Source organism: Ylistrum balloti, unplaced genomic scaffold (assembly GCF_031769215.1).
Source record: "Ylistrum balloti isolate Yb309-2 unplaced genomic scaffold, AGI_CSIRO_Ybal_v1 Utg371462, whole genome shotgun sequence".
In the NCBI taxonomy this organism is placed as follows: domain Eukaryota; kingdom Metazoa; phylum Mollusca; class Bivalvia; order Pectinida; family Pectinidae; genus Ylistrum; species Ylistrum balloti.
In genome coordinates, this window is record NW_026782763.1 from 102,967 (window position 1) to 175,055 (window position 72,089).

General features: G+C 34.4%; 1 protein-coding gene across 1 annotated transcript; it reads right to left on the minus strand.

The window, feature by feature from the left end:
* Nucleotides 1-497: 497 nt before the first annotated feature.
* On the minus strand, nt 498-29,082 carry LOC132562601 (uncharacterized). Its single transcript, XM_060227352.1, has 7 exons — nt 29,025-29,082; nt 23,915-24,809; nt 15,216-15,510; nt 12,170-12,288; nt 5,533-5,575; nt 4,678-4,748; nt 498-3,413 (listed from the first exon to the last, which is right to left on the minus strand). The coding sequence occupies exons 2-7, from the start codon at nt 24,101-24,103 to the stop codon at nt 3,105-3,107; spliced, it is 1,026 nt and encodes a 341-aa protein (XP_060083335.1). The 5' UTR covers nt 24,104-24,809; nt 29,025-29,082; the 3' UTR covers nt 498-3,104.
* Between the last annotated feature and the right edge of the window lie 43,007 nt (nt 29,083-72,089).

Here is a 72,089-nt window from a genome sequence, read left to right on the forward strand (position 1 = left end):
TTGTTTGCTTGTTTCGTTTTTGCCTATCCTTTTTACTCATTTGAAAATATGACATCGCTTATTTGGATTGATGAAAATTTACATAGCAGATGTTGCCGATGAAGCAGAAAAAACTTACTCTTACGAAACGCTTGGTCTAATATTCATTTCTTTTTTCAGTAGTCTTCGTGTTCATTTTTCTTTTGTGCAAATTTTGCTTCATTTTTATTTGATTGGAGTTTGGATTTTGATCACGCGTACATGCAGGTATTTACTTGTTTTCTAAGCATAGAAGCATTATTAGCATTATGATGCTATATGACAGTACGTCCAGCTGTTATCGTCAGCAAAATGTCCAAAAGTAACATATTCAGATCTACCTCTGTATACGAGTTTATTGCAATTTTGCACTTGACGTTTCGAGCAAGTTAAACATTTCCTTATCTAAAGACTTTTTCTGAAAAAATCTTTGAAACCCCATAACAAACGAATTAAAGCAGAAAGAAAACAATGTCATATTTCGGAAACAATATTTTATTCTTTGTGGAGACATGTCAAGACAAAACAACCTTTAGTACATAATATTGGGATAAACGATGTGCGAACAAAACTGTAACTGATTTCTTCAACACATTATTACACGATATCATGATAATAACTAGAAACATCCGTTATATCTGATGTAATAAAGTACTGAATTGGAATATCGTGTAACTCTGAGAAACAGTAACTGAAGAAATCAATTGTGGCAACCAACTGATTATTATAGAAAACTTCTTATTGGTTTGTGACTTAAAAGTCTTTGGAAACTTGCTTCTTGTACTAAAGGTTTCCAATGAGAATTTGCTAGAAGTTCCCGTAAGAGCCTCCGCACCTCTTGCTTCGTTCTTTGTAGTAATTAAACGAACATTTCTCATACAATTCATAAACACGGTTTCATGTAAAATAATCGTAGTCTTAGTAGGAAATCAGTAGGGACAGATAAAGAATTTGTGAAAATCTATTTAACTATTTAAGTTTCCTTCAGCCTTATCAATGTTTTGAAAAAGAAGCAAACCATTTACCAAATAACTAAAAAAACACCTGATCCAAAGTACGCCGATTCCTTCAAAATTGAAATTATGACATAATTGTTGTTAAATGAATGTTGTTAAACTTCTTTCATCACAGAATGGAATATTGATTTATTGTCGTGACAATGACATAGAAACAGAGTTCAACACGTCAACACAAGTGGCAAGGTCACATATAGACGTGATATAGAGGTCAATGGTAAACGGTGTCGCCATCCTGAATAATGAAATGCGGTGACTTTTGTTGAGTTGATATGTACATTAACGCCATTAAAACGTATCTGTTAATTACCAAGGTTTGTACTACAGGTAGCAGGAACATTCAGAGGATCTCTGTTTTGACATATATATCAATGCACTGTATATAATGATATCAGTGATAGTGATATTTGTATTAACCTATATTACAAATGAAATAAATTTCAAATATACCAGTGAAATAAAATTGATATTTTTGAAAGGGCTGACAGGAAAACATTCGCAGTCTTTTTGGGTTAGCTCCCTTGAAACATCTATTCACTGCAAACGGTAGTATAACATAATGAAAACATTTTGTAAAATATATCAGACATTTGAGAATTACTTTTAAAGAATGCTTTAGTAAATTGCCTGTAATACTGGTTTCTATCAGTGCCTTTTACAAACAAATAAACTCCATCGGAAAAAGCGACACATTAATTTGTACTGATACAAACAACATTGTCAGACCATTGGCTATCTATTTTTTGCAGGACATGTACGAACGTAGAAAATAGAAATATAGATTATCCGTCCTCAGTATTGTATAAAAGGTATGAAAATTGTATGATTGGTTCGATAACAAAGTTAGGAATATAATGATAGATAAACGATAGCTTAATAAAGGTTATTGACCATCTATAGCTCATAGATTCAAGTCTTAACTTTACTTATTAAATGCAAATTATTCATAATCAATACACAAGAAATAACATCAATGAACCAATAATGACTATATATAACAATATTCAATTTTTTACAAAATAATTTGCCTGATATCTTAGCTTTTTTAAAATTGAAGTAAACGAAAGAAAGATGTTCTTTACTTAATAAAGATAAATAAGTTGAACGGTTTCTGTATTCGATTTACCTTTAACTGAATCAAATTATACCCTACAAGAACTATGTGTCTTAGTAAGCTCTTTGATGCATTTCTTACAAATCAAGATTTTTCAATAATAATATAATTGAACATTTTTGTAATAACAATAGATCTGTGGCTTCTATACAACAGTTTGTGTTATATGAATAGACCTTTGGTGATATTAGCGCAACTATGTTACCAATACTGTTATTTCTTATTTTATAAAAATAGACATTTTCTAACTCATTTATTGGAAATACAAATATATATTTACACGCATAATATTACAACATATTTTAAAAGAAAACTTTTGTCCTGCAGCATGCAAGTAAGATTTTCGATATAATAATATTTTGACGATTCTAAGCTGAAACTTCCATCCGAAACAATAATTAAACATTGATTTATTTGTTACTTTTTCTCTTCTCAAAGACAATATAATGACCGAGGAATCAGACAAAATGTCGTCAGTCAAAGGAATTGAAACCACAGTCATTATTTTCTGAAAACTGAATTTCAATATGCATTATAAAACAATTGAAGGGTTTCTTTTATAAAATTTCGAAAATAGAGATATTACTTCGAAAGATAATGTCGAGGAATTCGAACATATCGTTCTCAAACGAAATCATGATTTAAACACTTAAGGGTATGTCCTTATTTTCATCGAAAATTTTATAACACGTGAAAGTTTAGCACTTCGTATACACATGGTAAAGGAAACTTGTGTATGTCAGATACTTTCAAACATTTTGAAAACCTTCAATAATCCAGGTCTGACGGAGGTTTGCAATTCCGTGAGAGGGAAACTGCGCATGTTTGGTGGGGACTTAAAGCGTAAAAGATGTCGTCTGAGGTGGCATGTTTTGGAACAATGACTGAAAGAAAGTATCCGGTGATGAAATGAATGATGACACACTTTTACAAAAGTTTATCGGTCGATGAATCATTTACACCGTTGTTACAGACGATGAACAGGACAACATGTTTCGAAGCGATTTTCCGAAACTATTAGCCCGGCCAACTTTTTGTCTTTTCCTGATTTTTTCTCTCGAGTTTTCGTCCGTGGCGAGAGCCTCTGTCGAAACTTGATATTTCTGTTTCTTTTGAAACAAAAGAGTTTTAAAATGATGTCGTTTATTTGATTTATTTTTCTTTGAAGCTGACTTGTCTGTTGTCGATTTTTCCGTTACTGAATTGTCAAATTGCGAATTTCCAACACCATTGTCACCTTCCAGTGTGTCACTGACGTCTTCCCGCTGTAATGAAAACAGAAATTCAATAGCAAGTAGTTCATATGAATAAGGCATGTGAAAAGCAAGTCATAGACCAGAGAAAACTTTAATGATGCTATCGTGGATTGTACATTTTAATGGCTAATCTTTCCTCAAAAGCTATCGCTCTCTTATTTAGATGAAACAATTCCGAACATAACCTGTCCAGGCCCGATACTATTTAGCGATTATAGATGTTGTTGTCTTGAGGTTGGACAATTCTGAGATCTTGCAATGGAGACACATAACATCGGGTGTTGATTGTTGTTTGAGACGTACATTTTTATTAACGATACAATAAGATATAGATATAGTGAGCGGTCGGTCATTGTTATCTCTTTCCATTTTTTCACCCTGGCTTGGAAAATTGTACAAAGTACACGAAAGTGGATAGCATCTTTACATACTTTAGCGTGAGATACAATAGAGCCAAGAATGAATTAAACTGCATCATTGAGCTGTTTCGTTCTTCTAAGGCTTGTCCGTAGCGCTAACGGCCTAACTTTTGAAGTCTTAGAGTAGACAAGGAAAAAAAATCCAAAATGATCGCAAAACAAAAAAAAAAAAAAAAACAAAACAAAAACATTAGTCCCTTTATTAAATAAATTTGCGTAATTATTATGTGTCTGATAACTTCAAGTCCATGTGAATATTCTGAACCGTGTCACTAACCATTTCATTTCGGAAAGTATTACTGTTGCTAATTCAAATAAAACATTCTACAGATCTATAAATAAAGCCTTATGTAGATTGGTTATTTAGTAAAATGTCTAAAATGGGTATCGACTTCATTTGAAAGTCGAGTGGACGCAAGTATACAACTTCTTCCATATATCAATCTCTCACTCAGCATGACAGATACGAACAAGAAAGTGGATATTCAAAGATCATCGCCAGACTGTGACAGTGATGAATCTCCTCCCCCAAGTATTTACATATAATATTTGAGTCTTTCAGCTACCGTGATTGTTTGACAGCTTAATCAAGTAAATCTTACTCTACCATCGATTTCTGATTCGTGTGAGAAAATGTGTATGGCTCAATGTCTGTTTCACAGAAATGTACATATCATCTCAAGCAAGTCACGTGATGATCTGTGTCAAGTATGTCAAATACATTCAGGAGAATTGTAACTCAAAACACGATAAGGTCATTTCAAAATCAAGTATCTTAAACATGAAAATCGCTTCTGTCTAATAGAAAAATAAAACACATTCTATCTTTACGCCGACAGAGTGATCGTATTTACCCGGAATATCCTTGATATGAGCTCTCTAACTGCGCTTGTCCGACTGGAACCTCTTCGGGATCCTTGCTTTCCTGTATAGAAAGACACAATAAAAATCAATCAACACTGGTCAACCAGACACTTTATATCTGCAATATCAGGGGACATAACTCTATTGTATCTAAAAGCTCTATACCGTGATCATTATGTTAGATGTTAACTTTAAAATGAAATACATTCCGCAATATCTAAACACAAAATTAATAACAACTTCTTCTTTGCCACGCTAGGATACATTAGATGGCAATAAATTCCATGACCTGTCGGGGTCAGTCGGGGTCAGTCGGGTAATTTACGTAGCTATCAATCATCCCCCGGGATTCCATGTAGAGAAGAAATTAGCGCACGAAACATCGGACTAATCCGCAAATCATTTCAATCTAAATAACAACCCGGCTCGAAAGTGTTAATGAGGACATGGGTTCCCAAAGTTCATGAGATTGATGTCAATGTCGAAACATTCATTGCGACCTTTTCTTTTGCTTTTTCTTAGTTTGGAATTGAATTCTTGAAAGATGTCAACCTCAAAAAGGCTTTTACGTTGTTGTTTTTTCTGAAAAATCATGTATCACATTTGAAACAATACAACATTTTGAATAAATTTACTCATACTGTTTCAACTATTCCGCCGATAAAATCGGTATAAACACGCAGTGTCATAATGAGCTAGCCTTCTAACATTTCGTCTTTTAGCCATGCGTGAAATTGTTTCAGCATTTCCATTCTTTTCTTATTTGTTCCTGTTTAATTTCCGGTTTGAAATTCCTTCCTGATTAATCATAGGTAATCGATTTGAAGGTTTTTCAATCAACTCACCCGAGTCAGCAGATCTTTTCTTTTTCTTGCCTTTCTTGGACGACTGAAAAAGCAATAAAGAATCTATGATTAATTAACATATAGATGCCATTGAGAAGAAAACAAATATTCCTTTCTGTGTCAGATTACAATGTACATAATTTTCAATTAAAATAAAAATCACATAGTTCTTACGTGTATTTATCATGCTTGAGAACAAGCGACACTTTTTTGTGCAACATTCAACGCTTAACAGAAATGTATGTATTATGTTATTTTTTCACTCATTGGCTGAAAAGTCGAAAATGGGCAATATTGCAAACGTTTGCTTAATAACTGGACCAAACATGAGTTGTCTGTTACATCAGTGTCATCATTCATCGTTTTTCCATATTTGGTCATGTATGATTATTACTCACTTACATTCTACAAATTATGCTCGTAGAATTTAGATGTTCTCCGATCCTTGTCCTCGCCGAAACTAATGAATCTCGTTTGAGTATCCATACTATAAAACAATGCTAGCAAGTCTTCAAGGATATGGCAGACTTGATTGATTTTGTGTCCTTTAAACGATGTTCGCAAATTTCGAAATGACAGATAGGATAGTAGGCCTTCAACCATGACTTGAACTGACCAGCTGGGAATGACAACGGAACTGTTATTGCCTTCTGACCATTAAATGGGTAAAGTGACCATGTATTATTGGCCACGTGGAGGCCATCACGGTCATTCATTGCATGGTCAATAAGTTCCTGTCCGTTAGAAAAATGACTCTGAGGGATAGTAATTTAGTTATAGCATTTATAGATTTACAACACGAGATTTTCCAGCTTAAAGATTTTGGAATGTGCTGTTTAACAATTGTTATTTTTTTACCCGGAAACAAGTTGTGTGTCATTTAAGTATCATATGTTTTTAAAATGTAGGCATATTTTATATAAAGTACAATATACATTGTTACTCGTTTGAAATTTAAGACAAAATCAAAAACTGGTATCACGCGATTTGAAACAGTAACATTGCGATTTATATGGACAAAATAATGTTTCTCTTAAAAAAGAACAATTTAGATCGTGTTGATAACTCCCGTCTTAATTTCTGCTTGATTATTTTTATCATATGTGTTATCGTCTTCATTTCAATGACACGCATTGTTGAGGTGACATCAAGGTCATGAAAGACAAGTCTCTCAGCTCTAGGCTTAGAATAGGAAATCTCACAATAGTACAAGCGTGGATGATCCTTTGCAGGGAAAGTTTAAATAAATAATAATATATTGTTCAATATTTTTTGTTTTTGAGCCTTTTTTTAACGAAATGTCACTTCAAGCTTGATACTGATACTGTAAATATCGTCATTGATAATTAGGTTCCACACATTTAAACTGATATATCTTCATATATGGAAATATCAATATGTTTTTATTCATTTGAGCGGATGACCTACTTACATATCTATCATCTAAGCTATATTAAATATAAATAATGTGCGAAATTAATAGATCCGTAGTGACTTGTTGTGGTGAAGTGTTATTAATGTTTCATAATAACTCGCGTGTGTGAAGCTGACAAAAACTACATCAGCATGACGCTTGAGATAAATAGTATTCTCTACTGATAATAACATCGTGCAAACGGAGGTCGGATAGTGTTGTAAGATGTCACCTTATGGCTGAAATAGGATGACAACGCGAAATATAGAGGCAATTGTAGCTTAATATCCTTTCTAATGAAAACATTTTTGATAGGTTGCAAATCTACATCATTTTTGTTTATCAATCTTGGACGAAAAGTAGAAAAATCGTTAAAACCATAACTTATACTTGACATTTTTGAAACTTGAACATCATTCGGTTATCCCAAGAACTTTTATTGTTTTTATTGAGGACCAGTTGTATCTGGTATTTCTGCCAAGACAATGTATATCTTTATGTGATGGAAGCTATATGTGTTTAACAGACATCTTAATGTGTCCATTTAAAAACGAAGCGTTGGATTCCTTTAACAGATAAAAAATAAAATCTTTATCTATAAATTCAAAAATGTAATAAAAAAAAAAGCTTATAGTGTATACACGTGTATTAATATCAAGCTGGCCTTCATTGTTATCTGTCATTTATACAAGCAAATATTGACAATGTCTTTGCGATGTGGACGAAATCGATGGCGGTAATAAATCAATGTTTGGTATTTAAGAGGTCGTAAACAGGACAAATACAATTTAGTAACACAACTGTTAAATATGATGTCCGGCTTGTTCGATAATTACATACTATATTTCAAATGGGTTGCTCTAAGATTGCGTTATATTGATCGAACCTAACCGAAATTAATGTGTTGCCTAACAGCACCAGGCAACAAAATGAACAGCGATGCTAACAATGTGTTGTTTATTCATTTACCTAATGACTACTAGTATTATAGGATAAACATAAAATATGTCTACGCTTAACTGATAAATATCATCTAGAATTGTGGGTGACCTTTTTAAAAATATGTTGATTATGTCAAATTAAAATTGATGGATTGCTAATTTGCATAATTGCATTAGCGATAGGTTAGATTTTATGTTGCACCTTACTAAGCGTGACATTTACACACATAACTTCAAACAGTAAACATAATTCTGTTTCCTACCTTATACTGATTACTTAGACGTGATATTGTGCTAACAAAACGAAAGAATACTACAAATAGAAATGATTTAATTAAAGATATTTGGCAGAAAATGAGGAAGGAGAGTTGATATTTCAAGCTCAGCATTTTTAAGTTTAAGATATTATCTTTAAAAGTTATTTTTTCTTCATTTTTTTACTGTTTTACTTCCTTTCTATCATTTTGAAATCCAGGTCTAACGTTATTACTTAAAATGAGACATTTCATACGAGTACTAATTGTTCTGCATTCTACAGGAACCAATTACATATAGATGGAATAGATGAAACAATTTGTGAATATTTAAAAAAGTACCAAAAATAGCTCTCACATTCCATATAAAGAAACACAATTTTCATCTGAACGTGCCAGAGGGCAAAGCATCTTATTATACATGACGTCATGAACCACGAAGCCATAGCATTCATTGTGTTTCAAAACCAGACAAGAAGTAATCTCGTTGCTTGCAGGTGCTAGAAGTACAATGACTGAAGAAAATCTTTCAGCCTAAGCCTTCTGGAAATACAGCTACTGTGAACTGATTAAGCTAAGGTATTACATACAGTGCTTCAGGTCTTCTTCGGAAGTGAGATTTTCATAAGGGTATTCATCAACTGGGCTAGATAACATAGTTAATGATTAAATGTCTGAGGTAGAAAAGGACAGGATGTCAGACAGTATCAACATACGTGATGATGCTGACCATGGATTATTGGCCGTGTATTCTTGGTCAGCATCAATCACTTTTATATGATGTTCTGTCAGCAGTGTACAGATGCGTGAACAGTGCTGGCTTTTGTTTTGCGGTTAGAATATATTGAAACTGTGGCGACCAAGCACATACTGATTGTGTACGGCATTCTCTAAAGCCTCCATTAAAACAAACGATTTTGGAATTTTTAAGAACATAATGCGTATTAGTATCATGGATGAATATATTTCTATAAATAGTGACGGTAACTTTGACCTTAGCCTTTGTACCCTAAACACAAGATAATGCATTTCTTCGGGGATGGTGGTCATTGGTTATACCATATGCCTCCATAAAATGGCAGTGGCATTACAATAAATAAGAGCAAAATACACATTAGTTTTTAAATTTTCTTATCAATATCTTTTTACACATTGTAATATTTTGGATCTATTTCTCTAAAGCTAGTAAACACCCAGAAGACCATTACCGACGAGAAAAATATAATTTTCGATTTTGCTACTTGCTTTAAGCTGGCTAAATTTTGTTCTGACATTTGCAAATTTTATGGATCACTGACGTTTTCTTTAGACTTTGAGAAGAACCTATAACTATACATCTATTCTAGAAATCATAACTCTGAAGACTATTATACGGTCTATTGACCATCCTTATATGACTATAGCCTCAGCTCAAATTTTCAATTTGGCATCTCAAACGTTCGATTCTTCGTAGCAATTTCGAAAACACTTATCATACCATGTCTTAATCCACAAAATGATACCTGGGTCATAAAAGGAAATAAGAATAAAAATGCCTTATTTATATTGCTTCTTTTCATTTTTTAAAATCAATTTCATAATGCTGCCATATTCAAATGCCATATTTAGAAAAATTTCAAGCATGGCATGCATTGGTGCTATTGTCAGTTATCTGGCTTGTAAACGAAATATATGAAAACACAAAATAGATCAATAGTCAATTCATAGCACCGCCAAGAATTGCCTCTAAAATTGCTAAGTTTACAGCATAACATTAAATTGAACAACATAAAACGTGTTGCCTTTTTCGACAAAATTAAAGACGTTAAAAAATAAAGTCATTCCACTAATTAATTTGGAAATTTGAACATGTTGTAATTAGGGAACATTCCAATTAGGATTGATTCTTTGATTAAATTTCAGTTTTGTATTTTGCATCACGTGAACAAAAGTGTAATATTCCACAGAGAGCTGGTAAGTCACGCAAAGTCGTTGATGGTTCTTAACTTTTGAATGACAAGCACAGAAATAAAGAAAAATATACTGATAATTGATAAAAAATAATAAGAAAAGTTTATTACAAGTAGTGCAGTTAACATTACTAGCTCCAGTGTTTCATTAGGTCAATATGAATGGGTTTTAGTGATTGGTGTGAACAAAGAACAAGAATCGATTAAGGAAAGATGGCAGACCTACTATGATCGAAGAATCATCTGAACAGTAAACTATCTTAGTATAGGATAAAAATATCCTCAAACATAAAACATTATAATGGTATAATGTATAGAATGTGCTCCGGTTAATGACAGGCAAAGATGAATGTACCTTAAATACTCTTATACTTGAATTTGTTTTCTCGCATGAAGTTAATTGTTTTTCAAAGAAGCATTTTCCGTGAAGAATTCCTTTGAGGGCGCAGCCGTCATTTATTTAGTGCTAATGTAAAACGTTACTAGAAAAGCTCATTATGCTAAATGAACACTAATTATACATTTTATACATGTTTTTAAAACCAAAAGTTATTTTCAAACAGGTTTCAGCAGCCCCATGTTTAACCCCATGCCATGCATGATTAAGTGTTACAAGTCATTCTCAATTTTTTAAAATTTGTATTTGGCAGAACAAACACCCCTTCCAAGGTGTGACAAAGTATAGAATTAGTCAGTTTATACTTTTTTTAGTTTTTAGGTAGAAAAACAAATATTTCCTGAGAACTTAGACATAACAGAGATAAAGCTTTGTATAGACCAAGTAAAAATTTTCTTTATTAAAATATTCAAATTACTGCAAATTATCACGTTTGCAAATATAATGAAAAACAACCTTTCAAGAAAATTGCATTTGGTTAAAAATATACTCAAACATAACTTTTGGAAACTCATACTGCTTTCCTTCTAACAGAATTACGCTATAGACTAAACTCAATATACAGAGTAAATGCCAAACGACTGCGGAGCTGTCGGCAGTTTTGAAACAAGTTTCCAAATAGCTGTAATATAAGAAACCAAAAATAGTTCCGACCTTTTCAAATGCTATTAAGCTACTCAAGCTTCTCAAAATAGGAGAAGTGCAAATAGCTATTCTACAGTTCATAAAAATGAATCCTTTTACAAAGGCGGTCGAATTCAAATTCCAAAGCGAAGAAAAGTTTGATAAGGCTTAATGAGAAAAAAATTCAACCTATGTATCCTATTTAATTAACTTTAATGGACTCAATTAACGATGTATTACGTCCCGTAAATCCTATAAATTGTTGTTTCCTTGTATTTGTTTATTTTGTTTTTATTGTGTGCTTGAAGACACGCATGCTGTTGGTTGGAGATGTGGACCATTCGCAAGCAATCTCAAAGTGCAGGCGCACGGAGATGTGATACTCTGAAGTGGCACCTCGCCATTGTTTTATCGCCAATGAGTTGAAGTTACAAGTTTCCTGTAGTCATTCTAGCACACTCCAGTACATGACCTTTTCCAGAACAATTATCTGTATACCTTCATGGGTCTCTTGGGAACATCTTCTCAGATATATGAAAATTAGATTTTGATAGTTCTATCGATTACTTTAACTTTATCTCCGAATCTCCTAGGTTTCAAAATTTAGTCCCTTAGCATCACTAACTAGTCCCAAAAGGATGAAACAGCTGTATGATGAAGTTAATTCAAAATTTGGCTCTACTGAATTTAATTCAGAATTTGTATTAAAATTTGTCATTTACTTGTATGTCGTCTGCACTATGCCGAAGTGTAGTAAATATACACCATCGTTTGTCTCCGAACAAGAGCGGAGAGACTTTCACATGTCAATCGGTCTTAATCGCTCTTCTCACAAATGATATTTTACAGTCAAATAAGTCTCATTGTAAAACGTCCCTTTGCTCTTTTTTGCCGTAGCTTCATCAAATTTGTGTTTGAATAAGATTTCATTAACATGGCGGTAGGTTCTTTTTTGTTTTGGACGCATACGCAAAAATGCTTTGGCATGACAATTGTATGCATAATTATGAAGTATTGTATCGTTAAATGATAAACAAAAGATATGAGTATCAACTTACGTCGTTCAAGCTCTCAATTGCTTCCTCGTTCGCGCGCTTTCTGGCTGATTCAATGATATCATTGATGTAATCCACAACCGTTTGTGTGCTGCCGTTGGGATGGACTACCAGTATCACACCTGTAGAAAAAAAATATGGTTATTTCATAAATGTGTGTAAATTGTGAACCTGGATTAAAGTATGGTTAATCTATATCATAAGTGAGTAAAAAAATGGCGTTTAGTAAACTCAAAATCAGCGGATCTTGTGGAGTGATAGCAAGGACATTTTAGTTTGTTAATGGGCCATGGTATATATATATGTATATATATTCCATGTTATCTTGTTTGGGCGGTTCAAAATAGTATTCCTATTATTTCCCCTAGAATGTTTTCCTTTGTTTGCCTGCGCACGTGCGAATGAGAAATTTGCAAAAATGATTAACAGAAATAAAAAATGACATTGTGCTGAATTTAAAAAATATCTCTCCCACGCTTTCATAAGCACGTTTCGTTAGGGAAGCGTCAACAAGAGGGCTACCACAAATAACGACGAGCTATACTTCTGTAATAGATAGATAATAAAAATGTTGAGAAAAATAGTAAGCTAGTGTGAGTTGAAAAGAAAGGTGAGACCAGTTCAGAACTGGATCTGACAGGAAACGATTACATTTTCCACAAAGGTATCACAAACCGTTGTGTCCGATTCTGATCTCAGTTTCAGTAGTATTGATAAACGATAAAACAGCCATTCCTTCGCTATCAATCACTACATCATTGTGTCGCTGATCAGCATTGAAAGCACCTTTTTTCTTTTTAAAAAAGTCGATTGTATCTCGAGTATATCTTTAATGCAATATGTTCGCTGAATTGTCAGAAGAGTGAAACAACCGTATAATGAGGGGGGTTTATTGTGTCTATACTATTGATGATGAAGGGAAATTATTGGCGTTATACTATTGATGATGAAGGGAAATTATTGAGTTTATAGTATTGATGATGAAGGGAAATTATTGAGTTTATAGTATTGATGATGAAGGGGAATTATTGGCGTTATACTATTGATGATGAAGATGAATTATTGGCGTTATACTATTGATGATGAAGATAAATTATTGAGTTTATACTATTGATGATGAAGATGAATTACTGAGTTTATATTATTAATGATGATGAATTATGGGGTTATACTATTGATGATGAAGATGAATTATTGGGGTTATACTATTGATGATGAAGATGAATTATTGGGGTTATACTATTAATGATGAAGATGAATTATTGAGTTTATACTATTGATGATGAAGGGAAATTATTGAGTTTATAGTATTGATGATGAAGATGAATTATTGGGGTTATACTATTGATGATGAAGGGGAATAATTGGGGTTATACTATTGATGATGAAGATGAATTATTGGGTTTATACTATTAATGAAGATGAATTATTGGGGTTATACTATTGATGATGAAGATGAATTATTGGGGTTATACTATTTATGAAGATGAATTATTGGGGTTATATTATTGATGATGAAGATAAATTATTGAGTTTATACTATTAATGATGATGGGAAATTATTGAGTTTATACTATTTATGATGAAGATGAATTATTGGGGTTATACTATTGATGATGAAGGGGAATTATTGAGTTTATACTATTGATGATGATGAATATCAGCAACAATCCAACACTAAAGACGGAACGTGACCAACAAGAAATTACTAAATTTCAAAGAATTTTCCTAAAAAAGGAAAACCCCTTATGATTTGATTCTTTTTTTCTGTTATCTTGTTGATATAAATTTTCTCGAACATCTTTAACATTGCCATGGATTGAACAGAGAGGATCTTTACTGCAAATTAAGTTACCAGAGATACTACAACGGTAAAATAGCATGTATGTATGGGGCTTTTAAGGGAATCCAAAGAAGGATTCGATTTAAACCGAACAGAATGCCACATTGAATGCAATGAATATAAATGAGACATAGGTCAATTTCTTATTGATTCTTCTATGTTATAAAGCTGAAAACCTGTCGATGTATGTTTCAAGATGATTACGCGGCAAATCCCCAGAGTCTCTCGTTGTTAACAGGAAAAATGGGTAAACCAAAGCCAAATTTATGCTGCTTACATTGTATATGTTGGAGTGTTATGTGTCGATGCCTCAGGTTGAACAAGATGATAACTGGCATCGAAGCGTGAAGCCTGTCTTTCTTTTTTTTTTTTTTATCAAAACCACAGTTAGTCAACCCCAAGACCAAGCCCCACAGCTGGTTCATTACAATGATTGCGGAAAATAGATACAAGTAACATACATCATCAATGTTATTGTTAACTCCGGGTCTCAGATGTGTGTTCTTGTTTATACGTATCTGACATTTGTAGTGCAATTGGTAACAAATAAAACTGACAATTGACATAATTAATGCAGTGTAAACAATGTTGTCATTTCAATTTAATTTGTTTATCATTCCATGTCTGTCATTTTTCGTAGACTAAATTGACTAATGGACTGAGGTATGTAAACAAATGTATGTTTCCACCAAATGTTGGTGTTACAGATTACGTCACATCAAAAAATAGGATTTTGTTTATATCCGTGAATCAAAATGTATCATTGCATTAGCACTGTACAAATAAAGTTAGAAGAATGCTTCGAATGTCTTAAGATGTATTCATAGAAGAAAAAAGTGCATCTTGAACAAGTGGAAGAGTGATTTAATGTACATTTATTGATCCCCTCCTCCCCACACACAATAAATTCCCTCTCAAATATCAGCATTTTGTCTTACGTTACAATCTTAATGAATACATGCATACCTGATCACTTTATGTGCTTTAGTATACAAGCTGTAAAAGTTTAATTTTCAACGATTCAAAATTCCGCCAAAAACTAAAAATAAATTAGATATATTACGATTTTCCTCAATTTATTTTTTCTTACAAAGTATTCCTTTTTGCGATTATATTCCATCCATGAAAATAGCGGAAAATAAGAAAATACCAATATTTGAAGTAACTGCTTTGTTAAAACCCGAAAATGGTGTAATTTTCGTTTACCATTATTTTCGTTGTCATTTATCGTTACTGGGTTTAATTCTGACCCTGCAGCCTCTTTTTCGTCCTGGCTTTCTATAATTTCTGGGTCATCAAGATCTGTGACGTCAACTTCCACTTGCGGTGCAATGAACTGTTCCGCTTCCGCTCGAGGCGCAATGAGTTGCTCCGGGCTTAGACAATCCAGATAATCTGTTTTTATGTTTAAACCGATCTCGCTGACCTTCTCATGGCTTTTGTCAACAACAGCATCACTGGGATCAGATGGAAGGTGTTTTTGCTCAGTTTTATCCCGGATCTGGAAAAAAATGCATATTGAATGTAAAGTAGCCGAACCCATAGTAAATGACGGTATTTATATGTAAATTGGTCAAACGAGTTATAATACACAACGTTTAAACGTTTTGCCACTTTCCACATGTGATAGGCAAACACAACCCGATGGCACTATGGCCGTAATCATGCGATCTTTAGGCTATCAATCATACAAATTATTTTTGTCATCTGAAAACAATCACATGTTTGCCAGAAAGGATATCGGCTTTTGATCCGATCGGGTTAATCATTTACACATTATCTCCCACGTCCATGTGAGGAAACACCAGGTAACTAAACCTATGATATCCGAGATCGTCATGACTGGTTGCCATGCTATTGTCATTGGCTGAGCTTGAATATGAAGATGTTTGAGCGTAGCAAAGACACGAATAATAAAAAAAATAATAAAATATTTGGCAACCGGAAGCTAATGGTTATTTTTTCAATAACCGTTCGTGTCGCATTCCCAAAGTGTGAATATATCATGGAGGTCATGATTTCCCAAGTCATCTTCTAACCCAGAAACAGAAAGTTTTGTAAGATGTACTGTGCTTTATGTATATATTTCCTCAGTAAGAATGACATAGTCTGAAATCATATATTTTCGCGGGTCTCAATTTTTCTGGTTTCAAACAAAAAAAAAATAAAAAAAAAAATGAAGAAAACAACAAAAGGGCTATGGTCCTTAACGGTCATTTACCCTTCCACGAATGGATGGTCAAACCACATAATTCGCTGATGGTGGTCTGACAAATCCGATAAATTCAAATTTTGAACATTCCTTGAAAGTATCAGAAACTAAGGAATGGTAGGTTCAGTTCATAAAAACCAGTTGCACAATCACGTTAAAAAATGGTTTCTGTGGTACCATATTGAAGTTTTGACCAGGGCTGAAAAATTACAACCAATTTTTTCCCTAACCAATCAAACTCTCCGTAGTGTATATGAAACTTGAGAAGTAGTTCAGACCATTTGTTCAGATGAGTTATGTTGGATTTTGGATCAAAGCCTAATATGAAGGCCCCATTTGGTTGAAATCTACCCAGGCATTAAGAAGGAGTAACGAAATATTGGATAACTTCCCCTTTAGAGGCCCGCCCCCGCCCTCAGGTTACTAAGTGTTGACTCATCTTTTTGAATTTAAGAACTGATTGGTCACCTGTAGTGGTGTTTAAGGCCAAATTTTGTGTAAATCTACCACGCATTAAGAAGGAGTAGCGTTCTGAAGCAAAATATTGTCCAACTTCCCCATTTGGGAACTCACCCCAAAGTCCCTAGGGTATGAATTCACTTTCTGAATTAAAAAAAAAAATGATTCCCCGCCCGAAATGATGCTTCAGGCCAAATTTAGTGGAAAGCCATTCAAGCCTTAAGTAAGGGCAGCATTTGAAGCAAAATATTGACTAACTTCTCCATTTCGAGCCCAGACTCCAAATCCCTAGAAACTACATCAACTTCCTGAATTAAAAAACTTATTCCCCTCCATCAACGATGTTTCAGACTAAATTTAGTTGAAAGCCATTCAAGCATCAAGAAAGAGTAGCATTTTGAAACAAAATATTGATTGACTTCTCCATTTCGGGCCCTGCCTCTACGTCCCTTCGAGTCACATCAACTTTCTAAATTAAAAAAAAGAAGATATTTCAGACCAAATTTAGTGAAAATCAACAAAGGTAGTAAGAAGAAATAATGTTGTCAAGTAAAATATTGACTTTCTATTTGGGGCCCTGTTCCCAGGTCCCTAGGGATAGAGTCAATTTTCTGAATTTAAGAAATGAGTTCCCACCCTCAATGATGTTTCAAACCAAATCTGAAAGAAATCTGAAGAGGCATTAATCAGGAATGGTGTTTGAAAAATTACGGACTGCGGACACCGCACGACGACGGACAATGCACTATAGCAATAGGTCATGTGACCCAAAGTATTTCGAGGACACATTATTTTGTGGATAAATATATCTCATTACATTTACTTATACTGATTTTAATAGTCCATGGACATAAGAAAGGTTTAAAAGTATTTATGAAACCATCGAAAATAAATTAACCACAAAAAATGAATGATTTCACAGTGTGGCAAGAAATTCCTATTTATGAGCCAAAAATGGACATGTCTTAAGCACCCAGTTGTCTAGGACACAGAAATTAACTACTGATGATTCAATTTGAGGTAGTCTTTTTTACATAAACAGTCAAGCCATTCAACAAAAAAATAACAAAACATCCAACATCGTCAAAAAGGACGCTTTAGCAATATAAGCAGTCGGTACCCACAGCTTTCCTTAACAAATATAATGTTATTAGATCAGTGTTCATAATACAAATAAAAATAAACAACACGTTAACTACAACATAAACCGTCTTACTGAACACGCCCATCGTCATATAAACATTCATAGAGAGACTGCAAAAGGCATACAAATTCATAGGATAAGATACAGTAGAGCCATAAACTAAACAAAACTGCATCATACAGTTGTTTTGTTCTTCTAGTGCGCAGTCAGTTACTGATACTTAGTCTATATGTTAAACCCATGAGGCAACTGAGCAAAGCCTAAAATGATCGAAAAAATGTAAAAAAAAAATTAGATGGAGAGGTTCACTAGCCCCATGATTCAGTACATTTTGTAATTCTTTAAATGTCAATTTTAGAAGAATGTAAAGTACATGTGTATATTCCGATCTGTGGCACTATTCGAATGAATCAAAACTTTGCATTCAGATTACGGCAAACCTCGGAGACAAATAGTCCACCAGCAGTATATCTACCACCTGCAATCTCAAGGACATACAAAGGAACCTACATATCATATTTAACTTACATGTGAATACGAAAAAAATCAAGATTCTCCTAGAGAGCACTTGTAATAAACAACGGATTCATAACATAAAAAACCTAGTCAAAATCAGATCCCTGTAACTGTAGCTTAATTGTTTTGTTTTGCGCAGTCACAAGAAAGTAATTCTCTGTAATATGACAACCAGCAGGAATCTTTGTAACATCCATTGTTATAAACAAAGAGACTCAGAATACAGGACAAGTTAAAACAGGACAGTATCTTATGTTATCATCATGACAACAACAGCAACCTTCCGATAGTGTTTCTCAATGATGCAAATGCCTATTTTCAGTTTTGTCTTCATAAAACTTTCTTCTTAATAAGGTTTGATATAAATACCAGTTCATTCCCTGCATCAACGATTTGAAACAATTATCGGAGAAAATTGCAATTGAGGCTAGTGCCATACCCCTGAGGGGTAGTCGAAGGAATGATAAGGACATTTGCTGACCCCAATCTATGTTTTAATGGTATCTCAGGCTCGGCTAAGCCTTCAATATATTATTTAGCCAGAGCTAGCGGTAACACTGCTACACGTCGGAATGTATGTGTTTGATATTAATAGACTCGATATTGTGGCACAGTTCTGTTCAAGAATACATAGATTCAATTATACTGGGATTGAATCTCATCAATTTCTCATGCGACTGATTAAACAAGGATACGTTTTAGATTTTACGAAATAGATATCTGAAAAATGAATGATTTTCAGATTCCATATCTTGATTGGAATTTTTAACATGAAGCTCCCATTAGTATCAAGATTGATTTCAATATATATCTGTAATAAGTCAAATAAACACAAAAAAATATCGGCCAATATCGTCATCCTTATTCAGATTTATCGCTGTAATGCAAAGGACAGCGAAGAAAATGTTGACAGGTAAAATGCAATGATATTAAGTTACGCCATCCTTAATATTTACACGAGTTTATTACAAAATCATATCTCTTAATTGTATGAATGCAGTTGTTTTCTTCAAACTTTAAAGTAGCGACATAACCAGCAAGTTTCAATCCACAAGGCAAGGTAATACGATTTGTTTCAACAATTGGTGAACGAATGCTATAAAAATTAATTTATGACATAAGGATTTGATGTTTTTCAAGACGTCCAACTAGCTCTTCAAATCAATGACAAACAATATCTGATTCTAACAGTGGTCAGTACTGAAAATTATGTCATAGTATCAGTCAATCTTAAACAGTATATCACAATAACAGTCAATGATAATAGTATATCATACTTACAGGCAATGATAAATAGTATATCACAATAACAGCCAATGATAAAAAGTATATCATACTTACAGTTAATGATAAATATTATATCACAATAACAGCCAATGATAAATAGTATATCATACCTACAGCCAATGATAAATAGTCAATGATAAATAGTATATCACAATAACAGTCAATGATAAATAGTATATCACAATAACAGCCAATGATAAATAGTATATCACAATAACAGTCAATGATAAATAGTATATCACAATAACAGTCAATGATAAATAGTATATCATACCTACAGTCAATGATAAATAGTATATCATACTTACAGTCAATGATAAATAGTATATCATACCTACAGTCAATGATAAATGGTATATCATACTTACAGTCAATGATAAATAGTTTATCATACTTACAGTTAATGATAAATATTATATCATACTTACAGTCAATGTTGAATATAATATACTTACTGTCAATGATAAATAGTATATCAGACTTACAGTTGTCTATGGTAAACAGTTTATCATACTAACAGTTGTGTATGATAAACACCTGATCATACTAACAGTTTTCTATGATAAACAGCTTACCATACTAATAGTTGTCTATGATAAACAGCATTTCTTACTAACAGTTGTCTGTGATAAACAGTTTATCATACTAACAGTTGTCTGTGATAAACAGCTTATCATACTAACAGTTGTCTGTGATAAAAGTTTATCATACTAACAGTTGTCTGTGATAAACAGTTTATCATACTTATACTTGTCTATGATAACCAGCTTATCATACTAACAGTTGTGTATTGTATGATAAACAGCTTATCATACTAACAGTTGTCTATGATAAACAGCTTATCATACTAACAGTTGTGTATTGTATGATAAACAGCTTATCATACTAACAGTTGTCTTTGATAAACAGTTTATCATACTAGCACTTGTCTATCATAAACAGCTTTTCTTACTAACAGTTGTCTCTGATAAACAGTTTATCATACTAAAAGTTGTGTATTGTATGATAAACAGTTTATCATACTAACAGCTGTCTATGATTAACAGCTTATCATACAAATACTTGTCTATGATAAACAGTTTATCATACTAACAGTTGTCTGTGATAAACAGTTTATCATACTAACAGTTGTGTATTGTATAAACAGTTTATCATACTAACAGCTTATCATACTAACAGTTGTCTATGATAAACAGCTTATCATACTAACAGTTGTCTATGATAAACACCTGATCATACTAACAGTTGTCTATGATAAACATCTTATCATACTAACAGTTGTCTATGATAAACAGCTTATCATACTAACAGTTCTCTATGATAAACAGTTTATCATACTAACAGTTCTCTATGATAAACAGTTTATCATACTAACAGTTGTGTATTGTATGATAAACAGCTTATCATACTAACAGTTGTCTATGATAAACAGCTTATCATACTAACAGTTGTCTATGATAAACACCTGATCATACTAACAGTTGTCTATGATAAACATCTTATCATACTAACAGTTGTCTATGATAAACAGCTTATCATACTAACAGTTGTCTATGATAAACAGCTTATCATACTAACAGTTGTCTATGATAAACAGCTTATCATACTAACAGTTGTCTATGATAAACATCTTATCATACTAACAGTTGTCTTTGATAAACAGTTTATCATACTAACAGTTGTCTATGATAAACAGTTTATCATACTAACAGTTGTCTTTGATAAACATCTTATCATACTAACATTTGTGTATTGTATGATAAACAGCTTATCATATTAACAGTTGTCTATCATAAACAGTTTATCATATTAACCGTTGGTATTGTATGATAAACAGCTTAACAAACTAACAGTTGTCTATGATAAACAGCATTTCTTACTAACAGTTGTCTATGATAAACAGTTTATCATACTAGCAGTTGTCTATGATAAACAGCTTATCATACTAACAGTTGTCTATGATAAACAGCTTATCATACTAACAGTTGTCTTTGATAAACAGCTTATCATACTAACAGTTCTCTATGATAAACAGTTTATCATACTAACAGTTCTCTATGATAAACAGTTTATCATACTAACAGTTGTCTATGATAAACAGTTTATCATACTAACAGTTGTCTGTGATAAACAGTCTGTCTATGATAAACAGCTTATCATACTAACAGTTGTCTATGATAAACAGTTTATCATACTAACAGTTGTCTATGATAAACAGCTTATCATACTAACAGTTGTCTATGATAAACAGCTTATCATACTAACAGTTCTCTATGATAAACAGTTTATCATACTAACAGTTGTCTATGATAAACAGTTTATCATACTAACAGTTCTCTATGATAAACAGTTTATCATACTAACAGTTGTGTATTGTATGATTAACAGCTTATCATACTAACAGTTGTCTGTGATAAACAGTTTATCATACTAACAGTTGTCTGTGATAAACAGCTTATCATACTAACAGTTGTCTATGATAAACAGCTTATCATACTAACAGTTGTCTGTGATAAACAGTTTATCATACTAACAGTTGTCTGTGATAAACAGCTTATCATACTAACAGTTGTCTGCGATAAACAGCTTATCATACTAACAGTTGTCTATGATAAACAGCTTATCATACTAACAGTTGTCTATGATAAACAGCTTATCATACTAACAGTTCTCTATGATAAACAGTTTATCATACTAACAGTTCTCTATGATAAACAGTTTATCATACTAACAGTTGTCCATGATAAACATCTTATCATACTAACAGTTGTCTATGATAAACAGCTTATCATACTAACAGTTGTCTATGATAAACAGCTTATCATACTAACAGTTGTCTATGATAAACAGTTTATCATACTAACAGTTGTCTATGATAAACAGTTTATCATACTAACAGTTGTGTATTGTATGATTAACAGCTTATCATACTAACAGTTGTCTATGATAAACAGTTTATCATACTAACAGTTGTGTATTGTATGATTAACAGCTTATCATACTAACAGTTGTCTATGATAAACAGCTTATCATACTAACAGTTCTCTATGATAAACAGTTTATCATACTAACAGTTGTCTATGATAAACAGTTTATCATACTAACAGTTGTCTGTGATAAACAGCTTATCATACTAACAGTTTGATAAACAGTAACAGTTGTGTATGATAAACAGCTTATCATACTAACATTTGTGTATCATAAACAGCTTATCATACTAACAGTTGTCTGTGATAAACAGCTTATCATACTAACAGTTGTCTATGATAAACAGCTTATCATACTAACAGTTGTCTGATAAACAGCTTATCATACTAACAGTTGTCTATGATAAACAGCTTATCATACTAACAGTTGTCTATGATAAACAGCTTATCATACTAACAGTTGTCTGATAAACAGCTTATCATACTAACAGTTGTCTATGATAAACAGCTTATCATACTAACAGTTGTCTATGATAAACAGCTTATCATACTAACAGTTGTCTATGATAAAAGTTTATCATACTAACAGTTGTCTATGATAAACAGTTTATCATACTAACAGTTGTCTATGATAAACAGTTTATCATACTAACAGTTGTCTATGATAAACAGCTTATCATACTAACAGTTGTCTATGATAAACACCTGATCATACTAACAGTGATAAACAGTTTATCATATAACAGTTGTCTATGATAAACAGTTTATCATACTAACAGTTGTCTATGATAAACAGTTTATCATACTAACAGTTGTCTATGATAAACAGTTTATCATACTAACAGTTGTCTGTGATAAACAGTTTATCATACTAACAGTTGTCTGTGATAAACAGTTTATCATACTAACAGTTGTCTATGATAAACAGCTTATCATACTAACAGTTGTCTATGATAAACAGTTTATCATACTAACAGTTGTCTTTGATAAACAGCTTATCATACTAACATTAATCGAATTAGTTATTAAGACAGTCATGCTTGAAGACAGTTCAAACAGGGGTAGATGTGATCTTGTTTTGTTTTTATATGTTTTCTGTAAACAAACTATACTGTTTTTAATTTTACTTGCGCAGCATATGGTTTTGGCATGTGTATTTGCCTGGCTCCATCAGTTCCGTGCCAGCCAGGTGCTATTTACAAACTAAATATTTTGTTGATACTATAAACAATGGACTTTATACGCATGTTATGAACACTTAATGTCGAATTCTACGTTAAGATTTGCCAGTAAAATTTCATGCGTACCCACTGTATCTACGTTTGAGTATACTATATTACTAACACTAGCTCATACCTACCTCTTCTTCTGTGGCGTCTCCGTTGCAAAGATGACCGGAAGTGGTCAAATTTCGTGATTCATCACTTCCTTCCTCCATGTTATTTACATCCCCTTCACCGTCCTCGACCTTCTGACGTGCATATCGGATAATATCCTGCACAAAAGCTGTTATCGTCTGCTCTGTCCCGTTCAGGCTAGTAACAGCCATAGTAGTTTGTTGTGAAGGAAACGACTTAATCTGCACTTGGAGGCTATTATTCACGGGTGACGTACCCTAGCGCGCGCTCACGCACACAGCTGCACTGGGGATATAACTAGTAACCAGATACAACCCTTTATGATTTTTATACAGTTTGTTACAAAATCCAAACAGTGGTATATTCACTCGGACGTGCAGCGAATTTTTCGTTAAGTTAAATCCACGTTTTGCTATACCTGTATATATCTATATATAGATTTCATATACCAGCTGTTCTGTTATGATAGTGATATATATCGCTTTCAAGCAGCCGTATCACTCAGCACTTTCATACAAAATATACGTGCAGACCTTGTAGTATACAGTATTCCAATCAAACAGTACTGTGACGTTCACTGATAAATATGTTTATGTAAACATATCCATAAGGACTCTATAATATCAACAGAATCCTTTTTGGCGCCGAAATGAAAAAAATATAATCCCAAAACACACTTTTTTCAGATAATGCAGTAGAGTTGCACAAATATTTTAAACCATCTTTTCCGTTCCTACACTTGTCGACTCGTCCTTTCCGTACAAAACTCGTGTAGCCGGAGTAGCTAAATCGTCTGAATCAGGTCAAGCTGCACAGTAGCTCCGTTGTTGATGCTAGCAGATGCTGGCGTGCGATTAAATCCGAAAAGTGAAATCATAAATAGGACGATCATCGTAACTGAAAAAGACAAACACGAAACATCAACAGTGGTGGTCTGATATCGTTGCCATGGAGACGGATAAAGCATCATACAAGTAATTAAAGAAGACAGAAAGCAACAGAACAGACAATGACGGGTATAGGATAAAGTCCGAGAGAAGCGAAGTCGTAGATAAACGGAGAGTGCAGTAACTATGAAAATCGGATGAAAACGTCAGAGAAAGACATAGTAAGCTAATGAAACCCGAGTATATCAGAAGAATACTTTTCTATAACAAGCTGGAAAAGACTCTTACAGTAAAAATCTGTTATAATGACCTTTGTTTTCACTTTGTTTACCAACAACCTTGGACAAGGTCACTTCTTAATGCATTTGTTTACGATATATGTTTACGCCTCTTCGATCCTTAGCAATACGGTTGTTAGGTCGGTTCTCATTTACAGAACACCTGCCGAAGTATGTTTTTGTATTTAATAGAGCATTATGTTACAGACACTGATATGTACGTAAACTTTGGTAGTATAGCTATGTTAACACAATGCAGCGAATCAAATATACCTCATTTCAAACTTATTACGACGACAGAATTATAGGATTTCTTTATCAAGTATATATTAGTTAACTGTACTGTTACTGTATAATCGGGTATTTTCATATTGTTGTATAAAATTTTAGTGTAGGCATACTTAATATGTCAATTCGTGGATATATAAACGCGTCGATTGATAATCAATGAAAATAAATTCTCCACGTAAATTCATAATTTTAAAGTATTTTAAAAACATTTAGACTTACTGCATCCAACGTTAAAGAAGTTTCTTGATCAAAGTTTCTTAACTAGGGCATTGATGGGTGGAATTCAACGATGTTGTGACTTTGGACGGCTCATATATAACAACTAACACCGAAATATTGTCGACATTTTCAGGTAAGAAAAAAACTCACAAACAATTTTGTTTTGCATTTTTTAATTTACATTTCATTATAAATAAGACATTTTCGAATATCCGTGTAAAGGTAGTATATCTGAGAGTAACTTCACCTGGCGTGTCTAAACCTGGAACAGCCTCATTACTATTCACTGCAGGAAGTACTCTGTAAACATATTTAGTTTTATTGGACACAAACTATTGCCTTAACCCCTGAACTATATATTAACACATCGATACACTGTAATATAAGATAGTATAGTTGCCTTAGACAAATGTCAACAAATGAAATCAAATTTCATGATGTCAACATCAGAATATAGATGAGGTTATAAAATTTGATTTAAAATGGTCAAAACGAAGAGATTAATAAGAAGGCAGAAGGTTGCACAAACTACACACAAGTTTACATTACAAATTTATGTTTAGATACATGAACTACATCATACAACTGTTCTGTCCTTCCTTCTAGGACTCTTCAGTGATGCTAGGGACATTAATTTTGAGGCCTAGGAGTCACCTCAGGAAAATCAAAAGCGGCCGACATTTGAATTCGATATATAAGAAATAGGAGGCACCAAAATCAAAAGGGAAGCATGATGAACAACGACAAAATTCAAGAAGGAACCAGATTAACAAATTCTACACAGATTGACCGTGAAATTAGTGTTCTGGAGTGATGAAAATAAGTGACCAGTGGCATTACTGTAAACTTCGTTAATTTTCGTGGGGGAATTATTTACGCTTAGTTCGTGGGTACTCTAAGTTCACGAATTTATAAACAAATAAACGTTGGCATAGATCTTAGTTCTAGTGAATTGTGTAATCAAGATTTATTCCCGAAATCATGTGCAACCGAAATTTATAATTCGAAAACCACGAAAATTTAGCCTCATAAAAATATTTGATTTTTCACGGCCTTATGTTATAAATAAACAAATAGAAACATGATAAGAAGCAAAATGCCATCAAAAGAATGATTTACAGAGGTCAATATAAGGAAACAGGATTATTTTGTGATAAAACAAAACGTACATTGACTTTTGACAAGATTTGTCAATGTAGACATTCCATTCCAATTCGATTTTCCGTTCCCAGAGCCAAATTCATTATTACTCTCTAACAAAACATCTCGTGTCAAGACGTGCTTACAATCAATGATATCTATCTAATATAAACTGATAGATGTGTTTCACAATGATATCTCTCACAAAAAGCTTGTACATTGTATATGGGTATAAACACACGGCTGGCAGCATAGCGTGGTAGCACTTGATGTACAGATACGAAAAAAAAAAGTTTAATATCCTTGTTCTGGCAAAGCTTATTAAGACGCCATTTACAAGAATTGGAGAGATCTTTTCATCTGTAAGGCAGTGTCGAACAAATGCCAAGTGATGACTTAGCTGCTCTACTTTATGGACCACTTGTGTGTTTAAATGTCAGGCAAATTTGTATTGAGAACCTTGTTACATCAGAGAAGGGAAACATATCATTTCCACCTTATTTATTTTGAAAAGAAAATTGAATTTCAAAATGTTTCCTTTCATATATCACAGGGTTAAAGCATGTTAAGAACAACCAGCTGAAGATAAGAAACATCAGAATATTTACATAACTGTTTCAAACTTACTTAACAACTATCATTTTGTTAGCTTTGTTTATAGTCTACATTACGTGTCTTGGTGTTTTTGGAAAATCGTTAGTCTTTTTTCATTGCTCGTTGTATTTTTCGACGCAAATCGAAAGTAGAAATACAGGTAGAGAAACTATGGCAAGTTATGAAAAATAATTAAAAATAAACACTTTCCAGTCAGCGCCTGAAAAATAGCTATCATGAAACACTCTCAAATACACTTAAAATTACAGTATGAATTAGACAAGGAAAGATAATACGTTTCACGTGTATATACATGGTGTAGATAATTAGATACATCACACAGGCAAACGATACCTTTGTCAATAAAATAAACAGGAAATTATACAAACCTGTACACAAACAACAAACAAATCAACAAACACATTTAGATATTAAAAAAGATACATATAGTACCAGAATGATAAAAAGATACATATAGTACCAGAATGATAAATAGATACATATAGTACCAGAATGAAAAAGATACATATAGTACCAGAATGATAAAAAGATACATATAGTACCAGAATGATAAATAGATACATATAGTACCAGAATGATAAAAAGATACATATAGTACCAGATACATAATGATAAAAAGATACATATAGTACCAGAATGATAAAAAGATACATATAGTACCAGAATGATAAATAGATACATATAGTACCAGAATGATAAATAGATACATATAGTACCAGAATGATAAATAGATACATATAGTACCAGAATGATAAATAGATACATATAGTACCAGAATGATAAATAGATACATATAGTACCAGAATGATAAATAGATACATATAGTACCAGAATGATAAAAAGATACATATAGTACCAGAATGACGAATTAATCTGCATCAACATTAGCTATGTACTATTCAGAAGTTGTCCGTGATTCAAGAACCAAAACTCCAAAAATATATGAAAAAAAAAAAACAGATAAAAAGCTATACCTCATAACATAACAATGTCACTTTTCCAGTTTTCTCCCCCAATGGGTGACAAAACAAAAGCATATATGTAACAATGGCGTGTAGATAGATATGTCTTTCACAATCCTCCCACTCAGATTTGTTTAACTACGTTGTATGCTATTGGTTAAACAGGAAATATATTTATCGATGTCAGATAACCGTAAGTCATGCATTCGAAACAGACAGCATGCATTAAGGGAACATAGCTCCACATTCTTGGAATTTCAGCGGCCGATTTCCTTCTGCTCTATCGCTCATGTATTATAATAATAGCAAAAACAGAGACTAAAATTTTGTCCGCTTTACAAGCTGTCGTTCTGTTTCACAACACATATTTCTGAAAGTCACCCATTTGAAGAAAATTAATTAAAGATGAATTGAATTAAATAAATTAATTTCTGCTTCGTGAGGTTGTACACATTGCTCCACGTACAAGTTTCACGAAACAGGTAATTTCACAGATATGAACAAATTTCATCAAATAATCGAAAAAAATATAGCACTACTTCTAACATATATGATAATTAAACAAGGAAAGCAACACCGCCCAAATATGGCTGGATAAGCAATTAACTTTACACAGAAAAACACTTCCGCCATTAATAAAAGTCCTTTGTTTTTTGTTGTTTTTTTTTCATCTAAATATCTTATTTCATAACCATATGAACAATAAGTAAACCAACTTACTTTATCTGATAAAAGCAGTTTTTCCGGGTTCATTAGTCGTGTAACCCGTGCGAAAGATCTGATGGATTACACAAACAAAGCTCCTGTTCAGAGTGTAATACTGGTATGTGTCTGATAGCACTGCACCGTTCACAATATCGGTGGCGCTTTGCTGGCGGAATTTCCTTTCACAACAAAACCACGTGTACATAATTTGTAACCTTTATCAATAATAGAACGCGGTTTTGTACTCTCACACACGTCCAGAGGGAAGTTTCTAAATTGAAAATATTTTCATTATCCTTTTCCTGCGTATATTAAATAACGTCGGAGGTTGTTTTCATTGTGTACCCATGATTCAGCTCCTTTTGTGTACAGTGTAACAAACTGATTCTTCAACTTATCTAGGGATCTTTTAGGATTTTGTTTATTAATAGAATGATCAAAAGATTCAATAAATACAATTTTGAAGAAGCATTTTATGAAACATTTGAATAGCATACTTTTTGTTCATGTGAAAAACCTCTGGGTATAATTAGTTTTGTTAATTAAGTAATTAATTAGTTGAGACATATTGTAAACAGAAAGACGATATTGAGTTTCACTGAGGTAATGATTCGCCGTGTTAGTTTCCGCTGTTGACAGCATGGCGCGTGATAATATTTCATTAAAGCTAACACCTTATTGACGGAAAAAAATTATCTCGAGAAAGAATTAATTAAGATTGCAAACTTATATCTTAGACTTGACGACTGAAAAAATAAACTATTTGAAAGGGGTTTTAAGGCAAAACCCGTGAATATTTTGGTATTCATTAAATTCTTATGGAATAGATATTTATTGTAAATCTTTTTCCCGGGATCAAAATACTGTGTAAGTATTTGAGACAAAAATCGAGAACATCATGACGTCATCTCTTCTTTACATATCTTGTTTTTGATAAACAAATATATCTTATCTTTCATAAATAATTAGCTTTTAGAACAAATTAAACACACTTTCATTTCTAGTAAAGACTAGGTGTTATAGTGTGCAAGTCGAAAGATACCTTCCTCAGCTGTTTTCACAATCCTATTCTATACAATATCATCTATTTGTGTATTTGCCGGGATTTAAGATGAATTTAAGGACTTTTTATTGGGGTTGGCTTAACAGCTCCTTACGTGATGTCTTATTATAAGACAGGCACAAAAGATAGGAAGCAATCTATTTAAAAGATATTCGAAAGAGCCTGACACGTAAGCTTACCCAAGCTGGGGAAAATGTCTTTATATCTATTATGGAAGGAGAGAATCCTTCATGTTCACTAAGTTCAAAATTGAAATTGGCTCACGAGTACAAACAACTGCAACAGATTGAATTAATCCTTTGTAGCACGGTTACACTCACGTGCAGATTTCCCCGGAGAAATCGACTGTAACTTAAAGAAGCGTGCTTTTTAAATCTTACACATTTGCAGAAACGTGTTAAAGCTTAGCTACATACCGTGATAAAGAACAGAGTTTGCTAGATGCTAGATATGGCGATAAAAATGTCGGTATTGTGTTTTACTTACCTTACCTGCATGATGTACAAAACGTTTGTCCGTCCTTTGAATCCACGAACGTATGTCATAGAACACAAGTGATAGAAATACCGCAGCCTTGCACGCTATCAAATCTCCATCATGTATGTGTATGTATATTTGTCAACAAAGGTCTCCTCCGTGAACGTCTCATATACTGTATATTACTGTGCCGTATATGACTTTGTATCTCTAATGATGGACGCGTCGGTCATCGTTGACCCTGTCCGTCCTAGCACGAGGCTATGTAAATTTAAATATCTGTGTACCTGTGTGTGTGTGTTTGTGTGTCATTTTTCCGTGTAGCATTTCCGCACTAATAAACAAGCGAACTAGGGCAAACAAATAAAGGTGTAGCATATTTTAACTTTGCAACACAAGAGGTAGACTTGCTAAAGTTTGTAAGTGAAAAGACAAGTATCTTTTTAAGTTTACAAAATTATGACGTCGTTAATCTTTAGATATTATGGGTACAAAACACGTTTTGTATATATTTAACCACATCTTTTGACAATCTAATTCTACAATTCATAATCAGCACTTTAACTCAATTGTAGATAATTAATTGTTGTTTATTGACACTATAAGGTATTATTGCTTATTCAGGTTTAAGCGCGGCAGTCTTAAGAAAACATTTCCAGAAGCGAAACAATTAATAAAATGCAAATATTCACAAAGAAAAGGGAAGTCATATTTTCGGAAATCTATTAAATCTCGGAGTATTCAAGATTCGCTTAAACAGAAGAAAAATTAAATTAATCAGTTAGGCAATACTTTTTTTTTTTCAAAATGAGTTTTGTTCCAATCTTTGGCACCTAGTATATCCGGCCAAGTCATGAAAATGTGTTTGAGATATGAGAGAAATATACTTAAGAAATAGTTCTCATTTACATAATGCTGATTTATATATACTTTGTTGTACTTTTACACTAGGGAGTAGTGATATTTTCTATGTACGGCCTAGCCGTTTAACGTCAGCCATATTCACGTTGATTAGTCATAATGCAGCCAAACATTTATCTGATCTTCACCGCTGCCCCAAGTCAAGTAGAGGTTTTACGGGGGCGTGTCTGTTAACGACATATCTCGTTTTACTTCTATTAGACATATGTTGCCTTCATATGCAACCGTGATGTATACAAGCACCAATACTGCCTGAACACAAAGCTCTGTCGAACGCGGTACCCACAGAAAAATATCAAAGAGGCATACACATATTTTTGCTTCACAAGACTTACAAAATTAATTTTATGTGATGTGATATATTCCAAAGTAAAAACAAAACAAGCAAACAAACAGAAAAAATCATATTCAACTCTCTAAGGGATTTCTTGTAAACGAAACAAAGCCTTTTGTAAATCATTTTCATAGCAGCTTTGTGTAATCGATAACATATTATAAACATTCAGTATACATTAACAGCAGAAACAACAATCAAATTATTTAACGAAGTTACAAAGCTATTTTGAGTCATCATTTACATATATTTGCAATGACCAATGTCCACCTGTACATACTTACCACATAAGATGACCTCGTGTCAAGTAGTGTGTAACGATGTGAATCCATTCATCTGTTGACCTTGGTCAGTGTTTATATACACGAGTCCATCCATAAACAAAATTACCGCCAAAGATCGGACCGCGAGACAAAGCTCACCTTTTCAAGCCCTCATGGAACCTGGGGCCAGTGTGGCATGCGTGACTGTTGCAAGTTTCACGTAATATCTGCTCTTTAGATCTTGACAGCAACTTCTTGTGTATCTTGGCTGGGATCGATAGTGTTAAAAACACACCAGTGATATTGTGTGTAGTACGCGGTGGTGTGTGTTGATATCACGTTATGTATAGTGTATTGGACAATGGTGTCGTAAAATATTAACCCTACGCCGCACTTTATCCTGAAGTAGGGAACAGGTCATAATCATGTGATAATAATCGAACTGTTAATGGTTTTATAAACCATTATCGGTGATGAAAAATTCATATTGTACCAGCTTCAGACTAAGGGAATATGAACTCCACACACGTAAAATAGCTCAGATTATCTATAACAAACCTTTCATAAACAATTCAGAACAATAAATACGAGTTTTACCTACAGACCTGAAGATTCAAAATTACCGATGCTTAATATGTTCCCTAAAAATATTTTATCACTAGAAAAGAAATCAAATTCGGTGAGAGATCTTCCTTCGATACCGCTGTTTCGTAAGATCATGCCGTTCCTTTCTCTAAGTGTTCTTTGTCCTTTCTTGGTATCTGTTCATGAATTTATACTCCTTTTCTTTTCATGTTTACGTAGTCCTCTGTTTCCTGTCTTTTATGTGTCTGATAAGTTCCTGTTGGCTTCCCATCTGATTCTGCATGCCACCTCAATTCTTGATTTTCTTTCTATTTCCATTTGTTTTAGTGTCTCCTCAGGCCCCGTTATTTGGTTCCTATTTTTTTTGTTTGTGTTTCCTCAAGTCCCGTTGTTGGATTCCGTTTGTTTTGGTGACTCCCCAGGTCCCATTGTTGGATTCCGTTTGTTTTGGTGTCTCAACAGGTCCCGTTGTTGGGTTCCTCTTTTTTGTATTTGTGTCTCCTCAGGTCCCGTTGTTGGATTCCGTTTGTTTTGGTGTCTCATCAGGTCCCGTTGTTGGGTTCCTCTTTTTTTGTGTTTGTGTCTCCCCAGGTCCCGTTGTTGGATTCCGTTTGTTTTGGTGTCTCATCAGGTCCCGTTGTTGGGTTCCTTTTTTGTGTTTGTGTCTCCTCAGGTCCCGTTGTTGGGTTCCGTTTGTTTTGGTGTCTCCCCACGCCCCGTTGTTTGGATCCTCCTGTTTTTAGCTGTCTCCTCAGGGTTCATTGTTTGGTTCCGTATGTTTTAGTGTCTCCCCAGACCCCCTTTTAGATTCCGTTTGTTTCTTTGTCTTCTCATTTCCCATCCTTGATTTCCTTTTCTTTTGTCTCTTCAGTTCCAAATATTACCCCTCCTTCCGTTGTGTTGTCTCCTAGGTACCTGTTATTTTCTTTATTTAGGCTGGCTGTTGAATTGATTCCTGTTCCCTCATTTTTTCTGTTGTTTTCTCCTCGTTTTTTTCATATCCTCTAACTTACTGTTTCTATTGTGCCATCTGTTCCGACATATATAGTTGTTCCCTCTCTTGTTTTTTCATTTCCTTTTACAGTAGAAAAGTATAAAGGTGTTGTCATGGAAACATAAAAACTATAGTGTCATTGTTCCTAGTCGGAAGATAACTCGTGCACAAAATCAGACCCACTTTTAAACTATGAAACTCGCTGATATCAATTTATATCAATAATACCTCCTGTATCAATTCGCACTTTCTGTTGTGTTCTTTATAACTGTAGCAGATAAATACATATCCTTCAAAATCGTCTATGAATTAGATACTTAAAAAAACAGACAATTCTCACGTGACCAAAATATTCTGCTTTGGATAAAAGGTTAAAAATTAACATTATATATATATCTAACCTCGAAACAGTGCAAAAATCGGTGATACATATCATTCAATAAAACAAAACCGTTTAAACCACTCAGCTGATTGATTCGGATTTGAGAAGTAACATATCTGCTATACAGACTAATTCTCTAGGGAAGTATTGGTGATGTTTCCAAAATGCTTTATTTGATATTGATTACAAATAGATATTCTTTTTATTATCAATCACAGACCGAAATTATTTATATATTCATTATGGTACATAGTTTTGGCTATGAGTAACCTACATACGATAAATGATTCACGCCCAGGTCCTTTTAACCTTTAACCTTCGGCAGTCAGGATGTAGTCTCATCACTGCTACAATTTGTAATACTACACTAAAAAAAAGTCCACTGCCGTTTAATATCGCTGTTTATACCTCAGACCGCTTTATTCCTACGCGTACTACTTTCACCCAATTTTGGACGGAAGTGAAAATATTTCATTTGCGATCACAATGACGAACCTCCGTTATTTAGGTGTTATTGGATCGCGGAAACAGTTTAAAACTAAAGGCGTTCTAAAAAGAATTGATAGATAAAAAAGTATGCGCTACGCAAAGTTACATATATAACCTAACACATTTCCAGCGGAATGTGTATGCACTTCCGGTACAACAGGTGTTCGCCTCTTGATTTGTAACTGGATATATTTTGAAATATAACATCCAATGCACACACATGTAGCATTTCATCACAGAGGTACGGGGTTCTATAAACTATCTTGTGAGAGATATTGAGTGATATTACAGTTATTCCAATATATCTGGGATGTTTTAGGCATAAATGATAAAGGTTCTTGCCAAACACTGAAAAAAATGATTTAATTCGGAAATTAAACTAGTAATGAAAGATAACACAAAATGGGCTTCAGTTTTCACATGATAACATCTCTAGCATAACAGTGCTTTGTCTATTTCAATCAATTACAATATTGTAGTGAAAAATAGTGTCGTCTAAAAAAAAGTCTGATCAGCTTTAAGATTAGATTTCACACAAGTGAATTGTGGAAACAAAAACTGAAAAAATAAATTTCTGTTCAATGGTAACAACTGAATAAAATACAGCAAGGATATTGCATTTGAAAAATAATTCACATAAAAACCCCCACATCCGACTAAGCCCCCCTTAAGTAGTAATGAAAAAAATCAATTTATTGATGCGCTAGATGTAGGTCAATCAGTCACTTGGTATCGGTCAATCTTTAATAAGGCCAAGGAAAATATTTATGTGAATTTCCAACATTTGAGACTCTTTACATATATACCAGTTAATTCAATTCACTTTGATTGGGATATTTAAAAAAAAATGTTTGTTTTCAGATTTTTATCTGCTATCTTTGAAGATTCAGATAGCTTTAATTTTGTAATGCATTTGAATAAAAATAGAAAATGTATAATTAATGAAGTTAAGTTCATATGGTGCCATGCATGCTTTTCATATATACACACACACGCAACGTTCGCGGCAAACGTCAAACCTCTGACTCTCTACACTTGCTGTATGATAAGCAGTCAGCTAGAATTGGTGGAATGAAGGAATTTCCCAATAATTAGTCAAACACGCCGGCCTGCGTGACACTAGAGGCGAAATCTATGTCACGAGATGGTCGCGTCAAGGGACACCAGTCGAACTTGTTCAGACAATAAAATACATACATCCAGCAAATACACTACAATCATGTTAAAGCTTTCAGCGTGTTGTTCCGGAAAAAAGGGAACTTGTTCAACGATGCATATCGTATGCGTTTGAACTTTACCGATTTCTGAAAGACAGACTCAAGCTTGTCATGTTTTTAACGACAGTACAACCGTTTTTTTTTACTAAATTGATAATAATTTGAATTTGCTGATGTTGACAAGGATAATGGCGACGATGCTGACAGCGATGATGCTGACAGCGATGATGCTTGACAGCGACGATGCTGACAGCGATGATGCTGACAGCGATGATGCTGATGGCAAAATGCACATTCCTGAACAAGGTCCAAGAAAATGACCGAAAGACAATAAGTTCTGGCATAACAGGACTATCGTGAAAATTGAAATGTTACGTAAGATAAAAAAGCGATGTCATGTGAAAATTATACAGAAAGCAAATAAGTGAGTAACACATCTAATAAAATTTAGATAAGGTAAAGAAGGCCGAAACAGTCAATTAAACTGCATCATATAGCTGTTTCGTCCTTCTAGGACTCGTCAGTGATGATACATCATACAGCTGTTTCGTCCTTCTAGGACTCGTCAGTGATGTTACATCATACAGCTGTTTCGACCTTCTAGGACTCGTCAGTGATGTTACATCGTACAGCTATTTCGTACTTCTAGAACTCGTCAGTGATGCTACATCGTACAGCTGTTTCGTTCTTCTAGGACTCGTCAGTGATGTTACATCGTACAGCTGTTTCGTCCTTCTAGGACTCGTCAGTGATGTTACATCGTACAGCTGTTTCGTCCTTCTAGGACTCGTCAGTGATGTTACATCGTACAGCTGTTTCGTCCTTCTAGGACTCGTCAGTGATGTTACATCGTACAGCTGTTTCGTCCTTCTAGGACTCGTCAGTGATGCTACATTATACAGCTGTTTCGTCCTTCTAGGACTCGTCAGTGATGCTAAATCGTACAGCTGTTTCGTCCTTCTAGGACTCGTCAGTGATGCCGAGGGCCTAAATGTTGATATCTAGGAGGGAACTGAGTTTAATCCAAAGTGATCGAAAGTCAAAATCTAGACGGGGAGGTGCACTAGTACTATAATTAAGTAAAATTTAGTCATTTTTATACATCAGATAACGTCAAGGACATGTGAATATTCTGAATGCCAATTTGAAAACGACTGTTTCTAAGCCGTATCAGTATTCGTTCAACGGATGACGCAAATCTGCTTTTATTGGAATTGAGGCGAACCACACATCCTTTAATTTGGTGGAATAAGTTGCTATTGGGAAAGAATGGCTTGTTATGTCACCAAACAATATGTACTTAACATTTCTGTACATGATGCAATGCCATATAAAGTCATTGACCAACATGTGACGTCATTGCTGTCGATATCGACACTTGAAGATTACAAACGAATACAATAAATGTTTTTTACTAGTTATATCACGGCAACGAACAACCATTCATATCAACAAGCCACTAAAACTAATTTTGTAACCTTTTTCTCCCTGCTTAGAATGGCCGGTGTTATATAATACATTATGTGGCATTTTCTCATTTTGTTAACTTCCTGTTTGGTAATTAAATTTCCTGCCTTCTATAAAATTACTTGCCTGGTTTTTCATCTTATTTTTGGGAAGTATTGCACCAGAGAAATGCTGATCTTGCATGCAGTTGTTGTCATGGTGATACAACAAAATACGGACAGGTCAGCAGAATTTTAATTTAGATAATATAAAAATAGAGGGGCTGTTAACAAAAAAATGACTTACTCAGAGACCCCGGTAATGTACAAGGATAATAAGACTATGTGTTCCGGTAAGGAAAAGTACTAATTTTCTGCTTCATTGACGACATCAAAAATGAAACCATTTGGCTTCGAAACGAGTATCGAACGCCTTTACGTCATAGCAACAGACGCAAATAGAATATTTCTTGCTACAACACTGAAAGAGTTTGTATCAGTCTCCAGTAAAATCTACAATGTTCTATTTATTGAAGTGAAAACTTTAGTCCATTTTATGAAAGTTTGTGTTTGAACATTCGTGATGTACTAGTTTTTGATGTTTCGATATTGCCCATTATTTACAGTAAAAATGGACGAGGTGCATAATTAAGTAAATATGTGTTTGACGCTCGATGGCCAATATGAATATTCATAATCGTAAATCGCGCTCTATATCCAGGGCGGTCATTAACAAAGTCTGCAACACTTAAGATATGAACAGAGAAGACAGTCTTGTTGAATGTTATGTCAAAATATCGCTGTCCGTGTGACAGTTCATTTGTCCCTGGATGAGAAAATAACTATTACTTCCAAACGCACAAAAGACCACGAAAGTAAACGCTTGTTCCACATCGATGGGAGATTATATATTGAATATAGTTAACGTGAAAGGTTGCACACCCTCAGTTCAATACATTCATAGGATGTTCCATATCAAAATACTTATAACGGCTTATTGATTGGGTTATTACTTGGAACATTAAATACAAACACTGCCGAAGCTGAGTATTCCCATGTGGGCTTGTGGCACTAAGAAATAATGATAAAATTTCACCTTCGCCAAGGCTAGGCAGCGAATTAACATCTATACTGTTATATGTAGCACTGTATCAAATATGGATTATTTCTTGGAATTCGCAAGATCAGATGTCAGAAAGTATAGAATAAACAACATACACAATATTATGTAGAACTACCTACAGTTCAATGTGATATATTCAATGAATGATGCATGAGCTCGATGTAGACATTAACTTACATACCAATTCTTTCCTAAAGGAATTTCAATTTGATATATTTATGAAAAGAACATTCGGAGTTGGTTTTTTGTTTTGTTTTTTGTTTTGTTTTGTTTTTTCCCCATACAAATCTCATATCAATTTCAGATACCTTTCATCATATAACTAAGAAAAAGTTCCAAGTTTAAAAGACAACATCAAACCCAGGTAGTAAATATATTGTTTTTTTTTTAAATCATGACCTAATGTCATTACTACGTGTATGACGCCACAATTGATTCCTGCAAAGTTCAGCGAATGGAAAACGCTCAAGGGTATAGTAACGTATACTCAAAAATAATTAGATGGACAAAAGGATTGGACAACGGGGCGGTCATGTGATAAACAGAAATTATCATTAAATTCTATAGCACACCATACAGTAAACTATTACATAGCTGTTTGCACAACATAACTTTTCTCAGGGGAAATTTCTTCTGTTGGAGTTGTTTCCCCCTCGATTTATGATCATGATGGAGTTAAATAGTGAAATGTTGTTTTGTCCTTCTATGGCTCAGTAGTAACTAAGGAAGCAGCTGTTTAAGGTTAGACAAAAATAAACTTAATAATTTTCACGAAATTTCAAAACTACATATTTATTATTTATTACATCAGGTTTGCTGCTGCAGACCTTGTTTCAAAAACATGGATTTTCTACTGATATAATAATATAATAATATATAATAACTGTTGATTTTAGATTGTTCTATTTGATATCGATTTCAGCCGAAATATATGTCTTTCACTTTTAGTTTTACTCTCAACTCGCACAAGGGAAAATAGTTCTTCGCAATTACATCAAGATAGGGCCCGAAAAATTAAACATCAAACTGCATCTTTCTGCATCTATGGAACAGCTTTACGGTCATCATGATGATCTCCATGAGGTATATTCTCTTCCCTTGCGATATCAAATTGCAATTGTTTGATGCTCGTAAATGTGCCTGGTGGTTTCGTTGTTGTATAAAGCAATAAACTGCTGACATAAAATAGCCATACTCTTCCGGAACACCTGGTTTTATTCTCCTTTGTTTTTTTAGGGGTTTACGAGTAAACCTTTCTTCTGCTCCAAGTCCACAGAGTTGTGGCTTCAACAGAGAGAAATATAGAGAAACAAGGAAAACCTGATTTTCATTATGACGCAAGGAAATACGGAAATATAGTAAACGTAATATCTTTTTCTATCTCGTCACTGATTATCTAATGTGCATTCAATTGAATTTGGAAAGGTATTCAATGCCTGTGGTTTGTTGATAATGAATCGACATTTGAAATAAAATTATATGAAAGACGCCTACAGTGAAGTTTCCTAGATAATTGGCTCCGATCGATTCATTTCACTGGTTCCTTGGCAAACTTTTAAATTCATTTACTACAGCAGCAACAGAAAGAGACAATTATTATGAAAAACAGTTGACACAAACTACTACTCAGTCAACCAGTTAGTGGAGCGATGAAGAAATTAAAACAAAAGAGAACCAAATCAAGACTATCGAATCAACGACACATCAAGCCGATGTCAGTACCAAAAGGAAATATCATAAAGGATTTAATTAGACAGCGAGAATACAGTGGGATGTACGAGCCCCGAACAGCCACGACAAAACTACTATTGTCAGCCTCACAAAAGCTACCGTTTGACAAATTGCAAAGGTATAATGTCTACTGTTAAATCAGAGAAAGTTTGTTGGTCTTTTTGACAGAGTTGTATATTTGTTGTACTTGTCATCCTTATTTCAAGGTAATTATTTATAATTACAGCTTTTCTGTCAGGAGACCCATGGGATGCAGATGTGTTCATGTTACTATTTAGAAAGGGTAAGTTAGCAATCATGAAATAAGTGCATAAGGATGGCGAAATGATAATAACAATCCGTTGTTTATTTTGAATCGATAAATCCAGGTGTATATGTGTATACATATGTAATTTAGAGTTAAAAGGTAACTTTGTATAACAGATGCACGAGAGAATAGAATATGATAAGTGATATGATATTAAAACGAGTAAACAATAACATAATTAAGACATTGTTTTGATTTTATTCCTTGAGAACATAATTATACGGCCTTTATGTATACAATGTCCATGGGTATGTGATTCTATAACAAACCATAAAAAGTCTTATAGTCAGGTACACGGCGGTTAAATATATCAAGAAAAAATCAAAAGATTTATAGATATGTACACAGGCAACTTGCACGTACATTGTGAGTTCTTGTAAATATACAATACAATCTTTAAAATAAGACGGGTTTGAAAATAAGATTGGGATTCCTTATGAAAACAAAACAATATCAGCCGCGTCTTATTTTAGAGATTTCAGAGTGTTATTATTTTCAAATGGACGTTTAGCCATAGTTATCATACATTAGGTCACAATTTCGGATTCGAAATGATGTTGATTTAATCGATTTTAGTTTTCTATTGTTAACATAAGTTGTGAAGTCCTGACGTAAACTCCGTCGTGAAATACAATATTCAAAACAAAAGAAACGATGTTATGTCATATTTACACGTGTACCATCATAGCTGACAATTGATTAGGGGAGGTAACTGCGTACTCGTATGCAGTGATCGATAAACACAGACATTAATTTTACAGATAAGTGGACTGTTTGCTGATCGCTTCATCACACACTAACGATTAATCGGAACTGTTGAAACCCTTGTTATTAAACCCGATGCCTAAAGTCCATCGCTGAAAGTGGGAATAAGTGTTGACTTTATCGATAAACGTTTCAAACCAAGCCCTGATCCTGTGTAGGATCACAATTAACGCTATCAATAAAGATCTCTCACACACAAATTCGCCAACGTCAAGTGTGCATGGTTTTTCGTTGCCTACTGAAAACATTTTGAGATAATTTGATCGACGTTGATGTCCACCGGAAATTGCGATGACGTAAATGAAAATTGTTTTATAGGCAATCTTCATGGAACCTGCCAAAACAATCAGAGTCACAAAGAGCGAAAATAAATCACGCTCATTCACACGTGCGGTTAACATATAGATTAGATACGGATTACAAATTGTAGAAAATCCTTTAGTGGATAACTTTAAACAGGTAGAAAATCAAAATGTTTAAATTAAATCTATATTTAAATATTCAAACGTTTGAAATTATATGAAAATGATGGTTACACATTCACAAATAATAATTTGCAATAATAGTGGAAAAGATTTCTGATGTGAGAAATAAAATTTGATTAAAGTTAATCTTAATGCTAATTTATGAGCTCAAAATCTTCGTATATTACCAAAATTATGTTCAGAGACGCTCAAAATAGGATCTAAAATTGGAAATGTTGTTAAATTCGTTTGGAAATAATAAATAGAAAGCTTAATATCCGATTAAAAAACCACCAGAACGTTCCCAATGAAAGGATATCATTTAATTTTGAAATTTAGGATGTTACTGGCTTTCAAAAACAGGTTCCATTTCCATTGCATTACGAAACAAATGAATTATATGTTTATGATAACTAGTTTCATTGATGCTGATATGCGATTTTAGCGATTAAGAGAAGAGTTGACTAATTCTATTCAAGGGAACTTAATACATGAAAACGGAAGATCAAATTGGTTTTCAAAAGTCGACGTACGACTAGCATCACCAAATAAATATTAGCCGCCGACAAATGATGTTCGGAAAACTGAAATTTGAGCTAATGAAAATATAACTACATTAGTATATCCGATCGAAAAGCTTTCTGCTGAAATTAAAAGTAATCAATGAACTCCATGTAAAAGGATATCTGAATAATTCACTGAATGGCTTGCAAATAAAGCAACATGCCAATAAAGAATTTCACAAAAACAACGCTTCGGATCATCAGATAGCAGATATTTGTGGCAATTTTTATGTAGGTTTATTTAATGTGTTTTTTGATTAATTTGTGGCGATAAAAAAAGAACAAAAACCACCAACATGTCAACATGTCAATATGTAATCATGATCCAAACTCAATGAAACTAGGACAAAATATGAACAAAAGAAAAATAAGACTCCAGATAAACTACATCAGATTTGCTTTGTGTAATGAATTAAAGTACAAGTGGATTTTGCGAAGAAGATGTATCCACGAAATCAAGTGCCAACGAGAATGTATACATTTGTAAAACGCGAAATTTGTGTCGCACGTAAGTATATGACTTTACAGCATCAAGATAAAATGCACCATTCCTAGCGAGAATTGCACGGGTCAACAAAGAACGCTCCGAAAGGTAACAAATGGAAGGTCGATTGACTAGTGGTTTTTCAAGGTGAAGACAGATGAAGCCAGAGTTTCATCAAGAAAAAGATCAAGAGAAACGAATTTTCCCGTTAAAGTCACTATAAATAAAAATAATTTGTATTGAGAGACTACATGTTGAAAATTATGGGTTTTCCAGTCGTCATAGTGATCTCATTGAGAAATATTCTGTTTCTTTGTGCGATATAAAGCTGGACGTGTTTGATGTTCGTTAGTTTGTCTGTTGGTTCCGTTGTTGTATACCTCGTTCCATTTGAGAATGTGATATACCTTATTCGAATTGATCCAGATTTTCATGGCGGGTGTCGTCTATGAAGTAGTACTCTTCCTAGACACATAATCTTAGTCTCCTTTTTACGTAGTATCCGGGTAACTCGTTTTTGATATATTTTGTACTAGTTTTATTGAATTTGTTTTTTTATATGAATGACATGTTGGTAGTTTCTTGTTGTGTTATGTATATTATGCAACTCTGATGATGACGTTATTTTGAATTGACCGAGGATTTCCGGTTCCAATGATTAATGTGATACGGCTGCACGAGGGTCATTGGAATAGCCAATCAAGATTGATAATCCATTAAGGCTATCACGGGAATCGCAATTTAGTCATCATTAGTATATCTATCTGTTTATAATCGCCTAGATAACGTTATGGTACTTAATGGTACAGCAAGACATTTACAGGTAGTCGCTGAAAATTACGATGAAATTTGTGTACACTTATATTGCAAGATATGATCAAAAACACAAGCATAATGAGTCCCGAGTAGGGAACCTTAATGTAAATTTTCTAGGCGCCGATTTAGAAGCATTCTGCTTGCAATAAAGACAGATTTCTTCCGAAAGAATATCCAGGAGATTGTCAAGCGAATGAATGCTATCATGACAGACGGTTTAGATTGCTCTATCCGGTATCACTTCCAGTCAGAATTAGGAACGTAGAAAGGCATTACTTAGCAGTTTAATGCCGACATTTTCGACTCCATTATAAGAACGTCAGAGTGCCGACATCCATTAGCCCAACGACGGAAACGCGATTTCGTCGCAAGAGAGGTTACATATAGTGATTGATAAACGAAGACCTGCAGTGCAAATGATTTCCTATGCGGCAAAAATATTATCTTTGAATCTCCAGAATACACGGTTTTAATTTCCGCGTACTTTTTCAACGATATCCGTGTTGATTTTTTTGTTCTAATAGTTTTTCTTGTTAAAACATATCTATGGCGAAGACAAATTGTCAAAACATTGATATCGGCATAATATTTTGCATATATGTACTTTAAAGGCACATATCTTAGCGATAAGTATAATCACAAGACCACGCCATTTAAAGGCTCATATTTTAGCAGTAATTTTATCACAAGTCTACTCCAGTAACATGTTCTGTATGTCGCTTATATAGCAATTGTAACTTATATTCGTCGGTATCCATAAGTCAAACTGTAATTTGTTAAAGTTTATTGTGCACTTAAATTTGATTTCACAAAAACAAGGATGTTTACAGTATACAAATATTTTGTTAAATTTACAACACGTTATCAAATTGCAAAGGTTGTGTGGATAAATATTTCCATAGAGAATACCGGCAAACTCATAAAGATGTACGATGTTGATCTGTAAGCCTAACGCGCTTATAACTGTACGACAAGTTTGAAATCCTTCTCGACATTTACAGACATCGCAATAAAAAGAATTAATGTTACGCCCACCACAATATCGTTAGCCGTCCGTGGAAGGGGATGAGAAAATTAAATTCGGGATAGACAAAAAACAATGTAGATGAGTCTAATAAAATGGGGTGGCTCCTACAAAAGAAGAAACAGGAAAGGCTGAAGATGCGAGAAAGCAAGTTTCAATAACTATTGTACGAAAGACAAGCAACAGAAAACAAATTTCAATACAAATTTAGAACTGGACCAAGTATCACCAATTGAAGCATGAATTATATCAGGCGGTTAGGGTCTCTCGGTGCCTTTATCACTGGCTGTCCACATCTGGGTCTCGGGTTAGAGACCTACGTGGAGTAGTCGCTAGGTATTGACCGCAGGTCGGCGGTTTTTCTCCGAGAACGCTAGCTTCCCTCCACCCACCAAACCTGACATGTCTATAAAAGATGCTGGCTAGACATGAAACATCAATAAACTTGGTTCTATGATGAGATAAAACGATATATATATGTAGAATTTACATCTTTATTTGACGAAACTGAACAATTAAACTGCTTCATACAGTTGTTACTCGTTCGAAATTTGGAACCAACAAAGTGATTTTCAAAATCTTTACCACCCGCTACAAATTTTGAAATAGTAAAAGGCGTTGGAATGACTTATAGTTTTTTGTGTCTGCGTCTCTGTTCGTCAAGTAGTTTTGCTTTTAAAAGAAAATATTCACACGATATCGGAAAAATCACCTCATATCAACAATGTATTAGGGGTTATACATGAGAGAGGTAACACAGCATTTCGTAATCAGGTTGAACACAAATAATTTATCAACATGAACTCTTTTAAATTGTGAATGAAAATTTCAATCAGATATGTTTTAACACTAAAAAATATGAAATGACTACCTTATTAAATCCTTTTGCCAAGCTTCTTTCCAAAAATGCAAGAACAAAAATGATACTATATAAGTAAATATAAATACTATTGCATGATTGTTGTACTACTTCCTACTTACCTATAAACGACTTGGTGTTTTCACCTATCATATCATACTGATCCTAGGCAAGTCAATTACGTACCGACATGTCAACACAATCATATTCCAAACACAATTTTATAGAACTAGTGCAAAATGTGAACAAAAGGAAACATTTACACGGATACTCATTAAAAAATACGAGGAGAATAGGACAAGATGTTCCGGAAACGTAAGCGTTTTCTGCTTTATCGAAGACACACACCATGTAAACATTGGTCAATGCAAGTAAGTTATGTGACGTTCTCAAATGAGAGTAAGGTATACAATAACGGAACCAACAGGCAAACTAACGATCATCAAACTGTCCAGCTTCATAATATTTTCACTGAGATCATAATGACAACCGTAAAACTACCCCATCATTTTCAACAACCTGCACTTTTTGAAACCCTGTGTTGCAAGAGTGGTTGACAAATTATCACCAGGCACCTATGGGTTGATCTTAAAAAAATCCTAACAATTATTAGCTTGGGGAATGAATACATTCGCCTAGCTTGCTTATTCCTAGCAAAGTTCAAAGTAGTCTTATACGTATACGTACGAACTCATCCACTTGGATATCTACTTTCACCGTTGATAAACTCAGAGCTTAAAGCCTATTACCTGAATGTAAAAATAAATATTTTTTATTGTCACGGCCTATACAGACTGAGCGTTTCGTACAGGATAGCAAATGGCGACGTTGTGTCATAAATATTACATGCCGTATAGTAAAATAGAGTGAAAAATGACAGAGATAGAAAGGAAAGCAAAAACTTATGTACAAATAAATGACCACTGTGTCTGTGTTTAAAGTATGCAGTGGGACTCGTATGACAAATGGTAATGGTATAGATAATGGGTGTATGATATAGATATTCGGAAAGCTACTGGGATCATGTAAGTATTCAAAGACGGGAATATCGATTTGTATATGACAGGTGTACAGTCATAGACATTCACTTACTTGTTTTTTTTTACATTTATATAAATCGAAATATAGAGGATTTAACCTTCCTTTATCAATGTTATGTAGCATATTTCTTGAAATATCTCATGTTACATTATCTATAGTGAAACTACCAACACAAAACTCAAAATCAATAAGACACGCTTAAGATATGAACGATAAACTCTTTATGGATCTATGTAATGCCGAGTTCTCAAAAAAAGTAACGGGATAGTAGCATCGAAAATTTTCCAGTGGATCAGGGCAATGGATTTTTACATATGTAATACTTAGAATGAAAATGGCGAATGGGCCTCAACAAATCGCTGCAACAAAATTGTATACCGTTGGTAACCAAGGTAAAAAAGCTGATGTAAATTTAACCATTTCAGGATGAAATTCGTACGTTAAGGATATATGTATATCTATATTTAGAAGACGCACAAAACGCATCAAGGGATCCAAAACTGTATTTTCGAGCTTTTCTTTTTTAAACCAAGAGTGCAAACGAATAAGTCTTGGCGGTAATTCATTATTCACTGTTGCGATTGTTAGGCTAATACATAAAAGTCTAAGTCAGCTGTCGAATTGTCACGATTCATTTTCGTCCCATTACACTTTTATACTGCAGGCAATCTGAGGTGACAGTGGGCGTTTCCAGTTTGAAAATAACTTAGTTTACTGGATGGTTGATTATCATATATGACTATTTTTAGCTTTAAGCTTTAAGAAACTTTATTGCGTCGTTTCCTTGGACAAATAGGTTTGGGACAAAATAGCTGTCTACTTACTTTTGAAGGCTACGTCGACTTGTATATAAATAGGCAGTCCATTGCTTCCTAGTTCCAAACATGTTTCATCAGAACTAGAACTTTATGGTATCACAAATATTATCAAACAGTCACACAAGAACAGTTTCCATGAATTTGAAAGTGAAATGCTTCTGGCGAACAGTATATTCGAATACGTTTTATGCGAAATATCGGAAAAGTTCGACTTGTATAAATGCGCAGAGGTCAAAATACAACGTCCAATTAGCTTCGGAAAAAAAAAACAGAAATACTAAACCAAAGTTATCTGTGAGGACGGAAATAAATTGTCAGTGTAATTGAAAACAATGGTGTACGTGATGAAAGCCAAAGCCACAGATGCGTTTTAAGATTAAATCTTTGAAAGTAATCTGGAAAAAACAGCAGACAAAATTCTACCATTAATCACAGAAATCTTTCCATTCTTTACTTTCCGATTTGAATCCTTGTGTAGACGGTTGCCAATTTCCACCCTAGGAGATGGATATACTGTCCTCTAATGGTTTTATTTATGTGCAACATTCGCGTTGTTACTGGAAATATATCTGAATAATCGGTGAAATTGATTTCTGTCATTTAAATTCCTGTTGCTGGATTTTTTTTATTAAGCGTCTTCCGGGATGCATTTAGCAACAGTATGATGAATTATATGACTTGGTCTATAATTCATAACATTTCTAAATCATCATTATCTTGTGTTGTAATCTCCTACAACATTACCTCTCTCGACATCTAATACTGATTAACCTTACATACAAAGAACGATTTAGCACAGTCTTTAATATCCATTGCTGTCAAAGATCAAGATGAAATGTCAAAATAATATCAGCTCTTTTATTATTTTTTATCCATGACTCAAATCCAAAATTTGAATGATGTCCTTAAGAACTATTCGCTGTATGCTGCTTCAGCCCACTATACAGTCAGGGTAATTTTGACGTGGGATTACTTTGTAGTAGCTGGTGACTACTTCACTGAACAACATACGAGAGATCCGTCGCATACCAACCAGAGCTATTGGGATAAAATGACATGACGGAGGACACGGCCACAGCAGCACATGCAAGTCTGTTTCTCAGCGATTAGAGCGTGTCGAACTTCGCCAAGGACCTAGCGATCATCACCTGATGAGACGTAGACCAACGTTCCAACAGACTGAGCTCTCGCGACTTCTTTAAACTACAGACAAGCTGGGCGACAGTAATAAGGGCTTTAAATGAACACTACAATTCTAACATAACCATGCGTTCAGCGATAAATGACATGGTTTTCAAAATGGCTTGGTGGGTTGTAATTACAATTGTTAGTTAGCTAATATATTATGGAATATCATTAGGATTCCGTTTACACATTAGTTTGGAATGCACAGGAGTCTGTCGAATTAGGCTTCATAGCATTGGTGCATTATGAATACTTATTTTCCGTCAGAGTTGTTTTCGTTCATTTTTAAGAACAATCTAAACGCTCGAATTCAATATGTCAACGAATAATTAGAATGTTAAACTTATAATACATAATAGGTTATTACAAAAAAACAATTATGAAAATTATGTTTCTTTAAATCACGAAATTTGAAACCCACGAAAACACGTGATTCAACAGTATCTTGTTCAAAAGGAAGAGTACTTAGAGCTATTATCTGTGTGGCTCTTTGTAACATTTACCAAAGAACATCTTTAATCAGTATCACACCACGCGCACCCTATCGTCTGCAAACATTATACTGTTAATCCCTTTGGCGGGAATCACGTGCAGCATGGATTCTGCTGCTGGCAAGTGAGACCTGAAGCAAAGACAATAGGTTTACCAGAATAGCTGGATATTGTGTGGGAGGTACCTGAGACAGCCGGCTTTAGACGTTAGCATAGCAACCGCTTACGGAAAACTGGCATTCTCATCAGTTAACAAACGACAGTCACACTTGGTTCGTGCTAATTACATTGTATAGTTAGGTTTAGTATTACAAGTTGAAAAAATCGTTTGAAAGGTCAACAGTTTAAAATCTTATATCAACGGTCGAAATGTATTCTGACAGTATAAGTAGAACCTAGATTAAAGTGCATTGCTAACGTCTTTTAATTACAGAAATTTTTGAAGAAAAAAAAGTTTTATTTTTTAAAATGATCTAATTCCTTTCAAATGAATCCTAAATTAATTTTATTTACGGGGCTCCTGCTCCAATCTAGATTCTGTCATTCGTCTCTTTAGTTTCAAACTTTAGGCCCTTATTTTCATTTAAGAGTCATAGAAGGACTAAACAGTTGTTTGGTGCAGTTCAATCTTCTTTGTATTAAAATGTTTTTCACGTGGGTGGGTCTAATTTTGTACAATCTTCCAGATGACCAGAGTATTCAATCGACAATTTTGCAGTAATAAAGATCGCCAAATTTTGCAGAGCGAGGTAATAAAACGGTATATTGTAAAGTGATCTAACCCACATCTCCATTTCCATCAATTTCTATAGGGGTTTCGTTAACTCATATGTCCAAGAATTAATAACCTGTTTTAAGTTATAGTGTTTATTTCTGGTGAATTCTCTGATTACTTTTCATCAACGAAGAAAAGTATGCACAGAAAGATATCTTGATGAAAACCCACAATGTATAACAGGATCACTAAAAGTATCGATTAATTAGCTGAATACTGAGAAATTAGAATCAGGTTGCATGCCAACAGGAATACTAATTCTTAGTCATGTTTTCGTTGTGTATACATAGCTAAGAATAAATAGATTGGCTGTTCTGATATCTGCTCAAAGATAAAAGCAACAAATAGCAACAGCACTATACATACCAGAAAATTTCAATGGAGTTATGACGTCATCCACCAGACATTCCAAGGACAGGAAATTAACGTTAACATTATGCTCAGAAAGACATAAAGTCTTCAATTACGGTAATGTAAGACTGTAACAGAATTTTGTGGAAATAATTGATTTTTGTTTCGTTGCCTTATTTTCTTTCAAAGTTCGATCGCTGGTTCCGGTGTCAGACCAACAAATCTGACTTACTTCAGAGACAATACGTGAAAGCAGTATGGGTAGCATAGGAAGAAAAGGCATTAATGAAAGATTTATATTACAACAGACAACATCAAAAATTATCTGAACAATATCTAAGTATATCTACCACACTAGTCAAAAGCCATTCCAGAAACTCGTAATGCAATTTATATTTTGTTCAACTGAAAAATAGAAAACAGCCAGTCCCTAGTCGTGCTTGAAATTATCACTGGTAATTTAATTACTCCTTACAAGAATACAATTGGATGTGTGGTTGGCTAAGCCAACATCTATTCATATCTTCAGGAGAATGTTTTGACGAAAGTCAATATTTCGAAAAAGAGAAAACAGAACAAAAACATGGGCTTCAATCGGTAAGACTGTCGTTAACGTAGAGTGGCAGCAGTAAGGTAGTAGTTGTAGTATGCAGGAACGACAGGAACATGGAAAACGGTAAGGAAGGTGCTGACACGAGAAGGAACCATTCTACCATCTGGTTCTGTTTCGGTTGTTAGCTAGAATGTATTGTGAATCAATTAAGCCACACCCACTTCTGAAGCTTAATGTCTAAACACTGAATCTTAAACATGTTTTCCAGCAGTAAAGTAAGCACCTTTCACACATCAACCATGTATGTTGAAGTAATTAATAAAATGTCTGCAAGCATATTTATTATTTCTTTTTCATGGATTTGAACTAAAATCAAAATTTATAATATTATTTTCCACGAATATCGAAATAACTGCGCGACAGGTCAATACCATATGATGAGGATGTAGAAATGTTGCTATTTATCCAGAAATGGAAATTTCACGACAAGAAAATTGAAATCACTCGGATCATACAGTTTTGTAGTTGAATCGTCTGCAGGAGTTGTACTTTGTAATAATGATTCCAAAACACCTTGATTATTATTGAAAACTGGGTCTTTGAAACTGATTAAATCTTAATTGAAGCGATAGAAATAACGTACATCATGAAATTATTTGAAAGAAACAACATAACAAATAAAAAGTCAAGAAAACAATAAAAAACAAACAACAACAACAATAGCAGGAAAAGAAGGACACCCCCACCCCAAACCACCACACAAACAAACAACCAAACAATAACAATACAAACAACCAAAAATACAATAAACAAACGACCCCATAAAAACTTTACCAGATGTAATTCTTCTTTTGAACAAGTCTAACGTCGGATTAATAACAAATCTCAAGAGGGAAGTAAAATTATCCTTCAAACAGATTATACCTTATTTCAAACACGATACTGTGATATTATACTTTAAATATTTCAGGAAAAGGCCATAGCTATTTCAGCGTGAAGTTACATGTACCTCTGCTGTGAGACAGTTCAAATCTGATTTACAGATTCTAAGTGTCAGTGATGTCGAACTTTGATGTATTTTAGATTGAAGTTACATGTACCTCTGCTGTGAGACAGTTCAAATCTGATTTACAGATTCTAAGTGTCAGTGATGTCGAACTTTGATGTATTTTAGATTGAAGTTACATGTACCTCTGCTGTGAGACAGTTCAAATCTGATTTACAGATTCTAAGTGTCAGTGATGTCGAACTTTGATGTATTTTAGATTGAAGTTACATGTACCTCTGCTGTGCGACAGTTCAAATCTGATTTACATATTCTAAGTGCCAGTGATGTCGAACTTCTGTATATTTCCAAATGAGGTCGTTGTGATGACCTCCTGAACCGATATGGTTTTTACATGCCGCAGTTGACTCGATATTCTATGGCATGTTTCCGTCATCTCATCATGATCTTCGTGCAAGAAGTCGTCAACTGTCAAAATCTTTACACGGGGTTTCAAAAGATGAAGGTATGTGCAAATTATGGGGAAGTTTTATGGTCGCCATAGTGATCACATTGAGAAATATTACATTTCTTGGTGTGATTTGAAACTTGATGTGTTTGGTGCTTGTTAGCTTGCCTGTTGCATCCGTTGTTTTATACGTTCATCTCATGTGAGAACGTGACATTACTTACTTGGATTAACCAAGGTTTACATTGCGGGTGTCATCGATGAAGCAGAAGACGTTTACTCTTCCAGAACACCCTTTTCTACTTCTCCTTGTGCTTTTTCAGAGGTCTCCGTTTAAATCTTTCTTTTGTTAATACTTTCCCCTGTTTTGATAGAATCTGGGTTATGATTATGTTGCCAGGTTGGTATTTTCTTGTTTTTTTTTTCGAAGTGTAGAATTCAAATATCATAGACAATGTCACCATTGAATTAATATGACTACTCGGTGTCTGAAGCTGCATGTGCAATAGAAATTTAAGTATGATGAAATATAAATATGCCAGTTTACTGACATTTGTAGCTGGTCAATAATGTCGACATCCTTGTATTTTCAATAGTATTCCACATGCAAAACATCAAACGGCAAGATGGATTGGTTTAGAACATGTTGGCTAGACTGAGAGACTCCCTATCGTGATGATGTGTACTGTTACAAGTATTTTTATAAATCATTCTGCTCTTTAATTGACGTTGCCAGTAGTTTGAATACATATTTTTTATAAGGTTGGGACGAGATGTTTGATTTCAAAAACATTTTAAAATGAAAAATCATTGAAGCGTAAAAACCTTTCTTTTTTTGCTGTAGCTATGAACATTCCATGGCAATGAAACATGTTTGTAGAATTGCATTTAATCAAGAAAAGGATATGTACATGTACGTGTGATCGAAAAAATCTGAAAATGTCAAACTAGTCCAAAGCAGCATGAATCAGCTTATTGCTGATAAATCCATTTCTATATAGTAAATTCATTAATGTTTCATTTCATTGACAAAACAAGAAATGTGTAACCTTGTTGCAATAATCTAAAGATTATCCAAGGACATAGCTTAATGCCATGACAGTTTTGCGTGCAGTCTGCCTTCCCAATCTTTGTCATAGGATCGGTATGGAGAATGAAAAGGTGAAAAATTGTACAAAAGACACACAAGTGATTAGCACTTATAAATACAAGTTAGATAGAGTTGATCCAAACAATGAATTTGGTTGCATCATACAGCTGTTTCGTCCTTCGAGGAATCGTCAGAGATGTTAAAGGCCAAAATTTCGAAGCCTTGGAAGAAATTGGTCGAAAGAAATCTCAAAATCTAGATTGGGAGGTATAATAGCGTGCTAACTGAATAGATATCGTGATTTGCATATACAGTGTATCGGATGATTTTAGTATAACCAGCCTGCTTTCAATGTCGTTCACCTTCATTTTATAAACAGACTCATACGAACACGACAGCCCTACTTGTGATGTAGACGGAAGATGGCCTGCTCTCGCTTTTAAACCATTATGAACCTTTATTTTATGTGGCGATGATGAGACAACATATAAAATCAGGCAGTTTCTATGATCACGTGACTTCGTGAATCCAATAAAGATAACATTTCATCTGCGCAGTAAAAAAGGATGTTGTAGATATTACAAAATCTCTGATATACATTCGACTACGGTGTCGACTGGTGTCAAACAGTGGGATTATATATCGATCGCCTACCAGGCTAGACACAGAACGGGGATGTTGGTCAATAAATTGCAAAATGGCTACGTTAAACACGAGTGTTGAAATATTATTCTTATCTTTCAATGCTAAACAATAAAACATCATGACACCTCTGCAAGGAATTAAATAATTGAAAGCTTTCAATTGTTTTATTACATCCTGCAAAACTGGGGTTGTTTTTTTCTTCTGATCACGGCAGGGTTTTGTTTGCGAGCAAAATATCAATGGTTTGGCACCACAGTATCTGGAAGGTAGCTCAGGTCGGTCTTCAGATCGAGTTCGTTTGACATTCATACAAATAAAAGTAATTTGGTATCGTCTGATGCAGGCAGTTTCGAACCTCCAAAGTCTAGAGGTTATTTCAGTAGAGTTTTGATATCTACCAGAGATTAGGTCCAGTCAGAACGATAGTGATTATATCATATCATATCGGTTAGAATATCAATTTTCTAGTTTACTTTAGAAACGTCTTTCTTATCTCATCCCCTGGACTATTCCTATCAATATTGCAAAGAAAATATTAAAAACTTTCATTACACATTATAATTATTATTTGTTTAAAATAACGACAAAGGTTCACTTATTTATAAATCGGTTAAGTTCTGAAACTCTCTGTCGTCATCACGTAATTATCGGTGGCAAATATAGAAGTGCAGATGATAGCTCTTTATTTCCACTTTTTCATGTAGTATCGTCTGACCTCGTTCACTTAAACTGCAAAATTCGTGTTTCCGTTACTACAATGGATAGATCTGTTTAAAGCGGGTTCGTACATGTACTAGTTATTCATATCAAGAAAAAGAATTGAAAACAACCTGTCAAACTTTCAGAAGAACACTAATATTTCAAAACTCTGTTTCAAAAACGAATCGTGGAAATCAAATTAAGCAGTTGCTCCGTTTATTCGGGAGACTTCACTGATTCCAAGAGGTAAAGAGGAGTTCAAATCTAGAAAGATCAAAGATTTGAAAATATGGATTTCAAAAATACAGAGCAGGTTCGGGACTGAGATGAAGAAGGGAGGGGTATTGTGATATTTACGCTATAAGTTAGTCAACTGGACAAATTTTGAAAACAAATTATTACCTATCATTGTTAGTAAAAATCGCAATAATTGAAAAGAAAAAGATGTTATCAAGTGATTTCCGTGAAAAATGGGTTTTAGGGATTACATAATGTCTCAAATAATTTAATCAGACTTTAAACAAATAAAACATGCACAAATTCCATTGTCATTCTCAGGGGCAAAAGCAAAAACGCTGAAACTGAGTTCCTAATTGGATTATTTTCATGACCTTTGGAAGATTTGTGCTCATGGTTATCTCATTTTCCTACGATAATGATTCACAAACGGCGAATATATCTCAATTCAATAAAGCACCAAAATGGGTTTTACATGTGTTACAGAGCTATTGTTCAACAGAAAACGTAAACGAGGATTTTAGCTTCAAAAATGAGTTATGATACCCTTTGTGACTAAATTACATCATAAAAAGACAGTGTTGGGGTAACTGGAATCGAACCAGTAAACATAATAGTGTACATAAAGAAACAATATGATATTTACAGTCAGTTTGTAAACAAAACCACAATTTTTAATGCGCTGAATTCTCAAATGTAAATAAATTCTATGCTTTATATCACATCAGTCTCACATCAGCATGATCAGTCTTTTCCTACACGTAATCTGTTATGGCAATTATAGTAGTTATAAATGACCTTTGCATGAAAATATGAATCAATACGGTATGTTTGCCTGCAAAACCCGTGAATGTCATTACAAAATATTACCAGGGTTATCTTTTACATATGATCATGTTGCTGTCATATGCCCTGTACTTGATAAAGTTATCATTTCATTTCCACAATGTGATCCGTCAATTGAAAAAGCTATTTTGACGGCGAACCACCGATACGAACGTGATGAGGTCACGTGCTGGATGGCTTTTATTGTCCCTTAAAAGACATATCCTTCTGGTTAGTTTACATAGTGACATTGCCGTGAATATGTGAATCCTTATTGAAATACAACAATGATGATTCGTTACCGAGCTATTTTTACTTAGAACATATAGACTATTTATTCAACTCCAAAATGCACGTTAGTTTATTTGAAAACATCTCCCATTCATTTATAAACGTGCACCTTATATATGAAACTTAATCGAATAAAGATCACATCATTCAATTGAAGATATTGTTCGAAAGTACAAAACAACTTTTAAATTTAGACTTTTGATTGATCATAGCGCTTGGAACGAGCATGCACTCGGTAACAACCTTGAGGTGTAAGGCTGCAAACTCTGTGTCGCAGTCGGAGACTCCAACAGCGAAGAGCGTTGGACATTTTATTGTGTCATACTGTCTGGTCAAGCTAACGGTCACGCTGTGATCACACAATATCACCCTAAGCCTGCCAGACAGCACAGAACAAGAATCGCGATTCCAATGATGTGTGTGTTAGTGATTCTCAAACCCATACATCGTTCGCAGACGAAAAGACGTAGTAAAACAGAGTTTGCTATAATACGGAGCAGAAAAAGGCCATTAAGGATTGAAACGTGTGGGGTTTTTTTTTGACGATTTGACGACTGTCGCTAAAGCCGGTTTGTCTACAGAAAAAGTAATACGTGTTAGGACGTTTAAGAGCCTGATGGCTACTTAGAAGTCATGGAACTGACGAAATGTCTTTGGAATTTTATGTAATAAAATATCAACACATATTGCTGAAAAAATACAGTATTGTTGATCCCTTTTTCTCAAAACAGTTGGAAAGGATTTAGACGAAAATGATTGAATTGCATTTTGAAAGCAATATTCACTCTCCCGTGAACTGAAGTAGTTTTATGGTTTTTATGTTTTACAAACTAAAGATCGCTTGTTTATGAAAGCAGTATTCGTTTAAAATGTTGTGTTTCGCAGTTCGTTTCGATTTGAACTTTGATTGCAATCAGTTTGTGTCAGACACGAGTTGTTCGAAGAGAAAAGTTCATATGCATTATCACTACTTAAATACTGCTGTGATTCGTGTGTTTGTTTGCTGTGAACTAAACGCTAGGTTATTAAATTGGCGCTTATCAGTACAATAATACTATTGAAAATTCCGTTTTCGTGGGCGATTTATTTTCATTGCTTTCCTGGGTGTTTTTAATCAACGAATGCATCCGTCCTCGAACTATTAAGCATACGTCCACGAAATTACGGGTTTTTTTTTTAAATCACGAAAATACCGAAAATATATAATTTTGACCTTTATTTATTACAGAGCAAGCAGATTTTCCTTAATTTCGAATTCAATAAATTTAATGACCTCCAAATTTTGCAAGATTTTCATGAAACGCGAAATTACGGGTTTTTTTTTTAAATCACGAAAATAAAGCGCCACGAAAATATATAATTTTAAAGTAAATAACTCAAAAATTGGTTGAGATATTCAGGTGGTTGTCAAAATTTTCTTTGTCGAAAACAGATTGAATTACAACACAATGTTTTATGAATCAAAATTGACATTGATGTCGTATTGGGAATGATAAAATCTCTCCATAGAATTATAATGTAGAATTTAGGCTTTGTTTATATTCCTGTACTCTTTAATTGTTTATGTTTCGGAAAACGAAAACGCGACTACCAAATGAAATCGACATTATTTGTCAACAGGGAATTTGATTAATGAAATATACACACTGTTCTCAAGTTTTACAGAAAAACAAACAACGTAAACAAAAATTAATTAAATATACATGCTTCTGTTTTTATATCTCTATGTCATAACACGTCACTGCGAAATTAACCAAATAATGGATTCCAGCATACTGCCAGCACAATAATTAATTAGATGAGAATTGTTAGCTGGAGGCAGTGTGGATGTTCGCTTTTACCCATTGGTAACGATGTAACATATGTTCAATAGTTGAGTAATATTTCATTGTCATTCTAGTGTTTAAAAAATACCTGGAATTTAATTGCTGTCATAGTCAGATGACCATTGCTGAAAAAATAATGTTTACAACGGCAAATCTTTGTCGCTTGTCGAGAAAAAAGGTATCGATTATTGGCATTTTAAAGCCAGTTTGTAAATTTAGTTTCGTATCACGAATTTTTAATGAGTGTAGATTTATTGCAATATGTAAATTAACATGTTTTAAATATTATTTGCAATTGAAATATTATGGAAATTGTTATAAAGCAAAACATGTTAGTTTGGGAAATTTTACGGTCGTCATGACGAAGACATTCTGTTTTTTTAAGAGACATGAAGCTGAACATGTCTGATGCTCGTTGGTTTGCCTGCTGGTCCGTTGTTGTATACCTTGTTCTCATGTGGGAACGTGGCATTGCTTAATTGGATTGACCAAAATTTACATGGCGGGCGCCTTCGAAAGTCATCACTTTGGGAACATTTAATTATATCACTAATAAAAAAACACATATCCTGCAACATAAAATGAAGAGTAAACTACACGATACGTGAAGCTTGTCTTAATTCAAATTACTGAGAAGTTTATTATTTTTAAAGGGTTCTTATTTATGTGACAGAAGTCAATATCTATTCTAATGTATCCTATAGGATTCGAACTCGGGACCTCTGGTTTTACTAATCTAACGCTCAGCCGATCGAGCTTAAGAGAAGTTCTCTCTAGCCAGCGGTATATTGTGTCTAGTATTTACCAGGGTTATATTTACACTACTTTCAAAGACGATATACAAAAATAAAGAGAACCATAGTTTTTTTCCCGACTTCCGCCTGAGGGTGAGTAAGATTATACTTTAACCGGAAAGTAGAGTGAATTTGTTTCCATTTTGTACAAAGTATAATTCAGAAAAAAAATCACTGTACACTGATTAAGGTGACAGTGTAGTTATCGAAACAATACACATACTTTTCTAACTGATTGTTTTATAGAATTATGTGTACGCCACCAACCCAGGAAAAATGTTCCGAAATATATGTTGTTATTGACAACAGGCCGTACATGTATCTTTAACTGGAAGAACGCCTTAGATCTAAGAAAGCTGGAAGGCTACTAGTGAGCAAAGGTCAATTATCGTGAAAAAGTTTTCGAGTAAATTTGATTGACGCACTATCAATTATCTATTCTGTAACATAGATAAATGATATGTTGTAAAATAATTTCGTGGTTTTACACAAAAAGTTTATACATTTTCATCGGTAATTGATTTTGTGAATAAATCTTGCTCACGAAATCCACAAGTATGATAATCCATATCAATTATAATCTGTGTATTATTTCGTGTGATATAAATTCCCGGATTTAGAGTACCAATGAATGCAATGAAAATAAAATCCCACGAAAAATAACGCTTTAACATTAGAAGTCAGGTCAAATGGAAATAGATGAAACAGACGCTACCTTTAATTAACACACAGACGATGTTATTGAGAGAATGGATTTCATGAAATCAATAACCTCCGCGCATTGTTAAACAATACAATAACGTAAATACACAGGGATTCAATGATACTGATTTCAAACGATTGATGAAATCTGTACCTTCAATCTAACAAAACACATGGTATGTATCGATTACATATAGATTACCGTGACAAATCGTTCTTAATAGAAAACAACAGACGGACAACATCTGTTAATGAGTTAGTTGTAATGAAAGTAAATGTAGGCTGCATTCAGGTAGTATTTAGCTGGTATAAACGATTTTTTTCCCTTTAACTTTCAGACATTGATGAAAAAAAAAGAAGAAATTTGTAAACGTGATGCACTTACCTGTGTCAGGATAGCACGCTTACTGCAAACTAGCAACATGTAGAATAGTGTCCACACACCTTTACTCCGAAGCAAACTTATGACAAACAACAGAACATGTAGTTCAAGTGTGTTGAAATAGTACTATAACACTTCTCTTTCAGTATGAATAAACAAATAATATTACCCTTATTATCATATATATATATTTGTCTTATTTTTCCTCTGATTTACATTCAGGTGTAAGATACCAAGCACAGCTGCCAGCCTCAGCATCTGACAAGGCAGTGCCACTATTAATATTCCTGGCTGTGTTCGATGTCACGAGGCGTCGGCGGGATTTTAGCGTATAACAACTTTTATTGATTTTTGCAGCAAGATTCTCTCGTTCATTATATCCACACGTTTGTGTTCTGTGCATCGTTACGCGGAAAAATAACTATAACGCACCTCTTATCTTCTAATCTTGATATAATTATACCATATACAAGGAACATCAGATTTCACCTCTTTTCATACATGGCGTGAATATCACTTACTTATCGATATCTGATCCTATCGACAATTACAGGATTCTACGCCCTTTCTTTCATCCTGGGATTTGACGTGTTTTGTATCTGTGGTGGGTTTCACATTTGGCCAGGTCATAGTTGTCATGCCCTAATCTGAATGACGTCACAAATAGGCAATCTCCTTCACACGAAACAAATATATCTAGCTGTGAATGTCTTGATAATTAACTTGATCACGAAAGAGAAATATCTTTGTTGAAAATCAAGAACAATTTTATCGCATTTATTTTCATCATTAGTTTTTCGTCCTCGTCAAACAAAAGGAAAGGAGACACCAAAGATAAAGAAATTAAGGAGACACTCACACAAAGGGAATTAAGGAGACACTAAAACAAAGGGAATTAAGGAAACACTCAAACAAATGGAATGAAGGAGACACTAAAACAAAGGGAATAAAGGAGACACTCAAACAAAGGGAATTAAGGAGACACTCAAACAAAGAGAATTAAGGAGACACTCAAACAAAGGGAATTAAGGAGACACTCAAACAAAGGTTATGAAGGAGGCACTCAAACAAAGGGAATTAAGGAGACACTCAAACAAAGAGAATTAAGGAGACACTCAAACAAAGAGAATTAAGGAGACACTAAAACAAAGGGAATTAAGGAGACACTCAAACAAAGAGAATTAAGGAGACACTCAAACAAAGGGAATTAAGGAGACACTCAAACAAAGGTTATGAAGGAGACACTCAAACAAAGAGAATGAAGGAGACACTCAAACAAAGGGAATTAAGGAGACACTCAAACAAAGAGAATGAAGGAGACACTCAAACAAAGGGAATGAAGGAGACACTCAAACAATTGGAATGAAGGAGACACTAAAACAAAAGGAATGAAGGAGACACTCAAACAAAGGGAATTAAGGAGACACTCAAACAAAGGGGATGAAGAAGACACTTAAACAAAGAGAATGAAGGAGACACTCAAACAAAGGGGATTAAGGAGACACTCAAACAAAGTGAATTAAGGAGACACTCAAACAAAGGGAATTAAGGAGACACTCAAACAAAGAGAATGAAGGAGACACTCAAACAAAGAGAATGAAGGAGACACTTAAACAAAGAGAATTAAGGAAACACTCAAACAAAGAGAATTAAGGAGACACTCAAACAAAGAGAATTAAGGAGACACTCAAACAAAGAGAATGAAGGAGACACTCAAACAAAGGTTATGAAGGAGACACTCAAACAAAGAGAATGAAGGAGACACTCAAACAAAGAGAATTAAGGAGACACTCAAACAAAGGGAATTAAGGAGACACTCAAACAAAGGTTATGAAGGAGACACTCAAACAAAGAGAATGAAGGAGACACTCAAACAAAGAGAATTAAGGAGACACTCAAACAAAGGGAATTAAGGAGACACTCAAACAAAGGTTATGAAGGAGACACTCAAACAAAGAGAATGAAGGAGACACTCAAACAAAGGGAATTAAGGAGACACTCAAACAAAGAGAATGAAGGAGACACTCAAACAAAGGGAATGAAGGAGACACTCAAACAAATGGAATGAAGGAGACACTAAAACAAAAGGAATGAAGGAGACACTCAAACAAAGGGAATGAAGGAGACACTCAAACAAAGAGAATGAAGGAGACACTCAAACAAAGAGAATGAAGGAGACACTCAAACAAAGGGAATGAAGGAGACACTCAAACAAAGGGAATTTAGGAGACACTTAAACAAAGATAATGAAGGAGACACTTAAACAAAGAGAATGAAGATACACTCAAACAAAGAGAATGAAGGAGACACTCAAACAAAGGGAATGAAGGAGACACTCAAACAAAGGGAATTTAGGAGACACTTAAACAAAGGGGATGAAGGAGACACTTAAACAAAGGTAATGAAGGAGACACTTAAACAAAGAGAATGAAGATACACTCAAACAAAGGGAATGAAGGAGACACTCAAACAAAGGGAATTTAGGAGACACTTAAACAAAGGTAATGAAGGAGACACTTAAACAAAGAGAATGAAGATACACTCAAACAAAGAGAATGAAGGGGACACTCAAACAAAGGGAATTGAGGAGACACTTAAACAAAGGTAATGAAGGAGACACTTAAACAAAGAGAATGAAGATACACTCAAACAAAGGGAATGAAGGAGACACTCAAACAAAGGGAATTTAGGAGACACTTAAACAAAGGGAATGAAGGAGACACTCAAACAAATGGAATGAAGGAGACACTAAAACAAAAGGAATGAAGGAGACACTCAAACAAAAGGAATGAAGGAGACACTCAAACAAAGGGGATGAAGAAGACACTTAAACAAAGAGAATGAAGGAGACACTCAAACAAAGGGGATTAAGGAGACACTCAAACAAAGAGAATTAAGGAGACACTCAAACAAAGGGAATTAAGGAGACACTCAAACAAAGAGAATGAAGGAGACACTCAAACAAAGAGAATGAAGGAGACACTTAAACAAAGAGAATTAAGGAGACACTCAAACAAAGAGAATTAAGGAGACACTCAAACAAAGGGAATTAAGGAGACACTCAAACAAAGAGAATGAAGGAGACACTCAAACAAAGGTTATGAAGGAGACACTCAAACAAAGAGAATGAAGGAGACACTCAAACAAAGAGAATTAAGGAGACACTCAAACAAAGGGAATTAAGGAGACACTCAAACAAAGGTTATGAAGGAGACACTCAAACAAAGAGAATGAAGGAGACACTCAAACAAAGAGAATTAAGGAGACACTCAAACAAAGGGAATTAAGGAGACACTCAAACAAAGAGAATGAAGGAGACACTCAAACAAAGGGAATTAAGGAGACACTCAAACAAAGAGAATGAAGGAGACACTCAAACAAAGGGAATGAAGGAGACACTCAAACAAATGGAATGAAGGAGACACTAAAACAAAAGGAATGAAGGAGACACTCAAACAAAGGGAATTAAGGAGACACTCAAACAAAGGGGATGAAGGAGACACTTAAACAAAGAGAATGAAGGAGACACTCAAACAAAGAGAATGAAGGAGACACTCAAACAAAGAGAATGAAGGAGACACTCAAACAAAGGGAATGAAGGAGACACTCAAACAAAGGGAATTTAGGAGACACTTAAACAAAGGTAATGAAGGAGACACTTAAACAAAGAGAATGAAGATACACTCAAACAAAGAGAATGAAGGAGACACTCAAACAAAGGGAATGAAGGAGACACTCAAACAAAGGGAATTTAGGAGACACTTAAACAAAGGGGATGAAGGAGACACTTAAACAAAGATAATGAAGGAGATACTTATACAAAAGGGAATGAAGGAGGCACTCAAACAAAGGGAATGAAGGAGACACTCAAACAAAGGGAATTTAGGAGACACTTAAACAAAGGTAATGAAGGAGACACTTAAACAAAGGGAATAAAGGAGACACTCAAACAAAGGGAATTAAGGAGACACTTAAACAAATGGAATGATGGAGACACTCAAACAAAAGGAATGAAGGAGACACTCAAGCAAAGGGAATGAAGGAGACACTCAAACAAAGGGAATTAAGGAGACACTCAAACAAAAAGGAATGAAGGAGACACTTAAACAGAAGGAATGAATGTTATACAAAAGGGAATGAAGGAGGCACTCAAACAAAGGGAATGAAGGAGACACTCAAACAAAGGGAATGAAGGAGACACTTAAACAAATGGAATGAAGGAGACACTAAAACAAAAGGAATGAAGGAGACACTCAAACAAAGAGAATGAAGGAGACACTCAAACAAAGGGAATGATGGAGACACTCAAACAAAGGGAATGAAGGAGACACTTAAACAAATGGAATGAAGGAGACACTAAAACAAAAGGAATGAAGGAGACACTCAAACAAAGAGAATGAAGGAGACACTCAAACAAAGAGAATTAAGGAGACACTCAAACAAAGGAAATTAAGGAAACACTTAAACAAAGGTAATGAAGGAGACACTTAAACAAAGAGAATGAAGATACACTCAAACAAAGAGAATGAAGGAGACACTCAAACAAAGGGAATGAAGGAGACACTCAAACAAAGGGAATTAAGGAGACACTTAAACAAAGGGAATGAAGGAGACACTTAAACAAAGGTAATGAAGGAGACACTTAAACAAAGAGAATGAAGGAGACACTCAAACAAAGAGAATTAAGGAGACACTCAAACAAAGGGAATTAAGGAGACACTCAAACAAAGGTTATGAAGGAGACACTCAAACAAAGAGAATGAAGGAGACACTCAAACAAAGAGAATTAAGGAGACACTCAAACAAAGGGAATTAAGGAGACACTCAAACAAAGAGAATGAAGGAGACACTCAAACAAAGGGAATTAAGGAGACACTCAAACAAAGAGAATGAAGGAGACACTCAAACAAAGGGAATGAAGGAGACACTCAAACAAATGGAATGAAGGAGACACTTAAACAAAGAGAATGAAGATACACTCAAACAAAGAGAATGAAGGAGACACTCAAACAAAGGGAATGAAGGAGACACTCAAACAAAGGGAATTTAGGAGACACTTAAACAAAGGGGATGAAGGAGACACTTAAACAAAGGTAATGAAGGAGACACTTAAACAAATGGAATGATGGAGACACTCAAACAAAAGGGAATGAAGGAGACACTCAAACAAAGGGAATGAAGGAGACACTTAAACAAATGGAATGAAGGAGACACTAAAACAAAAGGAATGAAGGAGACACTCAAACAAAGAGAATGAAGGAGACACTCAAACAAAGGGAATGATGGAGACACTCAAACAAAGGGAATGAAGGAGACACTTAAACAAATGGAATGAAGGAGACACTAAAACAAAAGGAATGAAGGAGACACTCAAACAAAGGTTATGAAGGAGACACTTAAACAAATGGAATGAAGGAGACACTCAAACAAAGGAAATTAAGGAAACACTTAAACAAAGGTAATGAAGGAGACACTTAAACAAAGAGAATGAAGATACACTCAAACAAAGAGAATGAAGGAGACACTCAAACAAAGGGAATGAAGGAGACACTCAAACAAAGGGAATTTAGGAGACACTTAAACAAAGGGGATGAAGGAGACACTTAAACAAAGGTAATGAAGGAGACACTTAAACAAAGAGAATGAAGATACACTCAAACAAAGGGAATGAAGGAGACACTCAAACAAAGGGAATTTAGGAGACACTTAAACAAAGGTAATGAAGGAGACACTTAAACAAAGAGAATGAAGATACACTCAAACAAAGAGAATGAAGGGGACACTCAAACAAAGGGAATTTAGGAGACACTTAAACAAAGATAATGAAGGAGACACTTAAACAAAGAGAATGAAGATACACTCAAACAAAGGGAATGAAGGAGACACTCAAACAAAGGGAATTTAGGAGACACTTAAACAAAGGTAATGAAGGAGACACTTAAACAAAGGGAATAAAGGAGACACTCAAACAAAGGGAATTAAGGAGTCACTTAAACAAATGGAATGATGGAGACACTCAAACAAAAGGAATGAAGGAGACACTCAAGCAAAGGGAATGAAGGAGACACTCAAACAAAGGGAATTAAGGAGACACTCAAACAAAGGGAATTTAGGAGACACTCAAACAAAGAGAATGAAGGAGACACTCAAACAAAGAGAATGAAGGAGACACTTAAACAAAGAGAATTAAGGAGACACTCAAACAAAGAGAATTAAGGAGACACTCAAACAAAGGGAATTAAGGAGACACTCAAACAAAACAAAGAGAATGAAGGAGACACTCAAACAAAGAGAATGAAGGAGACACTCAAACAAAGAGAATTAAGGAGACACTCAAACAAAGGGAATTAAGGAGACACTCAAACAAAGGTTATGAAGGAGACACTCAAACAAAGAGAATGAAGGAGACACTCAAACAAAGAGAATTAAGGAGACACTCAAACAAAGGGAATTAAGGAGACACTCAAACAAAGAGAATGAAGGAGACACTCAAACAAAGGGAATTAAGGAGACACTCAAACAAAGAGAATGAAGGAGACACTCAAACAAAGGGAATGAAGGAGACACTCAAACAAAGGAGAATTAAACAAAGAGAAAAGAGACACTCAAACAAAGATGAAGGAGACACTCAAACAAAGGAATGAAGGAGACACTCAAACAAAGAGAATGAAGGAAGGAGACACTCAAACAACAAAGGTAATGAAGGAGACACTTAAACAAATGGAATGATGGAGACACTCAAACAAAAGGGAATGAAGGAGACACTCAAACAAAGGGAATGAAGGAGACACTTAAACAAATGGAATGAAGGAGACACTAAAACAAAAGGAATGAAGGAGACACTCAAACAAAGAGAATGAAGGAGACACTCAAACAAAGGAATGAAGGAGACACTCAAACAAAGGGAATGAAGGAGACTTAAACTGAAGGAGACACTAAAACAAAGGAGACACTCAAACAAAGGTTATGAAGGAGACACTTAAACAAATGGAATGAAGGAGACACTCAAACAAAGGAAATTAAGGAAACACTTAAACAAAGGTAATGAAGGAGACACTTAAACAAAGAGAATGAAGATACACTCAAACAAAGAGAATGAAGGAGACACTCAAACAAAGGGAATGAAGGAGACACTCAAACAAAGGGAATTTAGGAGACACTTAAACAAAGGGGATGAAGGAGACACTTAAACAAAGGTAATGAAGGAGACACTTAAACAAAGAGAATGAAGATACACTCAAACAAAGGGAATGAAGGAGACACTCAAACAAAGGGAATTTAGGAGACACTTAAACAAAGGTAATGAAGGAGACACTTAAACAAAGAGAATGAAGATACACTCAAACAAAGAGAATGAAGGAGACACTCAAACAAAGGGAATTTAGGAGACACTTAAACAAAGATAATGAAGGAGACACTTAAACAAAGAGAATGAAGATACACTCAAACAAAGGGAATGAAGGAGACACTCAAACAAAGGGAATTTAGGAGACACTTAAACAAAGGTAATGAAGGAGACACTTAAACAAAGGGAATAAAGGAGACACTCAAACAAAGGGAATTAAGGAGACACTTAAACAAATGGAATGATGGAGACACTCAAACAAAAGGAATGAAGGAGACACTCAAGCAAAGGGAATGAAGGAGACACTCAAACAAAGGGAATTAAGGAGACACTCAAACAAAGGGAATTAAGGAGACACTCAAACAAAGAGAATGAAGGAGACACTCAAACAAAGAGAATGAAGGAGACACTTAAACAAAGAGAATTAAGGAGACACTCAAACAAAGAGAATTAAGGAGACACTCAAACAAAGGGAATTAAGGAGACACTCAAACAAAGAGAATGAAGGAGACACTCAAACAAAGGTTATGAAGGAGACACTCAAACAAAGAGAATGAAGGAGACACTCAAACAAAGAGAATTAAGGAGACACTCAAACAAAGGGAATTAAGGAGACACTCAAACAAAGGTTATGAAGGAGACACTCAAACAAAGAGAATGAAGGAGACACTCAAACAAAGAGAATTAAGGAGACACTCAAACAAAGGGAATTAAGGAGACACTCAAACAAAGAGAATGAAGGAGACACTCAAACAAAGGGAATTAAGGAGACACTCAAACAAAGAGAATGAAGGAGACACTCAAACAAAGGGAATGAAGGAGACACTCAAACAAATGGAATGAAGGAGACACTTAAACATATGGAATGAAGGAGACACTCAAACAAAGAGAATGAAGGAGACACTCAAACAAAGGGAATGAAGGAGACACTCAAACAAAGGGAATTTAGGAGACACTTAAACAAAGGGGATGAAGGAGACACTTAAACAAAGGTAATGAAGGAGACACTTAAACAAAGAGAATGAAGATACACTCAAACAAAGGGAATGAAGGAGACACTCAAACAAAGGGAATTTAGGAGACACTTAAACAAAGGTAATGAAGGAGACACTTAAACAAAGAGAATGAAGATACACTCAAACAAAGGGAATGAAGGAGACACTCAAACAAAGGGAATTTAGGAGACACTTAAACAAAGGTAATGAAGGAGACACTTAAACAAAGGGAATAAAGGAGACACTCAAACAAAGGGAATTAAGGAGACACTTAAACAAATGGAATGATGGAGACACTCAAACAAAGGGAATGAGGGAGACACTCAAACAAAGGGAATTAAGGAGACACTCAAACAAAGGGAATTAAGGAGACACTCAAACAAAGAGAATGAAGGAGACACTCAAACAAAGAGAATGAAGGAGACACTCAAACAAAGAGAATGAAGGAGACACTCAAACAAAGAGAATTAAGGAGACACTCAAACAAAGGGAATTAAGGAGACACTCAAACAAAGAGAATGAAGGAGACACTCAAACAAAGGTTATGAAGGAGACACTCAAACAAAGAGAATGAAGGAGACACTCAAACAAAGAGAATTAAGGAGACACTAAAACAAAGGGAATTAAGGACACACTCAAACAAAGGTTATGAAGGAGACACTCAAACAAAGAGAATGAAGGAGACACTCAAACAAAGAGAATTAAGGAGACACTCAAACAAAGGGAATTAAGGAGACACTCAAACAAAGAGAATGAAGGAGACACTCAAACAAAGGGAATTAAGGAGACACTCAAACAAAGAGAATGAAGGAGACACTCAAACAAAGGGAATGAAGGAGACACTCAAACAAATGGAATGAAGGAGACACTAAAACAAAAGGAATGAAGGAGACACTCAAACAAAGGGAATTAAGGAGACACTCAAACAAAGGGGATGAAGGAGACACTTAAACAAAGAGAATGAAGGAGACACTCAAACAAAGAGAATGAAGGAGACACTCAAACAAAGAGAATGAAGGAGACACTCAAACAAAGGGAATGAAGGAGACACTCAAACAAAGGGAATTTAGGAGACACTTAAACAAAGGTAATGAAGGAGACACTTAAACAATGACAATGAAGATACACTCAAACAAAGAGAATGAAGGAGACACTCAAACAAAGGGAATGAAGGAGACACTCAAACAAAGGGAATTTAGGAGACACTTAAACAAAGGGGATGAAGGAGACACTTAAACAAAGGTAATGAAGGAGACACTCAAACAAAGGGAATTTAGGAGACACTTAAACAAAGGTAATGAAGGAGACACTCAAACAAAGGGAATTTAGGAGACACTTAAAAAAAGGTAATGAAGGAGACACTTAAACAAAGAGAATGAAGATACACTCAAACAAAGAGAATGAAGGGGACACTCAAACAAAGGGAATTTAGGAGACACTTAAACAAAGATAATGAAGGAGACACTTAAACAAAGAGAATGAAGATACACTCAAACAAAGGGAATGAAGGAGACACTCAAACAAAGGGAATTTAGGAGACACTTAAACAAAGGTAATGAAGGAGACACTTAAACAAAGGGAATAAAGGAGACACTCAAACAAAGGGAATTAAGGAGACACTTAAACAAATGGAATGATGGAGACACTCAAACAAAAGGAATGAAGGAGACACTCAAGCAAAGGGAATGAAGGAGACACTCAAACAAAGGGAATTAAGGAGACACTCAAACAAAAAGGAATGAAGGAGACACTTAAACAGAAGGAATGAAGGAGATACTTATACAAAAGGGAATGAAGGAGGCACTCAAACAAAGGGAATGAAGGAGACACTCAAACAAAGGGAATGAAGGAGACACTTAAACAAATGGAATGAAGGAGACACTAAAACAAAAGGAATGAAGGAGACACTCAAACAAAGAGAATGAAGGAGACACTCAAACAAAGGGAATGATGGAGACACTCAAACAAAGGGAATGAAGGAGACACTTAAACAAATGGAATGAAGGAGACACTAAAACAAAAGGAATGAAGGAGACACTCAAACAAAGGTTATGAAGGAGACACTTAAACAAATGGAATGAAGGAGACACTCAAACAAAGGAAATTAAGGAGACACTAAAACAAAGGGAATGAAGGAGACACTCAAACAAAGGGAATTAAAGGGACACTGAAACAAAGGTAATGAAGGAGACACTAAAACAAAGAGAATGAAGGAGACACTCAAACAAAGGGAATTAAAGGGACACTGAAACAAAGGTAATGAAGGAGACACTCAAACAAAGAGAATGAAGGAGACACTCAAACAAAGGGAAATAAGGAGACACTCAAAGAAAGAGAATGAAGGAGACACTCAAACAAAGAGAATGAAGGAGACACTCAAACAAAGGGAAATAAGGAGACACTCAAAGAAAGAGAATGAAGGGGACTCTAAAACAAAGGTTATGAAGGAGACACGCAAGCAAAGGGAATGAAGGGGACACTCAAACAAAGGTAACGAAGGAGACACTCAAACAAAGGTTATGAAGGAAACACTCAAACAAAGGGAAATAAGGAGACACTAAAACAAAGGTAACGAAGGAGACACACAAACAAAAGTTATGAAGGAAACAATAAAACAAAGGGAATTAAGGAGACACACAAACAAAGGGAATTAAAGAGACACACATACAAAGGGAATTAAGGAGACACTAAAACAAATGGGATGAAGGAGACACTCAAACAAAACGAATGAAGGAGACACTAAAACAAAGGGAATTAAAGAGACACTCAAACAAAGGGAATTAAGGAGACACTAATACAAAGGTAACGAAGGAGACACTCAAACAAAGGTTATGAAGGAAACAATAAAACAAATGGAATTAAGGAGACACTCAAACAAAGAGAATTAAGGAGACACTCAAACAAAGGTTATGAAGGAAACAATAAAACAAATGGAATTAAGGAGACACTCAAACAAACGGAAATAAGTAGACACTAAAACAAAAGAAATCTTGGAGACACTATTACAATAGGAATTAAGGATTCCAATATGACAGCTACCACACAGGCCCCAGGAACTCTTATTTGAGTTTCATATCTGTATTGTGTATAGAAGTAACATTTATTTCACATCACATGCAACACATAGCCACAAGTCTAGAATGTCTAGAACGATCAATGCAAACTTTTTTGAGTCATTAGACTTATTTTCATTGTAATTGTATGATCGTTCAGACAGTTCGTCTTGATTTCCATGTACATTTTAGTCTGAAAACATAGTTCCTAATATCACGTGACAGTGCTTACCGACAAAAGGGTTGAATGAATGACACGGCAATGAAGCGACATCCATTAGTGAATTCAATTACATCTAAGCCATCAGGACTCTTTACTGTCAGAAAACACGCTATTCTGTCGAAATCAAACCTTTTCAATTGAAAATGAATCATTACGTATCTACCAAGAAACTAATAAGATTAATGAAGACGACAGAAAGACATGGAAAAGGGCATGGAAGTTCATCTATAAAGTGCCCGCTTGCTTTAAGCGTGGACTGAAGTAGCAACTCATTTACTCAAACGACGCTTACTCTTCCGGAACACCTGTTCATCTTTTTCAGGCGGCTCAATGAAAAGCTTTCATTGTTTCATAATTTGTCACAGTTTTACTGAATTTGAGTTTGGATGGTGTTGAAATGTTGTTATTTTTTGTTTTTTGTTTTTTTGTTTTCTTGTTTTTTGTTTTTTTTTTTTTTTTGTTTATTTTTTTCGTTTTTGTTTTTGCTTTTTTTGTTGTTCATTTGTTTGTTTCTAAACTTTTGTTGCAAACTACGGTAGCTGTTTAAAGATTATCACAATATATTCTACTTTTCAGAGACTGATGAAGAGGTGCTATCACTATTGTAGTTCAGCAACATCCATTTGACACCAGAAAGCGAATGAAACATCTACATGTCTTGTTTTAAATTCTTAATTTAAGTACGTATAAACCGTATCCAATATGAGGATATAGATTTATGGGGGACCCATGTATAGATATAATTATGGTAAGAATGGAAATTTGCAGCGTCAACACACAGTAACGTGAGTAACAGTTAAATAAAAGCAGAAACTATAAGCTCTCAATTTCCAGGAAGTGTTTGGGAAAAGGAGAGCGTATCCATTAACGATGTATTAATTAAACGGACTTGTATGCATGCTACATCCGATAGGATATCCTATTTCGGAAACTATATTTTCATAAGGTACATATTGAAATTTAAACTCACGACGAACTATATTCCTGTGTCATGTCATT

Excerpts from the sequence above, each read along its gene's own strand:
- LOC132562601 (XM_060227352.1), bottom strand. The coding sequence starts at position 24,103 with ATGGCTGTTACTAGCCTGAACGGGACAGAGCAGACGATAACAGCTTTT. Across the intron at positions 15,511-23,914 it reads GAGACGCCACAGAAGAAGAG|ATCCGGGATAAAACTGAGCA; the intron begins GTAGGTATGAGC and ends ATTTTTTTCCAG. Across the intron at positions 5,576-12,169 it reads CAATTGAGAGCTTGAACGAC|TCGTCCAAGAAAGGCAAGAA; the intron begins GTAAGTTGATAC and ends TTGCTTTTTCAG.